Below are 72089 nucleotides of genomic sequence, written 5' to 3' on the forward strand. Positions count from 1 at the left end.
TATTATCTTTAATATGATAAGAAGTTAATTCTATTAGTCTTAAATGATACAAAGGTGTATAAGGGTGGTTAACAAGTATTAGAAGTTAAACGAATCAAGGATGTTGTCAGCCATATTTTCGGGTAAACCTAGAGGTGATTAATACACTCAAGAGGTCGTGTTTTAAGGTATTTAATCATATCCGTATCATAAGTCTTGAAGTCAAACGAGTTATGAAACAAAGGTCGACAAAAGTTGTCGCAACTTAGGTTCATAATTTTACTTAAACATTAGGTCACATATTACTAAGATTTTCTCTCAATTTACAAAGAATTATGGGGTGATCTACCCACAAATTAAAAACCTATGAGTTTAGTTTCCAATGCATTAAACCGTTTGTCAATAAGACATCGGAGTAGAGAGATATAGGCTTTTTTGCGATACTGCACAAGCTGCTAGGTGACAAGTAGGTGTGTCACCTACTTGGTTAAATGATAGCCCAAAAATAGAAAGTTTCAGGTCGGCAAAAGAGCCCATTTAAAGGGTTATCTCCTTAAATATAACCCTCATTATATATCACAAATAATCAGACCTAAACCCCTGCAAGCTTTCTCCCAAAAATTATCCACAAACCCTAATCGATTTTACCTCTCTTTCAAGTTCTAATTGGGAATAAAACCTAGAGCTTGAAGAACCAAGGGAAGGGCTGAGTTATCCAACAAGTAATGTAAGTTTACTGCTCTCTTTCATACATTTTTCTGCTTTGAATTCATGTTAATTCATTCTATACATGTAAGAACTCACGGGACGATGATCGGAAGCCGTGAGTTCGAGTTATTCACTTGTAGCAGACTGTTTTGTGGACTGTTTTGTGTTGTTGTTGGGCTGCATATTTTACTACTGTTTTGTGGAGTTTTTGAGGAGGAAGAGTGTGGATAAACACCATATAGATGTAGGGTTGTGGGCTGGTAGTTCTTCGTAATATTTCCGGGTCGTTTGACACGACTACGGTGGCCGTCGTATGTATGAAGTGATTAGGTTGTGGGTGTACTGCTTTGGGAGGCTCAATATGATTATTATTGATGTTGTTTGGGATGTTTGGTGATTGTTTTGAATGGTGTGAATTCATATATATAGGGGAGGTGTTGTCTGTTTCATCGTAAAATAGGTTGTGGTCGATACATAATAGTTATGATGCTTAAATGATAACGATAGTATCGTTTCTCTTATTGTAGACTAAGGAGTCCTGACAATTGCATAGATTGAGATGTGGCAGTATATATAAGGTATATGAGGCTATCACTTTCCTTCTTTTGCACGACTCCAATTGTACATAATGTAATGAACGAGCTTCCAAAGATACTCTACTCTTAGAAGCTAGCAGTACTTACATTGTTTCCCCTCTTATGGAATGATTGATGTTAGTGTTGCTTCTCTTATTCGTATGTTATCAATGTTGTTGGTACTTCCTGATTCTTATAAGGTTTATAGTGAAGAGTTAGTCCTAATAATGTGTACAGAGGATACCGACCTTACGTCACTCCGAAAGGTTTAGAACGTAATTCCATGAGTCGAGCATGCATTATATATATGTATCTATTTTACTCTACCGAGCCGCACTATAGTCGGTCGGGTACGGCACCTATTGTGCAACCACTGATCAGTTGGGTTTTACCGAGCTCCACGTAGCCGGGTACAATACTACCGAGCCTTATGATGGCCGAGTAAATTTTTTACCGAGCCTATTACGGCCGGGTACGATATGATGATGATGATGATGCCCACAGAGGCTTATGTTTTAAAAGTTTATATACATATACATATGTATCATGCATTTCATGTCAGTAGCCCTCAGAGGTACGCAGATGTTACAAGTTGTATATTCTCTATCCCTGCTTACATTACTATTCGTACTTATGGTTCCCTTCCTTACATACTCAGTACTTTATTCATACTGACGTCCTTTTATTTGTGGACGCTGCATGTCGTGTTGCAGGTCCTGATAGATAGGCAGGTGCAGCTCCCCCACCATAGTAGGCTGTCCAGTTTAGCGGTGATTGGCGAGATCCCTTCTCTGAACTTGTTGTGGTCTTGGTATGCATTTTTGTTATAGACATTATGGGTATGTCAGGGCCCTGTTTCAGCTATGTTGCAGCACTTATGTTCCTTTAGAGGCTCATAGACAGGTGTCGACTCATGTATAGTTTGGTATGCCTTGTCAGCTGAATTTTTATTGTATAGTCTTTCATGGCAGCGTGGTAGCTCGTACCTTATATATAGTTTCTTGATTGTCTAGTTATCCCATGTTATGTATGTTCATACCATCATATTTTATTGTTGGTTGTCCCTGATCCATGTCTACCATTTATATTGATCTCGTCAGCCCTAAAAGATAATAAAGAAAGTTAGATAAAATGTACGTTGGTGCTCGGCAAGTATGGCCAGGTGCTAGTCATGGCCCTCCAGTTTGGGTCGGGACACGAATTATCGCACAGATTGGCTAAATGGGCCATCGAACTTGGAGGTATGATATTGAATATCAGCTTCGAATGACTATCAAATCTCAAATTTTGGCAGACTTCGTGGCCGATTTCGCGCCCATCCTCATACCCGAAGTAGAAAAGGAACTCCTGCTGAAAAAGGGTACATCATCGGGAGTATGGACTCTCTTCACAGATGGTGCCTCAAATGTGAAAGGATCCGGGCTCGGCATCATTTTAAAATCGCCTACGGGCAGTGTCATTAGGCAATCTATCAAAACTTCTAAATTGACTAACAATGAGGCCGAGTATGAGGCCATGATTACAGGTCTCAAACTAGCCAAGGGCCTTGGAGCAAAGGTCATCGAGGCAAAGTGTGATTCCCTTTTGGTAGTAAATCAAGTAAATGGGAGCTTTGTGGTTCGAGACGACCAAATGCAGAGGTACTTAGAAAAACTTCAAGTGACATTGCACCATTTCAAGGAATGGACACTGGACCATGTACCTCAAGAACAGAATAGCGAGGTCAATGCACTTGCAAAATTGGGGTCAATGGTTGAAGAAGATGATATCATCCTGGGGAACCGTCGTCCAACTATCGAGGTCGGTGGTCGAAGAAGGCCATGCAGAAACTGATTCAACAAGTTTAACGTGGGATTGGAGGAATAAGTACATCGACTACTTAAAGAACGGGAAGCTCCCCACGGACCCAAAAGAGTCGAGAGCACTTCAGCCAAAGCAGCTCGATTCTCGCTCAGTGAAAATGGAACGTTGTATAGAAGAACCTTCGATGGACCACTGGCAGTGTGCTTGGGACCCGGGGACACCGATTATGTATTACAAGAAATCCATGAGGGCACTTGTGGGAACCATTCTAGTGCAGACTCTTGGGTTCGCAAGGTGATCAGAGTGGGGTATTATTAGGATAGCATGGAAAAGGGTACCAAGGAGTTCATTCGAAGCTGTGATAAATGCCAAAGATTTGCACCGATGATCCATCAACCCGATGAAAAACTTTATTCGGTCCTATCCCCGTGGCCATTCATGAAATGGGGGATGGACATCGTTGGTCCCCTACCAATGACGCTAGGTAAAGCTAAATTTATTTTGTTTATGACTGACTACTTCTCAAAATGGGTAGAAGCGCAGGCCTTCGAGAAGATAAGAGGAAAAGAAGTCCTCGACTTCATATGGGACCACACCATATGTCGGTTCGGGATACCTTCCGAAATAGCATGTGAAAAAGGAAAACAATTCATCGGCAGCAAGGTAACAAAATTCCTCGAGGACCATAAAATCTAAAGGATTCTATCAGCGCCTTACCACCCATGTGCAAATGGTCAGGCCGAGTCCACAAACAAAACCATCATTCGAAACTTAAAGAAAAGGTTAGATGATGCAAAGTGGAAATGGAGAGAAGTATTACCCGAGGTGCAATGGGCATATCGAACGACGTCAAAGACAAGTATGGGGGAGACCCCATTTTCTTTGGTATACGGGTCCAAAGTATTGATCCTAGTCGAAGTCGGGGAACCTAGCGTCAGGTTTCAACATGCCACTGAGGACTCAAATCATGAAGCTATGAACACTTCTCTCGAACTACTAGATGAAAAATGTGAGGTCGCATTAATTCGAATGGTTGCGCAAAAACAAAGGATCGAAAGGTATTACAACAGAAAGATGGAGATTCGATATTTCGGAGTCAGGGACTTAGTCCTAAGGAAAGTCACTCTCAACACTCGAGACCCAAATGAAAGGACTAGGCCCCAATTGGGAAGGACCGTACCGTGTCCTCGGAGTCGTAGGGAAAGGATCCTATAAACTTAGCACAATGGAAGGCGAGCAACTACCAAACAATTGGAATGTATTGTTGCTCAAACGCTATTAATGCTGAGGTATGACCTTCTCCCCTTTTCCATTTGTGTTTAAAACTAACTCCTTACAGATGTTCAATTGGAAACATCGAGGCACCTTTCAGCTCGAAGACCTTGGGTTTTAAAGCATGTGTTGCACTCTTTTTCCCTTAGATTATGTTATATCCCAAGTGGGTTTTACCGGCAAGGTTTCTAATGAGGCAACACCTATATGCTACCTAAGGAATATTCAACAAGTATTCAAGGCTTCTTTTCAATTAACCTCAAACACTGGGGGCATCACCCTTGGAGGACGCATTCTAGAAGAAAGGAATTCATGCCAAGGAGGGCCTCGATAAGGAAATGTTGTAATGGGCCAAATGGTCAAATGAACCATGTCCATATAGAATAGTCGAGCCTCCAGCAACAAAACATGTACGCATGTATCAATTATTTGAAGAAGCATTCTTATTATATCAAAACACCTTGTGCCTCAAAGAAGTCTACTATTTTCACATTTAATGGCTCAAGGGCTAAAACCCTAAATGCACCTGAATACTCGAGGACTGTCATCGATAGTTGACATATCGAGTCATCGAACACTCAAACTTATAAGACCTCAAAGAGGCACACTCGAACTTATAAGACCTCAAAGAGGCACACTCAAACTTATAAGACCTCAAAGAGGCAAACTCGAGCTCACAATACCTCAAAGAGGCATCCCCTCGATATTAAGGCCAAGTCCATCACACTCGGGGACTAAAGGCTATGGCCATATAAAATACTACGGTAATATAAAAAGGCTGCGGCCAAAATAATGTGGCTTGGAGATGTCCGACTTATTCCATAAAACTAAAAGGCCTTTATGTACTTCTAAAAAATCGGTTAAATCAGACAACCCTCGGCAAAAGCAAATTATAAGGGGCTTCGATAAAATCAGCCCTCGAATAATCTAGAGGCTTCGATAAAATCAGCCATCGAATAATGTGAAGGCTTCGATAACATCAACCTTTGAAAAAGCCTCAAGAAGTATTCGATTAACGTTGCATATCAAATTACAAACGAGGTTCTAATCAATCGAACCTTCGAAAAAATCGAATGAATATGAATGCTAAGGCATACCAAAATTTTCACTAAGTCTTTAGCCAGAAAGTGGGAAAATATATATCCATTTTATAGGCCGAATTGGACCTACCTAAAGAGCCTAAGGGCCAACCCAAAAAAGCCTAATGGCCAACCTAAAAGAGCCTAAGGTCCAACCTAAAAAGCCTAAGGGCCAATATTTAAAGAGCTTAAAGGCCGAAGCACACCATGCTCGAGACCTTACCCAGCTCGGACTCAAAACATAAAACTTGAGGGTCTACTCTACCCTAAATTTGAATCAACACTCAGAGATTATAGCATATAAAATCAAGAAAACTTTGAATAAAAATTAAAGGCAAACGATCGAGGAAACTCTTTTCCTTTATATGTATAAAAAAAATATATTACACAAGAGTCCTACAAATCAAAAAATTACAAAAAGAAAGAAAAAATTCTACCTACACCAGAGGGGCATTCCCCCCCCAGACCCGTCACTCCTTCCGATACCAGCATCTTCCCCGGGGGTAGCTTTTTCGGCAACCTCCCCCTCTTCATCATCTTTGACGTCATCATCATTGTTGGAGGAAAGGACAAATTTGGCATCAACCTCATTTGCCTTAGATTGCTTTATCTCATCGGAAAGATCGAAGCCCTTAGCATGGACCTCTTCGAGGGTCTCCCTCCAGGATCGGCATCAGGCATAGTCATTGCTTCTTTTCTCTCGGTCGGAAGCCCCCCTCAACTCCATATGAGCATCGGTAGCATCCTTCAAATATATGGCCACCATCCTATCGGCCTTGTCTTATATTTCTCTGGCTTCAGCCCGGACTTTCACAACTTCGCCTTAGCTTTCGCAAGATCAGTCTCGAGCTCGGCTATTCTACCAGCCTGAACAAAGCTGCTCCCTTGAGCATTCTGAAGTTGAACCTTGAGGGCCGATACCTTCGCCAGTGCATCATTTTTAGCCACAACGAGGGTGTCCATCTTCACCTTCCATTCATTGCCCTCGGCTCGAGCTTGATCTACCTCGCCCCGGAGCTGCCCAATCATATCTAGATTTTGCTGCAGCTGAGATATTGAAGTATTAGCCTCCAAAGAAGGGATAGGTAGCCCGTATTTTTTCAGAATATTACCTGGTTTTCTAACTCACTCTTGTATTCACGAGCTTTGGTCAACTCCGATCGAAGATGCTTCAGTTCTTCCTCCTTTTTGTCAAGTAGAAACCTAAGGGTTTTCTCCTCATTCAAAGCTCTATGCAACTCGTCTTCATAGTGATGCAATTCGGTCTTCAATTTGTCGAAGGCCTACAGAAAGGAAAGGAATGATCGATTAGGCAAAAGAAGAAAAGTATGGCATTAGAGAAATTGCAGTACCACTAAAAACTTACAATTGAGCAAAGACGTTGAGCCTCCTCGAAGATTAGGCTCGTATTTGCTGGGTCGGCCTCATTGACCCCTGTGAAGCAACCCTGGAAGGGGTTCGTTTTCACTCGGGACTCCTCCTACCTCGGATATCTTCAAGTTCTGAGCATCCGTAATGGCATTCTTGGAGAAGGACGGAAATGACGAGGAATGACCTATTATCATGGCCTCGGGGAGATCACCCGAGGCGCTCTGTTCAGGATAAGGAGCTTTGAAGCTCGCTCCCTTTGGAGTATTTCCAGAAGTTTGAGAAGCAATTACCACGTCAGGTGACGCAGGGCTTTCATCCCCTTTTTTCTTTTAAAGTTCCTTCCTCAAGGCTAGGGGCCCCGACATCAGCAGACTTGATAGCCTCAAAATATTTCCTGGCCTGAGTCACCAACGCCGAACCCTCCATCTCGTCACCATCATCGGGACCGAGTCAATATCCACATTGATGATCATGTTTTTCTTGCGCCTCCAAGCGGGCTCTACTTGGCTTTGAGTGTCCTCACTCTTCGAGGACCTTTTTCTCTTGTTATCCTCCTTCGACTTTGGAGCCAAAGATCCTACTCCCTCCCTGGGAGGGGACAGCCTCATCTCGAAGAACTCACCAATACCTACAATAGAGGAATCATGTTACATGAAGAAAGACATTCTTAATAAGGAAAGAAACATTATGACGTGTACCATGGTGTTTCGCTTCCCACTTGCCCTTCGACAACTCCCGCCACTTGTGTTTGTCGTATGTTAAAGTAGCAGCTAGTTTGCGAACCCAGTCCTCGAGGTCGAGGACCGCATTAGGCATCCACGGAACCGCTGCAAAAAAGGGAAAGGAATAATTATGCGAAGTTCAGCAAAATTTATCGAAAAGAAATGAAGCAAAGAATTCCACTCACATTTGAAGTTCCATTTCTTGGGGAACAACAGGAACTCCTTGGGAATAACATCGAAGATCCTCACCTAGATGAATCGGCTCATCCAACCTCGATCCGTTCCTTCGTCGTTACTGGCGAAGAAGGACTTGGTTGATCGGCGTTGGAGTTTGATTAAACCTCGAAAATGTTGAGTTCGATATAATCGGATGAGGTGGATGAGGGTGAACTCAAGCCCGACCTTCTTGATAAAGAACCTCATCATTATTATGATCCGTCAAAAGGACGGATGAATCTGGACCAGGGTGACTTAATATCTTCGGCAGTTGTGATGTACTCCTCACGAGAAGGTATTTGCAGAACGACCTTCTCTTCCCATTTACACTCTCTTCTCACAGAATCGAGGTATTCGTTTTCAATTGACCTTATGTATTTTGATGCATCCTCTCAACGGCTGGGGATGTCGGTAGGGTTCTCGAGTATAAAGTCCTTTTTCAAGGAAAAATTGCTCAGTACGATCTCGTGAAGTGCCGACGGTTTACCACCGGCCGGACGGGAAGTAGAAGCGGAGGTTCCTTCTTTCTGAGGAAGGGATTTGAAAGTTTTTGCCATCGGTTCTTTAGAAAAAGAAGGAAGAAATGAATAAACCGGCGAGGTTTTAAGCTAATACGGCGGAGGAACTAGTGGTAAAAAGGAAACGTATAGAGGAAAATAGGTCTTGCAAAGTGGAAAAGTTCTTAATGAGAAGAGATAACAAGTATATATAGAGGAAGGCGGCGACGATTCATTAATATTAATGGCCGACCAGCTCTGATGTGCATTTAATACTTTTGGGGAAGAGAATCGACGGGACACTTCGGTCATTTCAACGCTTACATCATAAGAGTGATGCCATCATAAAGGACTTCAGGGAATTCAAATGTTTTATATCATTTCATTCTAAGAAATGCGGGGACTATCTGTATACGGTCGAAATCAGAGAGATCGATTTTGAGGACTTAACGGCACCCCGGGCTCGAGTTCGGGTAGCACAAAGTAAAGACCAGATCTGACTGGAAAATGCATACCTCGAGGGAGCAAATCGGAGACCCGCCATGATTTGCCTCGAGGGCAGTACAATTTCGATGACACTCAAGAAAGAGCAAGAATTTCTCAAGGACACGTGGATCAGGGCATAAATTGTGGGATAAGAATTGTACGAAATAGTACGAGTCTGTACTAGGCTGTTATACAGTTGTACCAATAAAATTCTTTACCATAATTAGGAATGTACCATATTAGGGTTTTCTCCTCCTATATAAAAGGGACCCCAATCATTTGTAAAGATCATCTCATTCACTGCAATAGAACATTCTACTCTACTTTTCGCGTTTACTGTGCTCCACAATTGTTCTTCAGCTTTATTATTTTTACTTTATTGTTCATACTTCATTTGCTCTTAACTCACCTCGAGGCCCCTGAGATAATCAAGCTCTAGGTCCCCGTTGCTTTAACAACACTGATTTGGTTCATTAATATTTCTTACTTAAACCTAATATTACTTGTATATTCACTAGTATTGGAATAAATCACATATCTTTAAAACCACAAATCACATTTAATTATTACTCACATTTTTTGAGGTAAACATGAAGATTAAGTGATTTGTGTGATGTTCATGACGGCAAAAGGGTATAAAGAGGAGTTAGTTTGAGGCAAAGTAGGTGGTTTATCTCTTACGGAGTGTTCTGAAGTTTGTGTGACCCTTATCTTGTTTGTTGTAGGTCATCTTTTACCAGTGAATTATATCCGCTGCAGTTTGAGTTTGGATCGCGTATGGGAGTTGTCTTGACTGTTTCGATGGTGAATGCGAGATTTATTAATGATTTGAAGTACTCGATGATTGTGTTGCACGAGCTTACAAAGGATTTAGTTTAATTTTCCTATAGTATTATGGCAGTAATAGAGTATGGGCATTGCGAGTTTTTGTGCTATTGATAAGTTGATTGCGTGGCTAAGTGTTGTATTAGTTTTAGTTCGGTATACCGGCAAATCAGTCATGGCTTACAGAGGTCAAGATCGAGGATGACTCGAGTCAAGGAAATTTTGGATAGTGGTGTATTATGCTTTGTAGGTATATGAGAAAATCATTGGATGAATTAGTTGTTGTCGTAAGGGATGTAACGGGTATGGAGCTAGATATCACTCGATTGCTTAGAAGGATGGGTTACTTCCTTAGGTGTTGCTGTGCTAATGGGGCACAAGTCGTTTGGACCATTTGATTAGCCTAAATGAGACCTGAGTAGAGTGGATGACTCTTGAGAATGTTCTGATGGGTTCAAGATTTATATGTAATAATTGGGAATTATTCAGGATGTGTATTTGTCTAGAAACTGAGGTTTACATTGGAGGGTGTCAAGACTTATGGAATTTCTATATCAATTACAGATTCTGCATATTAGTATCAAGAAGGTGAAGGTAATGGTTTTGGATTCGCAAGAAGTCTCTTCAGGGTAAGTATTTTGAATGTGGTGCTTTTGGGGATATTTAAGAGAGTATTCAGCGACTTATGAGACTTTAGACGGTGTAGTTTTGTGCTTGGGTCTTGTGTGATGAGTCTGAGTTGAGGATTGCGGTATTATGGCAAGGATAAGTATCAATTTGAAGGTAACTTAGAAGGAACTTAGATAAATAGGATAGTTTGGTAGTAGATTGAATCGGTATGGTGAGGGATATGATTAGCTCTTTGGGTGCTTATAAGGTAATGAGTTTCCACAAGTGTTTCATGGCAATGCTCTTGGGTTTTTGGTGACCTGCGTAACTTGGTTGAGTTAAAAGAATTCAGTCCTGATGGTTTGGTTTTGTGCAAATGTGATTCAGAGAGTTTTTAATGGTTTCTACCATAGTTAGGGATGTATATTTTCTACTGGCGTGAGGAGCATGTGATGTATAGTGATTTTCTTCTAGATGGGATCAAATGGAAGGCAGCATGGACAGTTTCAGATGACTAGGTAAATGATATTACTAATTGGTGTGGCTTGATGAGGGTATACATTTTCAGAAAGGGCAATGTATTTGAGTTAATGATACTTCATTAGTATTGCGACACTCTCTTATTGATCGGCTGTTAATATTCGAGTTTGCTTGGTGGCACAGAAAGATTATAGGAGTATCCTTCATGGAATGATCAAGTATTAGAGGTGCGTTAGATGTACAGACGGTGGAGTTGGGATCGTATATGGTGATTCGTGTGCTATACAGATTTGGGTACTGGTAGTTCTCATAAACAGGTTATGTCATGGTTGTGGACCACGTGTATCGGCCTTGTGTGGTGACTATCGGGGCTTGGAGACACGAGTGGATCCTTTGTTTCTTAGTATGGGGGATTTTGATGTGATATTGGGTATGGATTGGTTGCCTCCGTGTCGTGCTATTCTGGACTATTACGCTAAGACGCGACATAGGCTATGCTCTTTCCGGATTGAGTGGAGAGGTTCGACGAATTATGTTCCCAGTAGAGTGATTTCATTTTTGAAGGCCCAACGGATGGTTGGGAAGGGTTGTCTTTCTTATTTGGCCTTCGTGAGGGGTGTCAGTGCAGAGACTCTTACCATTGTTTCAGTCCCGGTGGTGAGGGATTTTTCGGATGTGTTTCCTGCAGACCTGTGGGGCATGTCGCCGGACATGGATATTTATTTTGATATTGAATTGGTATCGGGCACTCTGTCCATTTCTATTTCACAATATCATATGGCACCGGAGGAGTTAAAAGAGTTGAAGGAGCAGCTTCAATAACTCATTGATAAGTGGTTCATTGGTAGGCCAATATGGATGTGTGTTCTGCATCGAGTCGGCTTTGTTGATTCCGAATTGCTATTGTTGAGGGATGTGTCGTTCGATTGTCGTTGAACTTATTCGTGTTCAAGAGTGATCTATGATACCTTTCTGTGTTGCGAAGAGTTGTGATTCGTTGATTTTATACACAAATGATAGGGTTCTATTTGGGGCTTTATAGCGGAATTTGAATGGGACGGGTATTTGGGTGTACATGATTGATTGCGCATTGATATATTCTTTCGGACTGGTATGGCATTGCGTCATTTGCTTCTCTGTTGATATGGTGATTCACTTTTGGTACTAGGCATCAAATTGCGCATGGTAGTCAATTTTGAGCATGGTAACGTGAGGTGTTTCATGTGGACCAGTGTTTGGATAAGGTTGCACATTGCCGCAAAGTTATGTTGAGGTATGATCCTTCGGGTTAGATTCGTGTGTTCTGGTCCTACAGTGTGTGTTGGGTTCTTAGCATCGTGTTGTGATGGTACTGGTGAGCTTGTGGTACAGCTCTCTCTTTTGAGTTATTTTTCATGATTTGAATACATTTGGATTATTGCTTGTTGGTGTGCGGATTGCACGGGTTGTGGCTTTAGATTATATTGTTGTGTCATGTCACTAGAGCAGTCGTGTTGGATGAGATGAGTGCATTGGGATCTAGAATGAATACTATTGGATTCGATTTCAGCATGTTAGAAGGATAATATTGGTATTCGGCTTAGAAATTTACTACAATCCTTGTAGAAGGATAGGGAACTTCGTGACTGGTTGATGTGAGGAATGGTTATGATTTCTATGTGTTTCTTTCCTCATTGGCAGTATATGAAAGTGTTGGAGTGAAGCTTTATTTCAAAAGAGGCTTATTACCGGAATTGGGTTGTGTGGGCGGTTGCTGTGATTAGAAGTTATCGCTATGAGTGTTTGAGTTGTGTGGTATATCATGTGATTTCCATCTTGAATTGTGGTTGTGGATTGATACAGCGTGTTCAGACTTATTCGTTGTGTAGATGTAAGATTCTGATCTTATAGATAATTTCGGAAGTGGAAATTTGGTTCTAAGGTTTATGGGCTAAGTTGGATTGTGAAATTTCAGATATATTGTGCTATCAAACCTATACGAGATATGGTGACGTGGGATCACCCCGGGTATGTGCGTGGTAAGGGTACACAGTGATTTGGTGGTTTTTGGAACAACTCTGGGCACATTCGAGGACGAACGTATGTTTAAGTGGGGGAGGATGTAACGACCCGAACGGTTGTTTTGAGCATTTGCACTTTGCTCGTCAGTTCTCGGGCATGGCTAGCCCGTATGATGTATTATGACTTATGTAATCGTCGGTTTTGGTTTTCAGGCTAATCGGAACGGATATGGAAGAATGATCCTCAGCTTGAAGCTTTAAACTTAAAAGGTTTGACCAAGTTTTGACTTTTTAGTAAACAATCTGGGATGTGAATTCTGATGGTTCGGTTAGCTCCGTTAGGTGATTTTGGACTTGGGAGCGCGGCAGGAATGTGATTTGGAGGTCCGTAGTAGAATTAGACATGAATTAGAGAAACTGGAAATTTGGCAATTTTTGGTCGGCAGTGGTAATTTTGATATCAAGATCGGAATGGAATTCCGGAAGTTGGAGTAGGTTCGTAGTGTCATTTGTGACGTGTGTGCAAAATTTCAGGTCATTCGGACGAGGTTTGGTATGTTTCGGCATCGTTTGCGGAATTTGGAAGTTTAGAAGTTCTTAAGCTTGAATCTAAGGGTAATTTGGTGTTTTGATGCTGTTTTGAGTGTTCCGAAGGTTCGACTAAGTTCGTAAGTTGATATGTGATGTGTTGGTATATTTGGTTGAGGCCCCAAGGGGCTCGGGATGATTTCGGATGGTTAACGGAGAAGCTTGGAAGTGGGATTTTGCAGCTGAAGCTGCTACTTCTGATGTTTCCGCACCTGCGGAGTGGGGACCGCAGGTGCAATGATCGTAGACGCGGGAAGCAACCACAGATGCGGAATTTGTCGCAGGAGCGAAGGATTTGACTATACCTGCGAGCTCGCAGGTGCGAGGTCTGGGGTGTAGGTGCAAAAGCTGGAGATTTAAGTGAAATGTGCAGATGCGGCCTTTGGACTGCAGGTGAGGTCTCGCAGGTGCGTGAATTGGGCCGCAGATGCGGAAGTGCTGGGCAGAATTTATAAAAAGGCCCTTCGCAAAATTTGGTCATTCTTCATCATTTTTCATCCGGATTTGGATCTTTTGGAGCAATTTTAAGAGGGATTCAAAGGAGGTTTCACTGAGGTGAGTAATTTGAACCCTAATACTCGTGATTTTGGTAGTTTTCTGTGGTTTAATCATGTAATTAGTGGTGATTAAGGGTAAAATGGGGGTTAGGGCTTGGGATTTTGGAGAGTTTTGATTGAGGATTTGAGGAGTCATATGGAGTCGGATTTTGGTAAATTTGGTATGTGGACTCGTGAGAGGATAAGGATTCTATTTTTGTGATTATTATTGGATTCCGAAACGTGGGCTCGAGGATCGGGTTTGGTCAATTTCGGATATTTTGATTTAATTTGATAATTTTCACGTGGGCTTTGTTCAATTAGCATGTATTGATAATATGATTTTGATTTTGGATAGATTGGGGGCGATTTAAGGCCGAATCAAGAGTCAAGGGCATCACGGGTTAGAGTTTTATCCGGTTTGAGGTAAGTAATGACTGTAAATCTTGTCCTCAGGGTATGAAACCCCGGATTTCACATTGTTTCACTACTTTGTGGTGACACACGCTAGATGACGAGCGTGTGGGCGTGCACCATTGGGGATTGTGACTTGGTCCGTCCCGTAGCAATTATTAAGTTGCATATTTGACTGAAAACTATTTGATACTATTGTGCTTTGGAAAGTATTACTATGTTTTGGGCTGAATGACATATTTGGGCCTTGTGCCAAGCTGTTTGGACCCTTAGGGGATTTTTACTACTATTCCTCACTATTTTGATTTAATATTTGTACTCAGTCATGCTATGCTTTACTGATTTCACAACTCAGTCTTATTTACCCCGTTTTGAGGTATAAAAATGATATTTTGGTCTGAGCACCCTGTTTTACTGTTAGCCCAAGTGGCTTGAGAGGTTTTTGACTGCGTGAAGCCGATAGCCTGTTTTGTGAGGATATTATGGGATCGGGTTGCGCGCCGTAGCAGGTTGTTCTGATTCATTGTTATGTGAGGCCGAGGGCCTGATTGATTTATGCCACAAGGTGGCTTGTTGTTATGAGGCCGAGGGCCTAACTGATTTATGCCACGAGATGGCTTGTTATAGCGCTTGGGTTGTAAGAGCCCTTCCGGAGTCTGAACACCCCTAGTGAGCACGGGTATCCTTAGTGAGTGATATAACGTTTGCCCGAGGGGCTGATCTTGATACATGTTGTGCCCGAGGAGCTGATTCCGAGTGATTGTGAGGTAGCCCGAGGGGCTGGTTCTGATTGATGTTATGCCTGAGGGGCGGTTTATGATTCATGTCTTGCTAAGGGGCTATTTACGACTTTTATCATTTTTATTTTAAACTTCATTGAATCTCTGTTGAAACTGTTAGAAAGACATTTTTCAAAGGATTTTTACTGAAATTAGAATTTAACGAGATGACTTGATTTATATACTGTTTTGGAAACAACCTGTACTTATTGTGGTGTTATGCCGTAGATTATGTGTTTTCTTACTGCTCAGTCTTTATTTACTTTTATTACTTACTGAGTTAGCGTACTCACATTACTCCTTGCCCCTTGTGTGCAGATTCAAGTATTTCTGAACCCGGTAGCGGGTGTTGATTACTCAGTGGCAGGTCCATCGGAGTTAGCAAGGTAGCTAGCTGTCTGGCGTTCGCAGCCTTGCTCTTCTCCCTCTCATCTTCCTTGGATTGTTTTAGTATTTTCTAGAATGCGGTAGTCTTTGTTGTATTCAGACCTTAGTAGATGCTCGCCACTTGTGACTCCCCGATGTCGGGCCTGTGTTTTCTTTCCGCACTTGTTATTTAAGGTCATGTAATGGGATTTTATTTGATTAATAGTGTAAGACGTTCCTTTTATGAAATATTGGTTTGATTTGGGATTGTGTCGGTTGGCCTAGTTTCACGATAGATGTCATCATGATCGGATCGGTTTTGGAGTCGTGACAGTTTTGTGCCAAATCTTTCTTTTTCGGATCAACTTTCATCCAAACACGTTCCTACACATAAGAAATACATAATAAGCATAATTCACTTTAATAACCATACATTCCTCAAATCACAGAACATCTCGAATATAAACATACTCAGAAATATTTAGTTTTTACCAATTATCATAAACCATGAGTGTGATCACAAAAAATCTAAAAAAGTGAGATAAAGGTCTAGTCGCTATTTCACTTTTTTGGGTCCTGGAATTTAGTACTCAGCACTCATAACCATTTCGAACCAAGAATGTGACCAAGTCTATCTACGACACGTTAAACAAGCAAAGAAATGTTCAATTAACAATAACCTAAAACCCGATGAAAGACCAGCCACGTAAACATAAATATAGCAGAATTATAAAAATGTAATGTACGTATATACTTATATTATTCTGTTAAACCATAATGATAAAATATCTTAATTTTCTTTTGAACATATTCGTTGCCTATTTCGTGTACGTTAAAGAAACATATCAATCAATATCTTCTGTCATTTCTAAATGGAGAACCACTTTTTAATATATAACAACCGTTTCTGGAATCCCAACGTTCTGTTTTATTATACATCTATATAAGAGCTGACATTATACTTAGGCCTCGTTTGGCCATGAGTTTGCCAAAATAAATTTGGAATTTATTTTCAAAACTCATGTTTGGCTATAAATTTTGCCCACATTTTGACAAAATCCCAAATTCCAAACCCCAAATCCCAAAATCACTCAATTGCTGATTTTGGGTCAAAATCCCAAAATTTGGGAATTATATACATGTTTTTCCAAAATAAAGTTGGAAAATATGTTTTGAAAACGTATATCCAAACACATTTTCATCTTCAAATCAAACTTCACCCAAATCAAATTTTTTAAAATAAATTAGGAATGTATGGCCAAACGCTAGCTTAAAAGCAGGCCAAGAAAGGGCAAAAGAATATAAAAGAGCAAATTTCTATAACTATACTGAACCTTCTTAATTACCTTTAGTTGCACTAAGCTCCACATAATATATGGTCTCTCCTTTTAGGTCAAGACAAGATGCATATTTCTTCTCATGTTCCTACCACTACTACAGAAAATTATACATAAATTTTTAACGTGCATTTTGGTCTCACCTTTTGTCCCGTTAACTTTTTTTGAATGTTTTCTTAGTGGTCCCTCGTCGTTTTTCATAACGACTTGCTTTAGAAATATATAAGGTGAACGATGAAATAATTATTTTGAAATTTTATACATTCATTTTGTGTGTCATCGTCTTTATTACATCACTTGTAATATGTGATCCTGTTTGCCTGTTTAGTAGTAAGTGTGAAAATTACTACAGAGCACCTGGACTAATTTAGCTGCTTAGGCCTCCAATAGAAAACTAATTACAATTTTTGAATTAAAAAACTACACCTATGAGATTTCTTGGATCCCTTTAGTAAGTCTAATCTCTCTTATGAATTTTTTCTTGATTTGTACAAAATTGCTATTTACATTAGTTCCTCTATAAACCATCCAGTTCTTAGAAATGTGATTTTGCTGTCATAAAAAGTAAGGCAAAATGGCTTCCTGACCACTTAAACTTGTTAGGTTTTTAAAAGTCGATAAATAAATTTTCTATTTTCCCATTTGAACACTCGAACTCATTTTTCCCGTAAATAATAAATACATCTGACAAGAGACCGTGTGCGTACATATTACACATACACATACATGTCCATCCAGTCAGCAAATGACCAATGGATGTCTTACATGTCAAGGGCGCGAAAATCCTAACCTAACAGATCGGAGTCCCCTCTTTCATTCCATATATCGACCCCTCTCCCCTAGTTTTAACCTCTCTCTGACCAAACCCTCTCCTGTTCATTCCAGCATTTTGATGATCAGAGAAGGTGAAAAGAATCTTGAAAGTGAGAGGATCATGTGTAAGGCCCATAGGCCATCATAGTAGGCACTCAATAGGCCACATAATATGCAAAGCCCTTCTTGCCATCGATGAACTCTCCATAAGTTCGGAAAACCTCGTCGAGAATGGCACTGATCTGCTCATCGCTGAATTTGACCGTAGGGTTTACAACAACCACCAAAGCTTCAATTTCCTCGCGGTAAGACCCCCATCTCAGGGGCGGAGCTAGCCCATCGAGTACAGGTTCGGTCGAACCCAGTCATTTTGGTCAAATTCATGTATTTGTCTTAAAAAATCAATTGAATATGTATAAATTATTAATTTAGAACCCAGTAACTTTAAAGGTTAAAATTCCGAACCCATAAGCTTCAAATCCTGTCTCTGCCTCTGCCCCATCTCCATTTGCATCAAAATTCTGGAAGATTCTTTTCACCTTCTCCGATCGCCGAATTCCAGAACCTTCCAGATTCTTTTCACCTTCTCCAACATTCAAAAATGACTTGTTTATGGTGGTCAGTGGCGAAGCCACATGGATATAAGGGTGGTCAACTGACCACCCTTCGTCTAAAAATTGCACTATGTACATAGGTAAAATATTATGTTTTAGAGGTATATAACACATATTGAACACCCTTTATCGAAATTTTTTTTTATTTTTTTTAAATTTGAACACCCTCGGAGAAATTCCTAGCTTCACCACTGATGGTGGTGGATATGGCATGAGGTCGGCCGTGCTAGATGAACTTCCAAAATCGATCATAATCACTCACCCCTTTCCAAAATCGATCATAATCATTCACCTATTTTTTTTGTTTATTATCTGTTAATCTTGTTCTGATCGAGCTTCGTTTGGTCTAAGTGATGCAAAACTTAACTTTAACTCCACAATGACAAAATATACGACTTTTAATCATTTTCACGATCTGAAAAAAGAAAATAAAAATAAAAATGGAGCTTCAGATTTTACAAGAAGGAGGAATGAAGCCTCAGATTTTAAAAAATGGAGGAAGAGAGTACTTTAGAAGGAATAAATAAGAAGACACTTAATCAACCCATTTTGTACTGTTGGGCGTTGGGAAGGAGGCATTCACGCTCCTGTACGTTGTGTTCCTCACGGGTCTACTGATTAGGATCAACTGACGCCACATGGACACGGCCAATGGTCAAATATATTTATTAGTTACGGGAAAAATGAGTTCGAGTGTTCAAATAAAAAAGTTGAAAATTTATGTATCGGCTTTTAAAACCCCGTCAAGTTTAAGTCGCCAGGAAACCATTCCGCCAAAAAGTAAAGCACCTCAAAAAATAACCTTTGAAATAATTCTTCCATCCAAAACTTTACTCATCCACTCCTCTTTTTTTGTTTTAGAAAAAAAATTAGTTGAACTCACATTTAGCTTCTCGTGAGTTAATTCAAATATTTTTTTTCAGTTTTACATATTTTAAAATTTTCAAAGTTTCATGCATGTTTAAAAATTATAAGTATAATTTATTTATCATTTAAAATATAATTTTAATCCTTATTCATCGACCTAGAAATTAGAATCGATCAAGTTGATATCACCAATTAGTTAAACATGCAATTTAATTATGTGCTACACGTACGTTAGAACATTAAATTCATGAAACAAAAGCTGTTGAGGGAAGAAATATAATTTGATAAAACTTGTGGGCGGTCATCACAAAGTATAATAAACTAATGAGAAAATCAGCACAAAATAACAAAAACCGAAGAAAATCAAACTATGAATATGTCATATTTTAAGACAAAATATTACTAAGAGTACTTTTCATTTCATGGTTTTCTTTTTCAATAAATCCAGCCCCCTCTCTTCTCCACACTATAAACATAAACCTTATTCATGAACCGGAGAGAAAGTTCAACAAATATGATTGTTTCATCTCAATGGAATCGTAGGTTCAAAAGTTCATTCATAAAACCAACTATTCTAGCTTTCATAACTTCAACTTTGATAGTATTCTACATTTTTTCTACCTTAAGACTTCTCAATATTCATCCTCATCAAACTCAGCTTGAAATAAAAACACCATTGGATATCAGCTCTTCTAATTTGAGAATTGTGGTTCAAGAAATACAGAAATATAACAAGCCAATCAAAGATGATGAAACTCTAACTCTTTTATTACCGAATTCTACTGTTTTGCCTTTGCCTGAGCCATTTCCAATTTCTAAACCGGAGCTTCAAGTCGGTTCAAGAGGTGAGAAACTTAATTGTTTTTACTTCATGTCCCCCTTTAGATGTCCTAAATTAATTTTGTTGAATTTTGACCAATATTTATGTTGCTACCTATCTTGCCTCAATGATCAATTAAACTTTAAGAAACACTAGTATAGGCGGCTAGACGCTTGTTGAATTATGTCAAAATTGCTATTATTTCATGAAGTTTAGTCCCATCACATGAAAAAGCAAAATTAACCACTGTACTTTATAAATGATTAAAATCCAAATTTTTGTAGTTCTTTTATTTTTATCTGTGTAGCGGTGTTTGACTCAACAAGAAAAAAAAAAGTTTTAAACTTATGGTCTTTAACGTATTATAACATTTGTTGGGCTATTAAAACATGTCGGATTAATTGGCCAACATGCTTATTTTCTTTTGTTTATCTTACTTTGTATTTTAGTTTCGTATTATAAGCTGGAATAAATAGCCAATATATTCAAATTGGCCGACTGGTCTAAAGAAGGGAACAAGGAAAGGTTGGTAGATATCTTCTAAATTTTTTGACAGCTTCATTGAGTTGCCAATTCAAACTAAGGGATAAAGATGCAAGCAAAGTAGCATGTTTTGAACAGTGTTTTTATAATGCAGTTTTAATAAATAAATATATACCATGCGTTTACAAAATACTGTTTTATTTACCAATAGTTAATTAACATACATTCTTGTTTTTTTTTTATCAGTTAAATGTGGTAAGTTGACATGAGTTAGTCACATGTAGTTTTCCCCTTTTTCTTCAATTCGTTAGAGAAGAATGAAGACCTCATACGATAAATGTCAAGTTGGGGGAAGGATAAGGGGTTGAGGAGGCTGACTTCATCTTCTCTCTTATTATTTTTCATATTATATACTAGTATTAATTAAATCATTTTCACAGTCCTACTTTTTCTTTTAATTAACTTCTGATGTTGAGTTTTGAACGGAAGTATTCGTCATTTTTCAATAAAAGTCTAGCTTCTTCATCCTGCACTATTGCAGTTAGTTGCCATATTAGAAAATAACTCTTTCAAGAAATATATATACTATACTTTTTCAAGATTGTATTTTGTATACAGCCATCATAAAAGGTTTTGTAACTTCAGGATACTCGTAATTACCAAGATCACTTTAAGAAATCTTTTAGCGCATTGTATTTGTTTCTCAAGAAAATTCCAACCCCCTCCTCCCCCCCCCCCCCCCCCCACAAAAAAAATGGCTACAAAAATTAAATCAAAACCGAATTGGAACATCAACTTAAGCTGAATTTCTAAGCATTACGAGCATTTACTGGGGGTAATTGAGTATATTATTAGGTGGTTTGGTTTGTGTTTTCCTTGGTCTTGGATTAGTTAAAGAACAATGAATACGATAAATTTATCTTAATTATCTCTTATTTGTTTCCTTTTATTTATTTTTAAATCACTTTCACAGTTCTACTACTTTTTCTTTTTCATTGGTGTTGTTGAGTGTGACGGGAAGGGTGGCCCGGGCGGCTAGATGAGTATCCTCTATTAACATATTAGTTGACTATTTTAGAAAATCATTCTTTCTAGAAAAACATACTCTATAGGTCGCTCCATTTTAATTGGTACTATTTTCATTTCAATCTATACAGAAGAATATTGACTTACTTTTATATTTAAAATAATTTAATTTTAAACTTATTCATTATTAGCAAAAAAAGATAACAATTTAACTTTAAATTTTAAATCTTACATTTAATGACATGATTAATAGTAACATAAATGACATGACTTACTTAAGACCACAAATTTAAGAAGTATTAAAGCTACATAAATATCATAGCATTTCAAATCACGAATTTTAAAAGTTCTTTTTTCTTTCCTTATCTGTGTGACTAGTCAAATAGATAACATAAAATGCATAAATATTTTTAGATACTTTTCAGAATTATATCAACTTCATTTCTAGATATTTTCAACGGAGAATAGCGTTTTAGGCTCTCAGTTATTGGTCAATTTTGATTTTGATCATTGTAATATTTGACTAAACACATTTAACCTTCAATTTGTGCGAATGTTCAAGTTGAAAATCCCTCTCATTGCGTCTTAAAAGTTTGTAGAATTATTAATCGTTACATCATCTAACTACCTGAGTGTTAATATAGTTCTAAATATAATTTAAATAAAAAACACACATTTTAATGTGTTTTAGAAATTATTAAGCCAATTTGGTTTAGAAGATATCCTGAGTGTTAATATAGTTCTAAATATAATTTAAATAAAATATATTTCAAATGAAAATGGAATTTTGCTTCCAAAATTAAAAAAAAAACGATTTCGAACTTCAACTTGAGCTGAATTTATAGGCATTTCGAGCATTTACAGTGGGTGCATGGGAGTACGTAATGATCATAATGACCATAAAAGCTAGTCTGATTTGTGTTTTCGTTATCTTAGCATATTTATAAATTTGCTTCATACGTTTTCAGTTAAAACAACTTAAAGATGGTACTCCATTGTTTATTAAAACGTTATTGTCAAGTATTGCACTACTTATAAAACAAGTTTGTAGATAGCTTAGGCACATTAGGGTTAGGAAAGGTATCTTAAAAGACTTACCAAAACTCAAAAACAACCTTGCGATTAGAAAATAAATAGCATTCCGTTTTTATATTAACTTGGTCTCCAGAATTAAGATTAAAAGCACATTTAAAAGCTAATTTTAAACCTCAACCAAACTGAAACAATATCAACTTAAGCCCGATTAATTTCCAGCTTCTCAAGTATGTACGTGATAATCACGAGTTTGTTTGATCTGTCATTTCCTTGTCCGTGATTGACTTTTTATTTTTTATGATAATTATGTATACATCAGGCTAAGGAAAATGTTAAACAAATTTCAACTAAAATTGTCAATTCTAATATATAGATCAGCGCAACTATATATGATGGTGTATGCATATAATGTCAAGTTTATACTAGGTATATACGTAATTGTATACTATATTTAGATAGCAGCAGCCGCTCATCATCATACATAGGATTCCATCAAAATGGACAATAATGTTATACTATATATAGTGTATATAAATTAAAATAGATTATTTATTTCCTTTCAGATCAGAAATTCGTGAAGAACAAAGACGTGTTTCATGACAAGGATCTCTTCCAAGAAGAATACAAGGAAATGAATAGAACCCTAAAGATATATGTGTATCCCCATAAGATGAATGACCCCTTTGCAAATGTGCTATTACCAGTTGACTATGAACCAGCAGGGAACTATGCAAGTGAGAGTTATTTCAAGAAAGCCCTTTATAAAAGCCATTTCATCACAAATGACCCCAAAGAAGCTGACCTTTTTTATCTTCCATTTTCTATAGCAAGTCTAAGGAATGACAAGAGGGTAGGGGTTGGTGGGATCCAAGATTTTGTGAAAAATTATGTGTTTGAGATAAGTGAAAAATACCCATATTGGAATAGGTCAGGAGGGGCTGACCATTTCTATGTTGCATGTCATTCTATTGGAAGGACAGCAATGGAGAAAGCTATTCATGTGAAGTTAAATGCTATTCAAGTGGTTTGCTCTTCAAGTTACTTCCTATCTGGTTATGTTGCTCATAAAGATGCTTCCATTCCTCAAATTTGGCCTAGAAAAGGAGTACATATACATTCTAAAAATGGTCCTTCAAAAAGGTAACTTCGGTTCGTTTTATTTGTTTTCTCTTTTTGCAAGAACTTTTGTTTAGATATATTTCAATATACCAAAAAGCAACACAAAGAAGGAAAGGCAGTGCGACTTTCAAATGCAAATTAATTAAAGATTAAAGAGTTGAATGCTAGTTTTCCGAATTATATTGTAATTCGTTTTGGGAATTAAGGATAAAGTTACTAAGTAGTAATTAAGTTAGTTTATGATGGAAATGAAAATTTTGTTTACGTGAAATTGAACCTATGGAATTCATTTTGGGAAGGATGTAGAATTAATAAGTTAGTGTGTGATAGAAATGACATCTTCGTTTAAATGAAGTTGAACATTTAGACAAACTGATCAAAACTATACCAAGTAATACGTAGAAGGAGTGTGCCATATAAACTAAGACATAAGAAATAATATATATTATAATTAATTCTTTGAAAAGTATCACTCCCTCTATCTCAATTTATGTGTCGTGCTTTTCACTTTGGACGTTTGTTTCAACAAGAATTTTGTTTTCTTAATTATAGTAAGTTTTTAATTCAAACATTCTCATTTTATCTTTAATGAATGACATGATATGTTTAAGGCCGCGAATATTGTTGGTAAGTTATACACACTTCTAGTTAACCACGAAATTCAAAAGTTTTCTTTACATAAACTTAAGTCCAGTCAAATGAAGAAGCATAAAATAAAATAATACGGAGGGAGCTGCTTATTTTTTTACTTCCCAATCATTATTTAGTTTCTCTTTTTCAGAAAAGGAAGATCACTAGATTATCCTTATGATCCTTTTGTCCTTTTTTTGGTAATATGAAACTTCAGGCAAAAGCTAGCCTTCTTCGCCGGAGCAATGAACTCCCGAGTACGTGAAAACCTAGTTCAAGTATGGCGAAACGATTCCGAGATCATTGTCCACAGAGGCCGAATGAAAACGTCCTACTCGGAGGCGTTACAGGGCAGCAAATACTGTATTCACGCTAAAGGTTTCGAGATCAACACTGCCCGAATTGGTGACGCCCTTTACTACGGTTGTGTTCCAGTGATATTGGCCGATCATTACGACCTTCCATACACTGACATACTTAACTGGGAAAGCTTCTCCGTTATCGTTTCATCTCTTGACATTCCAATACTGAAGAAAATTCTTGAAGAAATAGAGTACGATCGGTACGCGGAGCTTCAAAAGAATGTAATGCAAGTGCAGAAGCATTTTCAGTGGAACTCTTTTCCGAAAGATTTTGATGCTTTTCATATGGTTATGTATGAGTTGTGGACTCGAAGAAGCCATTTGAGACAGATCTACTGAAAAAAATTGTTAAGCACTTGTATAACTAGGTGGTGAAAACCAATTTTTCATCCCGTCGAAGTACCACATGAATTGTTGGTATTGTTAAATCTTTATGTCTTTGTAAATTCTAGGTAGAACATAGGTTGAGAATTGTTCATAGCGTTATTTATGTTCTGTTTTTAGCTATAATGGCAAGTACACTTGAGGCCAGACAGATATAACAGTTAATGTATTTATATTTTTTCTTCATTTGTGGTTTAATAAAGCTTACCGTCATTTGTAAAAAGTGGGATTTCATATTTATGGATCGACAATTTGTCAGGAGTTCTGAATTAAGCTAAGTTATATTTCCTTCTCCTTTAACCTGTGTTGTACTCCATCAGTTTGGTTTCTGCAACGATCCGGCCGATCGTTCTGTGTGTTTGAGCCACGTTACATTACTTAATGCTTTCTGTATGTATGTTTATTATTTTGCGACTTGCGGAATTATTTAGCTTGGCTTCGGAAGGTTTGAGAGTGATTGGAGATAGCCTGTTTAGTCAAGTTTTTTCTAGGCCAAAAGTTTTTTTTTTTTTTTTGCCAAAAGCACTTTTGGCCAAAAATTGAGGTGTTTGGCCAAGCTTTTGGAAAAAAAAAAGTGTTTTTGAGGAAAAGCAAAAGCCGTTTTGGAGAAGCAGAAAAAGTTGATTCTCTCCAAAAGCACTTTTCTTAGAAGCGCTTTGAGAAAAATACACTTAGAAACAGTTTTCAAAAGCTTGGCCAAACACTAATTACTGCTCAAAAGTGCTTTTCAAATTAATTAGCCAAATACAAACTACTGCTCACCAAAAGTAAAAAAGTACTTTTGAGAAAAGTACTTCTCAAAATAAGCTGATTTTAGAAGCTTGGCCAAATGGGCTATTAGTCTCATTTTGGAAGCTTAAGTTATTAAGAGGTGACCAAGATTTGACTTTTGAATAGACGGTCTCATATTGGCGGTTTAGTGGTTCCAATAGGTTCGTATGATGATTTTGGACGTAGGAATATGCTCGGATTTGGATTCGAAGGTTCCTAAAAGGTTTTGGCCCTATTTGCCGAAACTTGGTAATTCGAAGGTTTGGAAAGTTCATAGTTTTGATCGTAAGTTGACTTTAATATTATCAGATTCTGACTGTTGTTTCAGGACTTTGGATAAGTTTATTTTCTTGATTGAAACTTGTGTGTAAAGTTTGGGTGAAATCCAAAATGTGCAGGCATGATTAGATGTGCTTGTGGAAGTTGAAAAGTTTAGAAGGTATGAGTTGGATTTTGATCTTCGATTTGTGGTTTTGACGTTAATTGTGATGTTTTGAGCCTTGAAATAGTTTTAATTAGGTATCCGTACTTTTTGATATGATTGATCAGGGTCCCAGGAGGCGCGGGTGTGTTTAATATTGATTTCGGGCCATTTTGGTATTGTTGGGCAGTTCTGGTGCTGGTGTATCGCACATGCGAGCTTTGGTACGCAGGTGCGTGTAATGACTCGGCCATTCGTTTTGAGTTCTATCATTCCATTCTGCAATTTGAGACTTCGAGTGGCTACTTGATCACGCCCAACTATGCCTTATAAAAAGGACTAAGCGGTCGCTGCAAATATAATCTGGTTCAAGTCCACAGTCGAATCCCACAGGGAGCTAATCTATTTACTATAACTTTTAACACTGCTAATGATAAGCTCAAACAATTCTCAGATGCAAGATTTTTTTAATGGATAATGAGTAGAATTTAGTTAACTAAGTAAAAATGACAATAAAACTAGCAATAATCAAGAGTAGAGTTAAATTCAATGGTAAAATGGTCTAGGGTTATTGATTTCCCCAATTGTCGGATGAATTCCTGACACGTTAGCTATAATCTCGTCGTAACACTCTATATGGAGTATGAATTCTGGGCTACCGCAATTATCTCTCGATCAATTACGATAATTTACCAGAAGCATTCTCTCGAACTACTCTAGTTAACAATCTATGCAACTCAGAATTATCTCACCAAAGCTTCGTTATCTCTAACCCTGCTTTTAAATTCAAGTAATTAATCTCCTATTTTATCCGAAAGTGGTATTGTTCAACAACAATCTAACCAAGTGTTCTTTCTCAAGCAACACAAGATAACTAGGCACAGTTAATCAAGGGCCCTTTTAATTAATCACAAAACAACACGTAGTTGAACAATCATAGAGTAAAAACGGCTCAATTATATCAAAACATAGTCAAGACTTCATCCAATAATTGGTTTCATCAACCCTAGATGACGGATTTAGCTACTTATACTAATAGAGAAAAATTCACTATAGAAGTCATAATCAACAATGGAATTAAAAAGAAGAAGATGAAAGCTCTAAGGAAATTCTCTGTCTTTCTCCCGTGTTATTGCCTTCAAAATCTCTCTAAAAACAGTTATCCTTCTCTTCTAAGCGAATTAGGCTTCATATAGGTTTAGGTTAGTCGCCCTAGAAATTACATAATTGACCCTGAGTTATTGGCTTACGTCCGCTCGTTCGCAACCGTGGATTGTATCGTGGATCTGACCACGGATTTCGCCCAGTATTCTACCTCAGTGCGCGGTCAATCCGTGGCCGCGCACCTGCAGGGGACTTCGCCACTTGGTTTTCTTTCTCTTTTCGACCATGCTAACCTCTGATTGGCCTTCATGCTCTATATTGACTCCAAAACACTTTTTAGCTTCCTCATAGCTCGGAGTAGCTCCTGCAAAACATAAAACTCTTAATTAGAGCATTTTGTTATCTTTTAACATTCAAACATTGATAAAGTGCGGCCAAATTAGAGTGTAAATAGTATATAAATTGCATAATTATAGTCTACTATCAACACCCCACACTTAACCCTTTGCTCGTCCTCGAGCAATCAAACCACACTCTACAGAGGCCTAACTTCCCTAACTCGTCACACCAAGAATATTCCATATAGATTGAGTACATTAGTGTAACATCCACACCTCAAGAGTTGACTCCCGCGAGCCACACATTATTCCTAACCGACTTTCTTACTCTAACTTAGAGGTCCGGACTTACCTCTCCTTCATGAATCAAGTGCATGCTCACAACAAAAGAGATTCATTCCACAATCAACAAAATGCACACACACTGAGGAACTTCAATATAAACAGAATTCACTCACCCTCAGAAATGACATTCATATGCCACAAAAGATGCACCATAGTCATGCCCGTAGTGTATTGCTCTACTAATCGAGCTCATTTAGTCTAGTATCAAGTAGGACTTGATTTGGTTGTAATGTAGGCTACGAGACGGGTAGGATATATTTAGATATAAGAGTGACTACATCTCCCTAAGTACTTTAATACATATACTTTAACATTCAAACCCCACACTTATGTCAAACCATAACTCCACCTTCACATCACTATATATTAACTCCATTCTTCTTTAAGCACACTTACATCAAGAGCCACCAATTATCAAGGAATATTTTTCACAACAACCCAACTATTTATTATTTTTTTTAATTCAAGTGGCTCTTACTTTATCAAAACAGTGCACCTTTCTCCTTATTTCATTAGTTCCACTCAAAAGCCAAACTCAGCACCCACACTTTAACTATTACAAAGTTCATAACTATTCAAGTGCTCATAAGAGTTTAAAAGGTACAAATAGATGGTTAATTCAAACAAATGGGTATATCTTGTAGTGTGGTTGCCAAAGAAACAGGATTATAGACTCAATGGGGTTAACTACGATACATAACAAATGGGTGGATGAAGTATATATATGGTTCAACAAGGAAATGCCTATATCACTTCCCAGACTAAACAAGACTACTATTTTGTTTTGCAGACATACGGGGCAAGTTCTCGACATCAAATGTCGTGCACAAAATACAACAAGCCTCACACACACATGGCACATGACTCACTCCAGATTGGGTCATCAAACACTCTGATCAGGGTACTTAAGTCAAATTAAGAACATACAGTTTAAGGCATTCTTACAAGAGTCGACAACTGAGCCTAAGCGTCACACTAAAGTACCCTCTATATTCAAGGCATTACGACGTTAAGAGATCCTATTTCTATTTCTACCGATAGACCACAAGTTCCTACTAACAATAAAAAAAAAACTAACTACACCCGGTTCAAATGAAACCCTTGAAAAAGAATCGTGGCTTAAAGAAAAACCAAGGGGGAATCAATACACTACTACAAAAGAAAATCTTTTTATGTTTTTTTTCTTCTTCGACTTTAGTCCCTCAAGAAACCCGTCAAATGATATCCATCGTCAGGACAAGTAGAAAATGATTATGTAAATAAACTACGAAACTATTCTACATACAACATACCAACAAAGTATCCCTCACCCCACACTTAAAATGATGGCATGTTCCCATGTCACACAAATAAAGTAATGCGAGGTAAAGGAACTTCCCTGGAAAATCAGTCTTGATCGGAGACAGTGCCGGGGTCGAGATGACACACCCTCCCCAACGCACGCAGCCAGCCCATGATTTTCTTCTCCGACTTCGCATTTTGGGTGGCCAAGGCATCAACTCTAGTCCCCAATTCTGTGACGGAAGTGCGCAGCCCTGCCATTTCCTATTCTAAGGTTGTCATCCGTGTACTCCATCTTACTGCAGATGGTTTTTCAACCGCGGCAACTTGTTCCTGTGGGGGTGAGGAAGGCCCAACTTCCTTCTGCTCTTCATCGCTCTCCTCTAACGGCTCAGAATCATCACTATCAATTGTACGGGGCACCATTGTATCCTTCCGAATGGTCATTTTGTCTTCCCAGAACTTTGCTTCTTTCTTCACCTTGCCATCCACATTAGGGTTCTCTGGCACCCCTGTGGCCCGGCACAATCTAGTGACCAGAGAGGGGAAGAAGAACCCATAACTCTTCAGTGGTGAACGGATGAATATCTCAGACTGAATAACTTTGGTCACATCAAAATCATGGCCATTCACGAAGCACCAGATCAATGCAGCTCTCAGAACATTTACCTCAGTGGTGTTGTGGGACGGCAACAGTTGACTATTGATGACGTACAACCAACACTTTCCTTCAAATGTGAGTGAGGCTGAGTGTAACTTCGAGTTCAGCACAACCCACACTACCTCTTTGTCTGGTACACAGATAGTTCTGAAAACATGTGCCAATATGTTGGTACTCGCTGATAAGTATCATAGTAATCCTCCTCCCCAGTGAATACATGCAATCGATACACTCTCTTGATGGCTTCTATCGAGGCATTCACTCTTTTGGCGCACAGTGTAGATGTGATCTTCATGTTCAGACTTGTTGGCATAGAATTCCCTGACAAGCATCAAGTTACCCTCCTTCGGCACTTCGAAGAAGATGTCCAACCTGCGCCTAATCAAATCCGTATACAAATTAGGGCATTCAGCCTGGAGGGATCTCCTGTCAACTCCCCTTTTCGGTATAGGCTTTCTAATAGCCTTCAAACTGAAATGGTCTTGGGCAGCTCTGGAGACAACCCAAGTGCGATCCAACTGCGATGAACTGGCTGGTGCCCGGGCCGGGGACGAGCCTCTATGACCACTTGACGAGGCACCGTTAGTGTGTCTTTTCTTTAAAGATCTCATGGTACTTGAAGATCTTGCAAGGAATGGAGCTTAGGCAATGGTTGAGTAGAGAAGAGAAAGAAGGAGAGGAGATTTTATTGAGTTAAGAGATTGGGGGAGAAGAAAGGGAAGGGGGATGCGTTATTTTTGTTTTGGGGAAAGGGGGAAGGGTTTTAGATTCTTTTTATTAAGGGGGAGGGAAAAGAAGTAGGGGAGTGGGCGGATAAGGGGGGAATAAGTAAAAAAAACTAACTAAAAGGGGAGAAGAGAAAAGAAAAGAAAAAAAATATTTTAATTGAACCTGAATGGAGCCGCATCCGCGGTCAAATCCGTGGCTGCGGACAGAGACCTATGCAAAATCCGCGGCTGCAGATATAGGCCTCTAGAAATTTTTGCTTTTTTCGCACTTTTGCCTATCTCTAGGATAATTTCATCACCCCGCGTCCTTCCGCTGCGCATACTTTAATTCCTACACCTTATTAGATCGGTTAATATTGTCACCGTTCAAAAATCAATTACAAAAATAAGAACAAAGAAAAATAATGGGTTGCCTCCCAAAAAGCACATAATTTAACATCGCGGCACGACTATTTATAGCAAACCATGAGTTGCCTCCCAGGAAGCGCCTAATTTAACGTCGCGGCACAACACAGACTTTTATTACTACTCTTCGCTCGTGTATTGGGGCTCTTCCAAATATATCACCACTATATCCCCATTTTCTTCGACCATTCCAAGGTAATGTTTCAACCTTTGCCCATTCATCGTGAACTTATTTGTTCCATCTTCAGATTCAATTTCTACAGCTCCACTTGAGAACACTTGCACCACTCTGAAGGATCCTGACCATCGAGACTTCAATTTACCTGGAAATAATCTTAGTATTGAGTTGTATAACAACACTAGATCTCCGGGTTTGAAGTTCTGATCTAGAATATGCCTATCATGCATCATTTTCATTCTTTCTTCGTACAACCTTGCATTCTCAAATGCATGGGATCTGAATTCCTCGAGTTCATGTAACTCAGTGACTCTACTGGTGCCTGCGGCCTCCATATCTAAATTCAAATGCCGTAGTGCCCAAAGGGCTTTATGCTCAAGCTCCACCGGAAGGTGGGATGCTTTTCCAATACCAACTTATATGGTGACATACCAATTGGAGTTTTAAATGCTGTGCGGTACGCCCATAACGCATCATCCTGCTTCTTTGCCCAATCAGTCCTTCTCACATTCACTGTCTTGGTTAGGGCACTTTTGATTTCTCGGTTTGACATTTCAACTTGCTCGCTCGACTGTGGGTGATAAGGTGTGGTCACCTTATGGCGAACTCCATACTTTTCCAACAGCCGTGCGAATGCTCTATTGCAAAAATGGATTTCACCATCGCTGATTGTAGCTCTCGGGGTGCCAAAACGTGTGAATATGTTTTCCTTTAGAAAGCCTATCACCCCTTTTGCATCATTGGTTGGGAGAGCCACAACTTCAACCCATTTGTAGACATAGTCAACTACCACCCATATGTATTTGTTACCATACGAGCTAACGAATGGCCCCATAAAGTCAATCCCCCACATGTTAAATACCTCTACCTCTTGAATAGTAGTCATCGGCATCTCGTGACGTCGAGATATGTTGCCTGTCCTTTGGCACTCATCGCAACTTTTCACCCAAGCATGGGCATCCTTGAACAGTGTTGGCCAATACAAACCTGATTCTAACACCTTAGCCATTGTCTGAATTCCTCCAAAGTGTTCATCATATGGTGAAGCATGGCAAACCTGCAAAAAAGAATGTTGATTTTTCTCGAGGATACACCTCTAGATCATGTTATCTACACATATTTTAAAAAGTAGAGGTTTATCCCAATAATAAGACCAACAATCGCGAAATAACCTTTTCTTTTGAATTGAAGAGAGTTCATAAGGTACATTACTGATTGTTAAATAATTAGAAATATCAGCATACCATGACGTCTCCTCCTTTGTCACTGCTAGTTACTGTCATCCTGAAATATCTCTGTTATATCTTCAACCTATACCTTCTTTTCAACTCCTTCCAACCTTGAGAGGTGGTCTGCTACTTGGTTTTCTGTCCCTTTTCTATCACGAATCTCCAAGTCGAATTCTTGTAGCAAAAGAACCTAGCGGATCAAGCGTGGCTTTGACTCCTTCTTTACTGTCAAGTACCTAAATTGCTGCATGGTCAGTATAAACAATAACTTTTGAACCAATCAAGTACTACCTGAATTTGTCAAATGCAAAAACTACAGTCAACATCTCCTTTTCCGTCACAGTGTAATTGAGCTGTGCACTGTCGTGCCCACTTTTTTCCCTTTATGCGGGGAAGTCCGGGTTTCGACATTCATGGGGGAACAACTTATTTTCTTTTGGGAATTGGGTATTTGAAGAGTCACCACCTAACTAATTAAGGTGCGTTAGGCACCTAGAGCAATTAACTCATGTAACTAGTTTTGTATTACTAGAGATTAGGGTAAGGGCTCGAAATAACCTTGAGGGGAAGGTGCTAGGCACCCCTTGCGGTCCACAACGGTAGGTCCCGGCTGAACTTAAACTATGCAAATTAGTCAATTAACAAGTAAGTAGTATTAGCACGTATTTGCAAATAAAGGTAGTTTTCATGGTCTAAATACATATATGATCAAGGAAGTTGAGATGGTCTAATGCACATATATGAAAGAAGTTTAGATAATTTAAACACATATAGGAATTGGGAAAGGAAAGTCCTAAGTTGATTATCCTATAGGATCAATCTGTGCAATGCCCGGTAATCCTCCTCAACTAGAGGGGCTACACATGACATTAGCGTGCAGGTCATCATATCCTTTTACTGCCCATTACCCTCCCCCCTCAATAGTTATATAAGTGAGTTTGATTAACGACCTCTAAGCATGTTGTTACCAGTCCCTTCCTTGTGACCCCGGAGGAATTTAGGACCTCTAGCCTTAGGCAGTTCTAAACAATCCTAAGGTGTTTAAAAGGGAAAAGTCTAGGCGACAACAAATAACACATATGACTATCAATTAAGGAAGCAGGTAAAAGGCTCATATTTACCTCCACATATACATAGGCAAATAAACAGCATGTCTCAAACAGCTAATTTTGAAGAAGTTTAGAAAGTCTAGGAACATAATATCTAGAGGAATGTTACAGATACAGGATATGTAGTGTTTGTTTTAAGGGAAGTGGCAGAATCCTAACCAGTTTGCCTACTGGTTTTATAGCTTGTTAAGCCCGGATAATTTCACACACAAACAGAACTGGTCTCACAATTATTTAACAGCCTAAGGCTTGCCTAGGTGTGTATATGTAGTAACAATCTAGGGCTACTTATACAGTTAAACTCCTTTCATCCTATAGGCATGTTGAACTAAGTGATGAATATTATAGCAGGTGATTTTATACTGATTCATATCAGGTCATGATACATATGTGTGAGGGTTGTTTTAACCTATTTATTTTAGCGACATGTTTCAAGGAAAATGCACGTGTAGTCCTAAAACATGATCTCTAATGCACATGGAGAAGGTTATTTTTTATTAAACAGTATTAGTAACCTAATGGCAGGTTTTCTAAGTGATAGTGACTTATACAGAATCAGAAGTGAGATGATGAACTATAACATGTGATATGCAGAAGCAATAAATGTGATTGTCCTAAGTCAAGGTATCTAATGAACAAATTGTGCATGGTTTAATGCGAGTAAGCATAGCAATCCTAAAGCATGATATCTAATGCGTCATACAACCTAGAACATGATTTCTATAGCAACTCAACATAATGTAGCACCTAAAGCATGGTTTCTACCCAATTTATCCCACAAAATCACATAGCAAACTTCCTCTTTCACTAGTTACCCCAATATCCATTTACAAATAATTATTACATATCAGGATTGAATAAATTACATAGATGAAATGTAAAGTGATACTATAGGGAGCTTGAAGCAGGCCCAAAATAAACCTAGGAGTACCAGGCCTTCAATGTAGTCTCAAATGCTCAGAAATCTCATAGCCAACAAGTGTACAGGTGTGTCAGAGTTCCCTAAGGACCTCAAGGATCCCGGACAGTGCTCACACAAAGACTTTTCTCAAATAGAGACTAGTTATGTGCAGTGTGGAAGAGCCAGCCCTGATATGCCAGAGTTCAGAGAGATCTCAAGGATCCCTAAGCAGTACACATGCCAGAGGGGCAGAACTTAATAACCTAAGAGTAAGTGAGAGTGTTTGACATAGTTTGAAAAACTTAGTGAAAACAATGTGGAGATAACTTTTTAGGAATGAAAAATATTTTCTGGAATAGACCCATTTTAAGAAAATGCTATGAATGAAAACCAGTTTTTTAGAAGAATACTGATAACATTTTTTGAAAACAGTTTAGAAGAGAGAAAATTCAGTAAACAGCCAGTCAATCACAGAAGGTTCAGATTCACAAGCACTTTAGCAGGCAGGTTTACACACAAGAGTGTAAGGGATTAGGAACATATAGGAATCTCATTGAGGGTACATGAATAGGGTGCAGGGAGGCATGTAGACAATAATATGCATCGAACACCTAGGAGCTTCATAGCCTTAACAAATTAACCAGGACAGTAGGCAATTAAGGCATGGAGTAAAGATGTAGAGGATAGAATTAGACACACAAGTAGGATCAACCATATGCATTATAATCACATAGTTAAGGGATTAAGCATAAATCACAAGCAGGCTGGTCAAGCATCAGATAACTGGTGAAGTGTAGACATACTAGTTATACATTGAACAGGGCAGAATTTAGGCATGCTAAGCAAAGAAGTAAATAAGAGGATAGGTTAAATTCATAGTCAATGAACTAATACAGGAATGAAACACATAGAGTTTGAGTTTCAAATTTAACTAGAGACATACCAGTTGAAGAAAAGACAGAGGGCAGAATATAGAGCAAGTGTAGTCTCACTATCTAGCCTTGGCTTTCATCCAACTAGACCCATAATAGCACAAGTAGCAAAGAAGGAGAATAGTTTAAGTGTATGTGTGTATTGTGAACTGATGTTTGTGTGTTGAGAAGATATATGCGCGCACACACACACACACAGATATATATATATATATATATATATATATATATAAAGTCGAATAGTATAGGTAAATAAGGCAAGAAAATAATCAAACAATCAATCAAGTAAGGTCAGTCATGAACAAATTAGCAGAATAGAAATGAGTAAAGTCAGGCTAGCACTACTTAATTTACGGAAAACTTTATACGGAATCAATCAGTAATTAAGAGCTAGGTTAAATAAGGCAAGAACTAACTCCGAAATCAATTAGGAATCGGTTCTAATAATCAAAGCATAAAATCAGGCCAGTAGCACCAATTATTAATTGCACATAAGGTAAGAATAGGTAAAATCTAACAAGGAAACACCGGTACTAAAGGAAAGCCCAATTTCAAACCCTAATTTAGGTAAGTGAAATTAATTAACAATTAATCGACAGAATTTAAGGCAAACAGGCAAAAATAGTAAAATGAACGGTTAAATGATCAGAACTCTAAGAGATTAGGCAGAAATACAGAAACATATAGTAAATAAAATAAATAAGGAAACCCTAATAGATATTTAGAGACGAAAACGTTTAAAAGTTAAATATTTTGCAGAAAAAATCGTTGAAATCAAGACCCTAATTCTAGGGTAAACCAAAATCAGTCAAGAATAATAATAATAATAGGAAAGGATTAGAAAATATCGAGATAGAAGTACTGAAATTTTAAAGACGAAATACCAAAATAAACATGAAATTGTTTCAAATCTGAGGAGATCTAAACAGATTCAACCAAAAAATAGCCAGATTCATAAAATAAACAGAGGTTGAACCAAATCTGGTTTGAACCGGAGATTTGAAACTCTAAAAATACAAAAATATTCGTACTCACGGGTATTGGGATGAACATAGACGGAAATAGTCAAGACATGAAAGATTTTGAACTAGATCTGGCTCGAGTTTGGACAGATTTGCTTTACCATGTTAGGAAAGAAACTAAATAGGGTCATAGACGAGTAACCAACGGTGAAGAGAGACCAATAATGTAAGGGAATCCATGGCTGATTCCGTTTTGGGTCAGAATCGGAGGGGATAATAGGTGACAGCGCTAGAACTAGAGAGGGGTGAAAGACGAGAGCATATGAGGGTGGCGGGTTTGGGAGAATGGGTAGGGCTAGAGATTTTTTTGATATATTAAAAGGGGTCGGTTGGTTTAGGGTCGTTGATCTTCTGAGATCAACGGCTAGGATTAGATGTCTAGGTGGGGTGGGTTTAATTACACGAGTATTTGGGTTTGGTTTTGGGTTGGACGGGTATGGGTTTAGGATAGGCTAGGTCCAAAATTGAGTATTTTCTAGGGGCTAGATTTTAAATACCCAATTAACTTAATAAAATAATTTATAAATGATAAAAATGTGATTTGTGCATGAAAATACTTTAAAATACATACTTAATATTATAAAAATATGAAAAGTCATTTTTTGTATAGATAATATAATTGTGCATATATATAGGCTATTGCTGCAAAAATATGCAATTCTAGCCTAAAAGTACAAATATGATTGTAAAAAATGCAATTAAAATATTTAAGCATTATATGGGCATAAATGATGAATTTAGATGATTAAATCATCATAAAAATAATATGAGGGATAATTATTGTATATTTGTGTAAATAAAAAATGCAGAAATAATTTGATTTGAGGCCTTTAAAATTATAGAAAAATTGTAAAAACTAATTGATGCATGGTTAGTATAAATAATAACTTTTGAATCAATCAAGTATGACCTGAATTTGTTGAATGCAAAAACTACAACCAACATCTCTTTTTCCGTCACGGTGCAATTGAGCTATGCACCGCTTAGCGTTCTACTTGCATAGTAAATTGGGTGCATCAGCTTGTCCTTTCGCTGCCCCAAGACTGCTCCTATAGCATAGCCACTTGCGTCGTACATGAGCTCGAACGGTTGCTCCCAGTTGGGAGCAACAATGATGGGTGCAGTCACCAATCTCTTCTTCAGCTCCTCAAATGTCAACCTGCAATCATTAGAAAACACAAAGGGTTGATCTTTTTCAAAGAGTTCACACAAAGGGTTAGAAACCTTAGAGAAATCTTTTATGAAACGCCTGTAGAACCCTGCGTGCCCAAGGAAACTTCTCAATGCCTTGACCGAAGTGGGCGGTGGCAACTTTTCAATCACGTCAACCTTAGAATGGTCAGCCTCAATTCCTTTACTGGACACTCGATGCCCCAAGAGTATCCCTTCTTGTACCATAAAAGGGCACCTTTCCCAATTCAATACTAAATTTGTCTTCACACATCTTCTGAGCACTCTTCTTAAATTGTGAAGACAGTCCTTGAATGAATCCGCCACCACAAAGAAATCATCCATTAATACCTCCATAATGTCTTCAACCAGTATCCGTGAAAATGGCTAACATACACCGCTGGAATGTAGCCAGTGCATTGCAAGGTCCAAAAGGCATCCGAAAGGAAAAGATGCCATACGAACAGGTAAATGATGTTTTCTCTCTATCTTCGGGGGCTATTGCGATCTGATTGTACCCCGAATATCCATCCAAGAAATAGAAGTGAGATCACCCAGCCAACCTGTCCAACATTTGGTCAATGAATGGCAAGGGGAAATGGTCCTTCTGGGTGGCTGTGTTCAATTTCCGATAATCCATGCAAATACGCCACCCTGTGACTGTACAAATTGGGATCAACTTGTTATTCTCATTTTGTATGACCGTCATTCGTCCCTTATTCGTCACACACTGAACAGGGCTGAACCAATTACTGTTAGAGATGGGGAAGATGATACCTGCATCTAACCACTTGATCACTTCCTTCTTCACCACATTTTTCATATTTGGGTTCAGCCTTTGTTGATGTTCTCTGGAAGGTTTGTACCCTTCTTCCAAGAGAATCTTGTGCATATAAAAAGCTTGGTTGATACCATTTATGTTTGTTATGGTCCAACCAATAGCAGTCTTACGTTCTTGTAACACCTGTAGGAGTTACTCTACCTGCACAGCTAGCAAACCTGATGATATAATAATAGGTAAAGTAGAATTAGGCCCTAAGAAAGTGTACTTGAGGTGAGCTGGAAGCGATTTCAGGTCCAATTGTGGTGGCTCCTCTATCGATGGTTTCGCAGGTGTTGTTGTTCTTTCTTTTAAGTGTAGTGGCTCGAACTGGGGTTTCCTTTTCCAGAACCCTTGACCTTCGAGATCCATGACCCACTCTGCCAACTCCTCACCATCCACATTTTCCAGATTCATCAAGCAGGCTTCTAACGGATCCCTGACATTAATAGTCTCATCCTCCTCTTGTAATATTACATCTACGACCTCCACCAGTGAGCAATTTGCAAATTCGCTGGGTCTCTTCATAGATTGTTGAACATTGAATATTATTTCTTCATTGTTCAACCTCATTTTCAATTCTCTAGTCTCACAATCAATCAATGCTCTCCCAGTGGCTAAAAATGGCCTTCCCAGAATGATTGGTATCTCTTCATCCATTTGACAGTCAAGAATGACGAAGTCTGTAGGGAATACAAATTTCCCCACTTGAACAAGCACATCATCTAGAATTCTTGTCGGTCTTTTAACTGTGCAATAAGCCAGTTGCAGCAACATTGAGGTCAGTCTAGCTCTGCCAGTTTTGTATAGATTGTCAAGGGCATCAAGTTTATACTAGCTCCTAAGTCACATAATGCTTTACCAAAATCATAACTCCTAATGGTGCATGGGATAGTGAAACTACCAGGATTAGACACCTTTTGAGCCATAGGCCTTGACACTACCGCGTTGCAGGTCTGCATCAGAGTTATAGTGGACAGTTCCTGGAAGTCAAATTTTCGAAGCATTAGGTCCTTCATCATTTTTGCATACGCTGGTATTTCCCTCAAAACATCCATCAGTGGAATATTCAATTGAATTTGTCTAAGTATTTCCATGAATTTCCTGTATTGATCATCTTTCTTTTGCTTTGCCAACCTCTGAGGGAATGGTGCAGGAGTCAACCTCTGCCCACTGCTTTGTGTATTTTCTTTGCTGGAAGCTTTTTCTACCACCTGTTCTAGGAGTTGATCACCTTCCTTCTCCTTACCCTTGTCAACCTCGGTGAGCTCTGCTGACTTATCTATCTCTAATGTAACTGGAGTAGTTGGCTATGTCTCTCTCCTAAATTGAGCAACTTCTTGCCCCATGTCTAAATCTCTTCCATTCCTGAGACTCACTGCCATGAGCTGATTTGGGTTCTGCTCCTTTGGATTAATGTTTGTATCTGCAGGAAATGTCCCTTGTGGGCGATTGTTCAAGGCCATAGATAGTTGTCCCAATTGAGTTCCAATGCCTTTGATTGCTGAATCATGTGCAACTAACTTCTCTTGCATCTTTCTATTTGTCCCAATGAGTTGTTGCAGCATGCCCCTGATTTCAATCATGTTACTGTCCTGTTGTTGATGAAGTGGTTGGTAGGCCAGCTGTTGCTGGTGCTGCTGATTATAGCCCTGCTGCCTTTGATAAGGCACGACTTGGCCTTGTGGTTGTGCTCCTCCTAGATTGGGGTTGTGCTGTGGCTGGTTTGGTCTGTACTATTGGTTTGATGTTGGTCCCCATTGCTGCCCACCTTGCCTCTGGCCTCTAAAATTATTGACATAATTCATGCCTTCTCTGAAACCCTGGTTGTCATTCTCTCCACTCTACGAGCACACATATGACTGGTTTATGCATGGAGTGCATAAGCCTCCATTTGTGGTATCAATAATGTGCACTTGTTTCGTACCCATCTCATTGATTTTCTTTGTCAGCAAGCTCATCTGTGTCATAAGAGTGGCTATGTTTTCTGCATTTGTATTGTTTGGGTCAAGAGCGACAGAATGCACTATTGGAGTGAGTGTTGTGTCTCTCGTCATCCAGCCTGAATTTTGAGACATCTTGTCAAGAAGAATCTTACACTATGGGAATGTTTTGCTCAAGAATGCACCCCCGGTGGAAGCATCTACATTGGTCTTCAGACTGTCAGCCAAACGCATATAGAATCTCTATCCCAGCATCTGATCCGGAATGCCATGGTGCGGACACTTCACCAACATACCCTTAAACCTATCCCAGGTTTCTTGTAAAGTCTTAATCGGTTTCTGCCTGAATTGCAATATCTTATCAATTTGCCTCGCAATTTTGTTGGGTGGATAAACATGTTTAAGAACTGCTTGACTAGTTCCTCCCAAGTAGCAGTGGAGTTTTTTGGGAGTGAATTCAGCCAAGTTTGAGCCTTCCCAGTCACCGAGAATGGGAATAGTAATAATTTGATTGCCTTAGGAGTCACATTCGGTTGTCTTTGAGTGACACAAATTGATAGAAAGTTCTTCAGATGTTATTGTGGGTCTTCGATGTATGACCCGGAGAACAACCCTTTATTCTACAACAGGTGCAGCATGTTTTTGGTAATCTGGAATGTCTCCGCTTGTATCTGAGGAACCGCAATTGCTATGGCCAGGTTATCAGCAATTGGTTGCGCCCAATCATAAAGAGCAGTTTCCGGCACAAGAGGTGCTACCACTCTGATGTTTGGGTCATCTCTATCATTCCTATTATTCCCATTGACGTTGTCTACGTCACCCATTTCAATTTTGAATTGTTCATTTTGTTTTAGTTGTTTGTCGTTCTTGTTAGCCCGGTTCAATATCCGAAATGGTTTCTCAGGATCTAAGAGTCCTTCAAAGAGTTCACTAGTTCTCAAGGAGCTTCTAGGCATGCACCTGAGTCACAGACAAGTTCAAACGTGAGAATTTCAATGGAAATATTTATAACACCGAAGAAAATGGATCTAAACTAATAATCCTAGCAATTCTTCCAAGTTATAATAAATAACACCGTTAGCTTCCCGGCAATGGCGCCAAAATTTGATTACGCCCAACTATGCCTTATAAAAAGGACTAATCGGTCGTTGCAAATATAATTGGGTTTAAGTCCAGAGTCGAATCCTATAGGGAGCTAACCTATTTACTATAACTTTTAACACTGCTAATGATAAGCTCAAACAATTCTCGGATGCTAGATTTTTTTAATGGATAATGAGTAGAATTTAGTTAACTAAGGAAAAATGACAATAAAACTAGCAATAATCAAGAATAGAGTTGAATTCAATGGTAAAATGGTCTAGGGTTATTGATTTCCCCAATTGTCGGATTAATTCCTGACACGTTAGCTATAATCTCGCCGTAACACTCTATAAGGAGTATGAGTTTTGGGCTACCGCAATTATTTCTCGATCAATTACGATAATTTACTAGAAGCGTTCTCTCGACCTACTCTAGTTAACAATCTATGCAACTCAGAATTATCTCACCAAAGATTCGTTATCTCTAACCCTGCTTTTAAATTCAAGTAATTAATCTCTTAACTTTCCTAAAAGTGATGTTGTTCAATAACAATCTAACCAAGTGTTCTTTCTCAAGAAACACAAGATAACTAGACATGATTAATCAAGGGCCCTTTTAATTAATCACAAGACAACACGTAGTTGAACAATCATAGAGTAAAAATGGCTCAATTATATCAAAATAGAGTCAAGACTTCATCCAACAGTTGGTTCCATCAACCCTAGATGATGGGTTTAGCTACTCATACTAATAGATAAAAATTCACTATAGAAAGTCATAATCAACAATTGAATTAAAAAGAAGAAGATAAAAGCTCTAAGGAAATTCTCTATCTTTCTCCCATGTTCTTGCCCTTAAAATCTCTCTAAAACAGCTATCCTTCTCTTCTGGGCAAATTATGCTTCATATAGATTTAGGTTAGTTGCCTTAGAAATTACATAATTGACCCTGGGTTATTGGCTTACGTCAGCTTGTCCGCGGCCGCGGATCTGACCGCGGAGTTTGCCTAGTATTCTGCCTCACTGCGCGACCAATGCGCAATCCGCGGCCGCACACCTGGAGGGGACTTCGCCACTTGCTTTTCTTTCTCTTTTTCGACCGTGCTAACCTCCTATTGGCCTTCCACGCTCCATATTGACTCCAAAACACTCTTTAGCTTCCTCATAGCTCGGAGTGGCTCCTGCAAAACATAAAACTCTTTATTAGAGCATTTTGTTATCTTTTAACATTTAAACATTGATAAAGTTCGGCCAAATTAGAGTGTAAATAGTATTAACATTGCATAATTATAGTCTACTATCACGACTTACGGTGTATTATGACTTGTGTGCATGGTTGGTTTTGATTTTCAAGTAGTTCGGGATGGATTTGATATAATGATTCTCAATTTGGAAGCTTTAAGTTGGAAGAGTTGACCAAGGTTGGACTTTTGAGTAAATGATCTCGATTGGTAATTTAATGATTCTAATAGGTTAGTATGGTAATTTTGGACTGGGCATATGGTCGGATTTGAATTTGGATGTTCATAGGAGATTTTTGCTCTCTTTGTCAAAAGTTGGCAACTTTAAAGAATTGGAGAGTTCATAGGTTTGACCGAAAGTTGATTTTGGTGTTATTGGACTCTTATTACGATTTTGAGACCTTGTATAGGTTCACTTAATGGATTCGAACTTGTGCCCAAAAGTTGGTTGGCATCCGGAATGTCTAAGTATAGTTCGGACACGTTCGACAGATGCGGGAAGGTTTTGAAATTAAGAGGATGATTTAATCAATGATTCTTGATTTTGATATGGTTTGTGGTGTTTCGAGCCTTTAATTAAGTTTGGATAATATTTTTGGACTTGTTAATATGATTGGACGGGGTTTGTGGGGGGGGAGGGGGGCTCAGGTATGTTTCAGAGGGATTCTAGATCATATAGGGAGTTATTAGGATTGCTAGTTTTGGTGTGTCACACTTGCAGTTCATAGTGCGCAGGCAGCGGCAAAGCCAGAAATTTTTTCAAGGTTGTTCAAATTTGAAATAAGTGAATTTTTTCCGATAAAGAGTGTTCAGTATATGTTATATACTACTAAAATCTAATATTTTACCTATATATGTAGTTTAATTTTTTGATGAAGAGTGGTCAATTGACCACCCTTTAACAAATGTAGCTTCGCCCCTGTGCGCAGGTGCGATGTCGCACCTACAAGGTCTCTATGTGCAGATGCAAGGTTAGGCAGGCTTGGCAGTAGGGGACCGCAGATGCGGAGATTATTCATAGAAGAGAAGGCACGCATGCGAGTGGATTCATGCACCTGCAACTCCGCAGATACGGAGTGTGTATCACATATGCGATCTATGGCAAGATGGGAGAAGCTTGCTGATGCGAGATTTGGACAACATAAGCGGTGTTGTTGATATGTGTATATATACCTTATATATTTTCAGTAAATATGTGTATTTTACATTTTTCAGAATATAAGGATGTTTAGGGTAAGCATATATGATTTATTCCAATATTATACATATTATTAATTATACGTGATTTTTTAACTAAAAATCAATGAAAATATTATTAAAGAAAACACATTGAGTGAATGTATATTTAAATTCAAGAAGAGTAGCAATCACTTAGAACTTATAATATAACATGAAAGTGCGGTAATTTAGCTGTGATGGGTAGAATTTGTATATAATTAATTATATGCCTATTTTAGTGAAATTTGCAAGAGAGCTTTATTTTAGGATGAGAGTTATCATCTTTCCTTTTATTTTTGCTTACTTTTAGGGATTATTAATTAGCATCTCTATGTTAATGGAATTGAGTGATTTTCTGCTAGGGAATGTATTTATTTAGTTGCCATGAATGTAAAATAACTATTGCTGCTAGGTTTTTGCAATTTTTACTCAAATAGCATATTTCATACCTTATTTCATGCGTTATTTCATGTCTCAATGGTAGTATATACTATAAATACTTATTTTTCTATAAAATATAAAAGGTAGCTATCAAAAATAATATTTTAAAATAATTTTGGTTTAACGTCATTTCTAGGATGAAGAAGATGCCTGAAGAGTGGAGGCGGAGTACGATGATCCCGTTGTACAAGAACAAGGGGGAAGTCCAAAACTGCAACAATTATAGGGGTATCAAGTTGTTAAGCCATAAGATGGAAGTGTGGGAGAGGGTGATTGAAGGGAGGTTGAGGAGATGTGTGTCCATTTCCGAGAACCATTTTAGTTTCATGCTGGGACGATCGACCACTGAAGCCATTCATATTGTGAGGAGATTGGTGGAGCAGTTTAGGGCGGTGAAGAAGGATTGTACATGGTGTTCATTGACCTGGAGAAGGCATATGACAAAGTCCCTAGAGAGGTTCTATGGAGATTTTGGAGGCTAGAGGAGTGCCTATAACGTATATTAGAGTAATTCAGGACGTGTATGATAGAGCTAAGACACGTGTTAGGACAGCAGGAGGAGACTCGGAGTACTTTTCGGTTGAGATGGGGTTGCATCAGGAATCAGCACTTAGCCCGTTTTTGTTTTCCCTAGCGATGGATTCTTTGATACATCACATTCAAGGGGAGGTGCCTTGGTGCTTGTTATTTACAGATGACATAGTCCTGATTGATGAGACACTAGGTGGCGTTAACGAGAGACTGGAGGTCTGGAGACATACCCTGGAGTCTAAGGGTTTCAAGTTGAGCAGAACCAAGATAGATTACTTGGAGTGCAAGTTCGGCGGTGTTACCCAGGAGGCGGACGGGGATGTGAAATTCGATACGCAAATCATTCCCGGGAGAGAAAGAGTTTCAAGTATCTGGGATCTATAATTCAAAAGGATGGGGAGATAGATGAAGATGTCACACACCGTATTGGATCAGGATGGATGAAGTGGAGGATCGATTCCGGTGTCTTATGTGATAAGAATGTGCCATTGAGACTTAAGGATAAGTTCTATAAGGTAGTAGTTAGACCGACTATATTGTATGGGGCAGAGTCTTGGCCAATCAAAAGCTCCCTTGTCCAGCAGATGAAGGTAGCGAAATGAGGATGTTGAGATGGATATGTGGGCATACTAGGTTGGATAAAATTAGGAATGAAGTTATTCGAGATAAGGTGGGAGTGGCCCCTGTGGAGGCAAAGATGCGTGAGGCTAGGTTGAGATGGTTTGGGCATGTTAAGAGGAGAAGCACAGATGCCCCAGTCAGGAGATGTGAGAGGTTGGCCTTAGGAGGGGTAGAGGTAGGCCAAAGAAGTCTTGGGGAGAGGTGATCAGGCGGGACATGACGCAACTTGAGCTAACCGAGGACATGACTCTAGATAGAAGGGTGTGGAGGTTGAAGATTAGGGTAGAAGGTTAGTAGGTAGTAGTGCATCTCCCTTTGTCTTCTCTAGCTCGATAGTATTAGCGCTAGTATGGTACCCTTTGTTCCTTAGTTTGCTATATTCGCATATCTCATTTCGTTGTTACTTGCCATTGGTGATTCCGTAGTTTGCTAGCAGTACTTCGTTCATATTCTTGTATGCTGCCTTGGAACTAGTTTTCTAAATATATTATCTTGCTACTACTTGTTATCAGTACCCCTTTCATATTATCTGTTGCTATCTTCGATTTAGTTTTCTAATTATTGTTTGTTATTACTTGCTAGCAGAGCTTCTCTCACCTTCTTTAGCCCAGGATCTATCAAAATAGTCTCTCTGCCCTTCCAGGGTAGGGGAAAGGCTGCGTACAACCCACCCTCCCTAGACCCCACTTGTGGGACCACACTGGGTTGTTGTTGTTGTAATTTTGGTTTATAATAAATAGGGTGTATACCTTTGCTATTGGAGGTAAAATTTCCTTTAAATTTCTCTTTCTTCTTGTAGGAGGGATAGCTGAACGGAAGTAATATCCATTATTGAAGATATATTGAACTAAAATATAAATGGGGTTATACCATGATTTTTTGTTTAAATCACTTAAATCATTAACAAAAAAAAGCATAAAAGTCATGAATACATATTTAGAGAAACAGAATGCAAAGAAGCAAAACCCATAATTCAAAGCAATATTGGATTTTTTAGTGGAGAGGAAATGAAGATACACTTAAGGAATGAGTTTTGAAATGAAAGATCAGAAGAATTTTGAGCTGTATAAGTTTTAAAAATTTTAAAGAATTAATGAATTTATGGAGGTAATAATAAATTAAATATGGGGTTGTTAGTGGTTTAATATGAGAAAGAGAAAAGAAAAGATTAGAGGAGGGAGGCTTGGCCGGTGGCAGTTAAGAAGGGGACCAAATAATTAGGGTGGAGAAGATGATGGGAACAGAGGCGGATCCAGGATTTAAACTCTATGGGTTCTACTTTTAATGTTTTAGCATTGAATCCATATTTTTAAAGTTATGGGTTCATATTTATTATTTTTGTAATTTTAACGAATTTTTACATATAAATTTTTATTCCGCGTCGAAAGCTTTGGGTTCAATTGAACCCATCATCAACACTTTACATCCGCCCCTGGATGGGAAGGGATTGGGTACCAAATAAAAAATACAGAAATTTTGACATACGACACTTAAGTAAGTGTTGGGACAAACTTTGTACAGGAGTACAAGACTAACACACTGGTTTTTTGTTAATCACACCCATGCCACTTCACTCAAGTGGTGTATTAGGCACATTTTTAAAAAAATTAGTGTGTAAAAGGTGTGTTATAGGAATTTAGTCTCAAACTTAAGAATAACCTGTCTATTCTGTCTGCTATTTTATTTTAGCCCTCACAAAAGAATAATATATTTTTATATTTAGTAATACTAATTTTTAAAGCTTATTTTATCTTTAATGAAATAATTTAACGCCACGCAAAAATGTATGTCTTATTTTAGATCACAAAGTTTGAACTTTTTTTCTTTTTTAAACTTTGTATAAAATCAAACATCATCATATAAATTCTGACATAGGAAGTAAATATTTTACAGAAAACATAAAATCCAGAAAATAAAATGAGTTGCATTATATTTGATCATCTTAGTAGTTGCTAGATTTAATTATTTAATTCTCAATCTAAAGTATGTAATATTTCTAAGTTAAACTTAGGATTTATTCATTTGCAAGTTCTAATTACTTTCACTATGTAATACTTAAATTTGCTTTTATTTTAATTATTTATAAAATTAGTCATTAAGTACTCTGCTTAGTGGTATTTACCTAAAAAAAAAAAAAAAAACCTATTTCTTCACTGCCTCACGTGTTTCTTCAAACCAAAACCCTCTGCCTCTTCAAGTTTACAATTCTCATTAATATTCGAGGTAAGCAAATTCTCTATTCCAGTGCATATTTGTATCTATGTGATTGTGTATTCTTGCAGGGAGTGATATTATTAACTGTGTTGTGAATTGTTTGACACAGAAAGATATGCGACATGCATTTTCCAAATTGTCTACTGATGAAGTTAGAAAATCTTATCTGGAGTATAACCACAAATGATCATTCGTACCGAACAATCTATCTAATCAAGTCTGAGTTTTTTTTTTTTTTGACAATATGGATATATTATATATAGAAACTAGAAGTTGCTGCTAGTACATATATTTCGAAATTGAAAATCGCCACACATTGGTGATCCAATGTTAGTGACATTTTGGTTCTCTACTAACTTAAGTCTATTACATGTCGTAATGTCTAATGACTTCTTGTAGTAGTAGCCTCCATTAACATCCTTTGACAGTTGTAAGCTCACAAAATGAGGTGGAGTTGGATGTATTTTTGCATTTTCCTTGCATAGCTGTATGTATTCTTTTTTGCATGCATCCTTTGCTAGAAGATGCGCCACTTGATTTTCTTCTTGAAAATTATGTCGTAGGAGCAGGTCCTTCCGTTGGAGCATCAACGATCTGCATGCATGAACAGTGTTAGTTACAACAAAATGGTCCTGGTTGATTACATTAATGGCTTCCGTGGAGTCTGTTTCCACTTTCAGTGGGAATAGATCGTAGCTTATTGCTATTTGAAGGCCCTCATGGATTGCCTGAAGCTCTGCGTGAAGAGGAGAGAAAGCTTTATCTACCTTCTGAAAATCTATTATCCAGTTGCCAAGATAGTTTCTGAATATCCCTCCCATGGCTGATTTGTTAACAACATTTTTGAATGCCCCATCTATATTGAGTTTGTACTAGTGATGTTGCAGGGGATGCCATTTAATGTTGATAGTAAATTTATCAGTGGGTGCAACTCTTGTGGAGTTGAGAAATAGGAATTCCGAGGCCAGATTTTGAATGTCTTTCAAGTGGGGGTGGTAGTGAGTGTTATTGAAGTTGTTATTATTTTTATTAATCCTAATTTCCCATATAATAAAAGGAAGTAGATTTGCCCAAGGAATTTTTAGTGGAAGAGTGTTAATGTTGATGTCTTTTAATTTAATGAGCCAATGAGTGTCCCTGTTAATATCAAGATTTCTAATTTTTAGAGCTTTCCATACGTTTGAGACAATAGGGCATTCAAGAAAAATGTGACTGATTTTTTCCTCTTGATTTGGCAACTGGAACAATGCGGGTTAGTATTTATCCAAATGTGATAGAGATATCATCGGCAGAAATTCTACTATGTAGGCATTGCCAAAGAAAAAATTTGATTTTATTAGGACACTGTAATTTCCATATTCAATCAAACATATTGTTATTCTCTGTATGCCAATTGTTTAGTAAGAGGTAGCATGATTTGGTATTGAATATTCCGTTTGAGCTTAGCTTCCACAAGGGTTTGTCAATGATTTGAAGTGGCTGGGGAATAGAATTAACATTGTCCATAATGGTGGGAGGAAAGTTGAATGAGATGTTATCGAAGTTCCACTTCCCATTATGAAGAAGGTATTTTATTGGAAAAATGTTTTCATTATTTTGGAGAGGACCTTCAATATATTCTCTCAAGGGTGGTAAGTGAGGGATCTATCGAGTCTCCCAAATATTTAGGTTGGAATTTTTACCAATGAGCCATTGGATTCCTTGACTGCAAGTTTTACAACCTTTGAGAACACTTTTCCATATAAAAGAAGAACTATTATATCTCTTATTACCATATTTGAGTATCAGAAGTTTTGCCCAGGGGGTAGTTGTACTATTAAGGAGTCTCCACGATAAACCACATTGTAATACCCTATTTTTTGAATATGCATTTTTCATGCCCAGCCCACCCATATCTTTAGGTTTTGTAATAGTATTCTAATTAATTAGATGGAGTTTTTTACGATCCGTAATAGTGCCCCAGATAAAATTTCTTTGAATTTGATCAATTTGTTTGTGAATTTTTGTAGGGAGCATGGTGTATTGCATGGCATGATTGGGAATTGAGTTAAGAGTAGCTAGGGCTAGTGTAGTCCTTCCTACTATGTTCAGGAGATTTGTTTTCCAAGTGGAAAGTCTAGCTCGCATTTTATCAATGACGAATCGATAATCAGATGCCTTGGGTGCATTATTGAGGATTGGAAAGCCTAGGTATTTCCCAAAAATTTTGGCTATTTTAATATTGAAACCTGAGGCTATTTCCTTGGCCAAAATCATAGGGCAATTTTTGGAGAATATTATTTTGGATTTCTCGTTATTAATTTAGTTTTTTTTTTTCAGTTTTTGCCATTAGGGTAAGGTCATCCGCAAAGAATAAGTGAAATATACCTGGGTGATGGTTATATAGGCTAATAGGGTCCCAAAGATAGGTGTCTACTTGATGAAGGATTAGACGAGATAGCATTTCCATACACATGATGAAAATGTAAGGTGATAGAGGGCATCCTTGTCTGATCCCCCTACTTGGGGAAAAAAAGATAGTTGTTACCCCGTTTACTAAAATTGTAATTTTGCTTGTACTGATGCAATTCATAATGAGACTCTTTATTCTGGTTGGAAATTTGAAATGACTGAGAGTTAGGTATATAAAAGACCATTCCAATCTGTCGAATGTTTTTTCTAGGTCTAATTTTAGGATCATGTGTCCCTTTTTCCCCCTCATTTTTTGAAATGGGCTATTAATTCCTGGATTATGATGGCATTATCCGAAGACCTTCTTCCTTTTATAAAGCTAGCTTGGAAGGGGCTAATAATTTGATGAAGAAAGGGTTGGATCCTATTTGCGATGATTTTTGTAATAGTATTGCAAAGGCCTATGAGTCTAAAAAATTTTAGGTTATTGGCGTTAGGAACTTTAGGGACTAGGCAAATGAAAGTATTGTTAATATCTGGAGGAAGGGTTTGGGTGTTAAAAACTTGAGTACAAAGATTTTTGACTGATTGGCCTATAATATTCCAGTACCTTTGGTACAGAAAGGGGTGTATGCCATCAGGTCCTAGAAATTTAAATGGTTTAAAGGAAAAAATTGCTTTTATAACTTCACCTTTTGTTAATTGATTGTCCAGGATTGAGAGATCAAGATTATCAAAAGCTTGAGAGTTGTTCTTAATAGAAGACCAATTAGTAGAGGAGTGATCTGTTTTGAAAGCATTTTGGAAGTAATTAAGGGTATGGTCAAGGATTTGAGTTGGATCATAGATCCAATTTCCTAGATTGCCTTAGAAATAGGTTATTTTATTCTTCCTAGCTCTGTTTGTGGCAGTTATATGAAAGAATTTAGTGTTTGCATCACCATCTTGAATCCAGGACATCCTGGCCCTAATTTTCCAGTATTCATCTTCTAGTTTAAGGATCTCATTATTATCTTGTTGAAGTTTTGACTCATGATTTTAGAGAAATGAACTTGAGTGGTAATTATTGGAGTATTGAATACCCTTTAGTCTAGCCATTATTCTTAATTTCTTCCTATGGGTATCTCCAAAGTGTTTTTTACTCCAGTTTTTAATATTGTCCTGGAATTTTTAGGAACCTTGGACTTCTTTAACAAGATTTATGAAGTCCGGGTGACGACACCAAAAAGTTTCTAGCCTAAAAGGTTTATTATGATTTACACATTTTTTGGGATTAAAAATTATTAGGATAGGATTATGGTCCGAATGGGTCGTAGGGAGGTGAGTGATCGAGGCCTCTAGGAACATATTTATCCACTCTTCATTAGCAAAAATTATGTCCAGCCTTTCCATTATGAGGCCGTTATTTTTTTCCTTTTATTAGACCACATAAATTTAGGGCCCTTAAAACCTAGGTCAATTAGGTTACAAGAGTTAATACAATTCCAAAGGAAATTAGTTCTTTTATTACTGATTTTCCTTCCTCCTAATTTTTCATCTGAGGCTGGGACATCATTAAAGTCGTCACCTACTAGCCAAGGACCTCTAACTGCATTGTGCATGTCTAAAATATTGTTCCACATTACATTCCTAAGTTTCTTGTCTGTGCTAGCATAAATTGAAGTAAAAATCCAAGATTTGTTGCGAGAAAATACCTCAATAGTTGCACTAATCTCCTGAATTTTACAAACGAAGCTATGGACTGTAACCTTGGTATGATCCCACAAAATGACCATACCTCCCGACTGACCTTCTGCCGGGATTTCTTTCATATCAGTAAAACCAAATAGATAGAGGAGAGGCAGATGACTGTCCATCTTGGTCTCTAGGAGAGTTACCATGCTTGGGTGATGAGTATCAATTAGGTCTCTGAAACTTAGCCTAAAGTTATCATTGTTACCCCCTCTTATATTCCAAATAATAAAGGTAGTTGACTTATTCGTGTTGAACATTGGGTTGTTTAGATCTCCATTCTCCCTCATCCTGCGTGCAAGGATTGGGTTCCTCCTCTGAAAAGGAACCAAGATCATTGCATGTTTTCCTACTATTAGGTCTGCCGGGGTCTTATGTCCATTGTGCACTTGTAAAGTGCCATTGGACAAAAGAGAATATGCTTCTGCTCTTGCATTTCCATGAATAGAAATATTTTTAGCTCGTCTAGGTTTGAATCCTCGACCATATTTTGTGTGATTAAGTTTACAAGATCTATCTCTTCATCCATTGCCTGCTCCATTTGGTTCTGATTTTGTTGAGTGTGTGGGCTTGCATGTTGTGAGCAATATGTGCATTTGATGGTAGAGGTTGGTCTGCATGATCATTCCAAGGGGTGAACACTGGGTTGATGTTGGTTGCAAACTCCGGAGTGAAGAATGGGAGTTTCATTGTTGGGATTGGGCTCTGGATTGGAATGAAATTTTGTGGCATGTTCCAATCCCCTCTCATGGATTAAATCTGGCTGGTTGTGAGGTTTGGAGCTATTAGGGTCAGAATAATGTTCAACCATACTTGGTTGGTGTAATTGTTCATTGCCAAACGAACCCTTTCGGAGATTAATTGTGCTAGGTAATGGGTTTTTTGAAGGACTATGATAGTTTTCCTCCCCTGCAACATGATGTTGAAGGAGATTGCATGTCTCAGTAATCCCATCTCCACCCACGACATTGGTTGATGATTCTGTGGCAAAAGTGGTTGGATCAAGATTCTCCTTGGTTGTTGAGTTGGATTCTGTGGGGTTTGGGGAGGGTTGTTTGCCATGTTTGGTGTTAGGGATACTCTTTGAAGCTGAATTAGACAATAACGTCTTCTTATAGATATTGGAACTCTTGGCATTTTCCTTAAGAGTTTGTGAATTTATGGGAGAAGAAGGATTGGATGTGTAGGAAGAATTAAAGTTTCCAAGGTTTTCAATGATTGGATTGTTGTTTTGCATGCAATTCAACTGGCCTTGCGTGTAATTAATAGAGATTTTGTGGATCTGGGGTGGATTAGATTGGTTTGTATCTACGTGGGGAATTTCAATAGCCATTTGTCCATTGGCTGTGGTTTTGCATGCCAGGAATTTATATTGGCCAAGCTTGTATTTGCCGTGTTTGAGCTTGTGGTATATGGGTTAATAAGGTCATGTTTAGTGAGGGGGTACTATTGGCTAGGGGGAATTATAGTTAGTTTTGGGAGCGGATAGGGGAGAGGGGTGGTGGGGTTAGTCATTGGGGTAGTGGTTTGTGTAGTGAGGGTTGGTAGTGTGTCCACTTCCTTGTTATTATTAAATTTTAATAAATTGTTAATGACGCAATTAGAGGAGTTTTCTTTCAATTCTGTCTCTTCCAATAGTTGGAAATTTTTGTTGTTTTTATGTTTTTGATTGAAATATCAGTTTTGTTGGGATTTAACTGTTATGAATTTATATTTTTACTTTTGTGCACAAATTTCTGGGAAGATAGAAATTTACTTGACTTTGCCTCAAAAATATTAACGTTAATACCTGAATCTTGATGTTTTCTTGGTGATTTTGAAGTAGTATTCATAGAACTCCATCTTTTCCCTTTGTTGAACGAGACAGTTTTCCAAATCTCTTCCTGCCTCTCTTTCCCAGTTCTGTGTTTTGGTATCTCCTTTTTGTGCTCATCTTGTGTTTGAGTAGATGTTGCTTGGGTACACTATTTTATTGAGTGACCTAAGTGACCACAGTTTGTACATAATAGGTTGTCTCCCTTGTAGTGAATATATTGTTTGTGGGAACCAATGAAAATGAAAGGAGTTACTGGTTTGTTTAATAAAAGTTCAACACAAAGACGAGCATATCTTCCTCGGAGTGCTGCTGATGTGCAAGCATCAATTTTCAGTAGTCTACCTATTGTGCTGCCCTTTTTTTGGAGGATCACTCTATCGTAGAATTCTATGGGAAGTTGAGGTAGTCTGATCCAAATTGCAGTGAAAGATTGGGTGGCTTGAGATGCCACAAAATTAGGGACCCAACGCTGGACAGAAAGAAAGCGTCCATAGATAAACCATGGTCCTGTTTGGATGGCATTTGTCATATTTTCTTCTTTATTGAAATAGACAATATAATAATCTTCTCCAAGATCAATTAATGGAAAAGGTTCACTAGGTTTCCATAGGTCCGTTAGTTTCTTTTTTAGTATATCATGAGGGATTCTTTTTCTTTGTAGTTTGTTTATTACAGAATGCCTCCATGGGTAATAGATCCTTTGCTTATCTTCTATGGTGATAGGTACTGAAACTTTTTGATCTTGTGGAGGAGTCTGTGGGTAGGTTTTGTTCTCAAGGTCATAATGTATGTCCATAGGGGATTGATGTGGAGAGGGTGAGTCTAGTGAGATGTTATTGTCCATTTCATTGACTAGTAGTTTGTCCTTAAAGGAAATGGATTCAGTATTCATAGGCTTGATAGGGGAGTTTATATCTAGAGGTTTGGGAGGGATGACTGATTGGTTGAAGTGTTGTGGCATATGAGAATTTCGATGGGATTCTTTGGTTATGGGATTTTAGAGAGAATTCAACTGCGAGAACCCTAAGTCTGAGAAGTTATTGTTATGACTTAGCCATATTATACTAGCATTAGATATTATTTAGCTTGCTCTTTAAACTATATGCATGGAAGTTCATAATTTTTTCATATTTGGAGTCATGTTCAGACATAATGGTGGTATGATTGTCTTTATTTTAATTGATGACTATCTACTTTAGAGTTAACATTTGTCATTTTTAATTCATAACAGTACATTTTTTTATTATAATTGATGACTCTCTACTTTAAAGTTAGCATTTGTTATTTTTAATTCATAACAGTATGTGTATCTATTTTATTTTCAGTTTAATGGCCTGCTGGAATATTGACAAGTTGATATCTAGTCATTTAAATGACTTGTTAAATGACAAAAATGAAGAAGAGGAAATTAAGTCAAGAAGATAAGGAATTGATGGCACTATGTCAAACTGCATGTAAGAGTATATTGATATATTATGAGAAATACATTTGCAAAGAACCATGTCGTACATCTAAACACACTAGGAATATATTTATCCACGAGATATTACATGGAAACGAGACTCGTTGTTATGAAATTTTTTGATTGAGGAAGTCGGTGTTTCTTGATTTAAGCAAAGATCTAATTGATAAATGTAGTCTTAAACCTACACGTGGGATGTCCGTGTATGAGGAGTTAGAATATTCTTGATGATTTGTGCACATGGTGCCAGAAATCAGTTGGTACAAGAGATTTTTTAGCACTTATGAGAAACAATTCATAGGCATTTTTATAGTATTCTAAAAGCTATTGGCAAGCTTGCAAGAGATATAATTCAACTACATCCAAATTATAATAATGATGCAGGAGATCACAAGCCATGTAACCAACAATATCTCCATTTCTTTAAAGTAAGTTATCATTTTTTATTAACTATATTATTGTATTTTACATTATAAATCAAAAACTTTTTGCTGTAAAGTTACATTTAATTTATCCATGTATATATTTATAGGATTATATCGGAGCACTTGATGGCACACAATAAAAGCAAGATTACCTCAAAGTTAAGAGATATCATATATCGGGCACAAAGGTTATCCTACTAAAAATATTCTTGTCATTGTCGACTTTAATATGAGTTTTACATTTGCATGGGTTGGGTGGGAATGAGTGGCTCATGATAATCGTATATTTGGTGAGGCTCTTCATAGACCCGAACTGAACTTTCCATATCCATTTGGGGACAAATATTATCTTGTTGACGCAGGATATTCACATATGAAGTGATATATGGCACCATACAAAGGGGATAATGTGAGATACCACTTCGCAGAATTTCTTCGAGGTGCGACACGGCAATTGCGAGCCCCAAATGGATATAAAGAAATGCTCAATTATTTGCATTCTTCTTGTATAAACATTATAGAGCGAACATTTAGAGTATGGAAAGTAAGGTGGTTGTAATGACCCGACTGGTTGTTTCATGAGTTACAGTCTCGTTTTTCCCATTTCTGCGTCTTTATGCATTGTTCAGTTGTATTTCATCGTATCGTGTTGGTTGGTTCGGGTTTGGAGTGGTCGTGGAGTGGAATAAGACATTTAGTCTCTCATTTAGAAGCTTAAGTTGGAAAAGATAATAGGATATTGACTTATGAGTATAAGGACTCGGATGTGAATTTTGATGGTTCGAATAGCTTCGTTAGGTAATTTTGGACTTAGGAGCATGTTCAGAATGTATTTTGGAGGTTCGTGGTAGATTTAGGTTTGAATTGGCGAAATGGAAAATTTGGCATTTTCCGGTCGTAGTGAAAATCTTGATATCGGGGTCGGAATGGAATTCCGGAAATTGGAGCAGGTCTGTAGTGTACTTTGTGACGTGTGCGCAAAGTTTCAGGTCATTCGGAGGTGATTTTATAGGTTTCGGCATTGTTTGTAGAATTTGAAAGTTTCTAAGTTCTTAGACTTGAATCCGAGGTTGATTTGATGTTTTGGTGTTGTTTAGAGTGTTCCAACGATTTGAATAAGTTTGAATAGTAATTTATGACTTGTTGGTATTTTTGGTTGAGGCCCCGAGGGCCTCGGGATGAATTCAGATGGTTAACGGAAGGACGGGGATTTAGTTTGAGCAGTTAAACTTTGTTGCTTCTATCATTTCCGCACCTGCGGATTGGGGACCGCAAGTGTGATCCTGGCACAAGCGAGATTGGGCTGCATATGGGGAGAATTGGGGAGATGAGGAGAACTGCAGGTGCGCACAAGGACCGCACCTACGAGACCGTAGGAGCGAGAAGCTGACCGCAGAAGCGGGATTTCCAGGGTTAAGTGAAAACCGCACCTGCGATGGTTTTCCCATAGGTGCATCGTCGCAGAAGTGACGTTGAGACTGCAGATGCGAAAAACACTGGGCAGAAGATATAAAAAGGTCTTCTTCGCGAATTTTGCTTAATTTCTCCATTTTTGAAGACGGGGGTGGAGCTTGGGTAGTGATTTCTAAAGAGGGATCGAGGGTTATCAGTTGGGTAAGCTACTTGGACCTTGTATCTTGGGTTTATGACCATTTTTCATTATTAAATCATCATATTAGTGGAAATTAGGAAAGAAAGTTGGGAGATTAGGGCTTGAAATTGGAGATATTAAATTGGGGATTTGAGGGACCATATGAGGTCCGATTTTGATGATTTTGGTATGTATGGACTCGGGAGTGAAAGGAGTTTCTAGTTTGGCAACCTTTTTTGGAATTAGAGACATGGGTCCGGGGCCGGGTTTGAGCTAATTCGGGATTTTTGATCTAATTTGATAATTTTCGTATGGGTTTCATTTCCTTTAGCGTATGTTGATGATAAAATACTAATTTTGGTTAGATTTGAAGCATTTGCAGGCCGTATCGGGAGGCAAGGGCATTGCAGGATAGAGTTTTGGCTTAGTTAAGGTAAGTAACACTTCCAAACCTGGTTCTGAGAGTTCGAAACCCCGAACTATATGTTTTATAATTAATATTGAGGTGACGCAAATGCCAAGTGACGGGTGTGTAGGCGTGCACCGTGAGAATTGCGGCCTGGATCATTCCATGGCACCTCTTAGTGACTTTTTCTTGATGATACTTGTGTGATGATTATGTGATTAAGTTAATAAGCTGTAAATCATGCTAATTATCATGTTAAGGCTTCATGCCGATAACTGCTGAAACCCGAGATGTCATTTCTTGCTGTCATATCATTAGCTTCATTGATATTCTATACTCAGTCTTGTCCATGTATATCATATCATGTCTCTATCTCAGTTATTGTTATTTGGTACATTATATCGTTGTTCCGGGCTAGTTTCTTGCTATTATGAGCCCGTGTGTGTAAGACTAGAGAGTTATAACTGAGTGAGGCAAAGAGCTTGATTATGAGTGATAGTATGGGATCGGGCTGCACGTCACAGCGGATTATTGATTATGCCTTCGTTGTCTTGTGATAGCGCTTGGGCTGAAAGGAGCCCCTCGGGAGTCTATACACCCCCAGTGAGCGTAGTTGATGTTATTGAGGGATGGATCTTCCCTAGACATGGATCTTGTCCGAAGTATTTATACCTGGAGATGGATCTTCTCCATAGGGCTAGAATGGCCTTCCTCGATACTGGATGATTATGGTTACTGATGTGTATATATTCCGGGATGGATCTTCCTGGGACTAGATGGCCATATACAGTACCGAGTGGTTGACTTAAGAGTGGAGGTACATGGTACATTTTTCATGCTTTCCGTGCATTGGTACATAGAGATTTGCTGAGCTTTATACTCCACACTGTTCAGATTGTATTTATTTCCTGTTGAGTCTAATACTTGAACTGCATGCATGCCTACTTTTCTGTACAGTTTAATTGTATTACCTGTTGAAGTTTGGTTCGTCACTACCTGTCAGTCCATAGTTTGGACTTGTTACTTACTGAGTTGGTGTACTCATATTACCCCATGCACCTTGTGTGCATATTCAGGTATCTCAGGGCACGGTAGCGGCTGTTGATCACTCCGATTGCAGACTTCACGGAGATAGCGAGGTAGCTTCCTGGCGATTGTAGTTCCACTTTTCTCCTTCTCTATCTTCCTATTAGTACATTGTTGCTATTTCCAAACTATTTTGGTCTTGTCTTGTTTCGGAACTATTGTAGTATTGCTCATAACTTAGTGACACCCGAGGTCGGGCTTTTACTTTCCAATTTTGTTTTGGTTTAACTTTATACATTTTATTGAATTTTAGTTAAAAAATGGTTTAACTTAAGTTTTAAATGAAATATGGATTATTTTGGAAATGTGTTGGCTGGCCTAGGTTCACGATAGGCACCATCACGACCGAGTCGGTTTTGGGGTCGTGACAAGTTGGTATTAGAGCCTAGGTTACATAGGTCTCACGGGCCATAAGCAGGTTTAGCAAAGTATCGCGGATCGGTACGGAGACGTCTGTACTTATCCTTGGGAGGTTGTAGAACCTTTAGGAAAAACTTCACATTCTTGAATTCTTGTCGTGCGAATTTGTTGACTCTGGTAACTAAACTTCTATTATTCTATTCTCTCACAGATGGTAAGGACACGTGCTACCGGTCAGGCCGGACAACCACCAGTACCACCAATTGAGGCCACTAGAGGCTGGGACGCGGTCAAAGCCATGGTAGGGGCAGGGGTGTAGCACGCACAACAGCTAGGGCAGCACCTGCAGATCCACTAGCCGCCCCAGTTCATGATCAGGTCCCAGTTGCGGATGCTCCAGCAGGACCAGCTCAGGCACCAACTGTGCCTATTGTTATTCCGGGTCTTCAGGAGACCTTGGCTCAGATCTAGACCGTGTGCACTAGCCTTGCTCAGGCAGTCGCAGTTTCTACTATAGCAACTACTTCTCAGGCCGGGGGAGGCACTCAGACTCTCACCGCCCATACACCCGAGCAGGTTGTTCAAGGACTACAGACACCGGAGGTACCACCTGCCCAGCCGATTGCACCTGCTCAGGATTATATGGTACCAGTTATGCCTTATGAGGAGCAGCATCGATTGGAAAGGTTTGGTAGACTTCAACCTCTGAATTTCAGTGGTGTAGAGGGCGAGGATGCCCAGGGTTTCTTGGAAAAGTGTCAGAGGATGCTACGTACAACGGGTATTCTGGAAACCAGTGGGGTCTCGTTTACTACTTTTCAATTTTCTGAAGCTGCCTTTACTTGGTGGGAGGCTTATGAGAGCCATAGTCCTGTTGGTCAGCGCCTCTTACCTTGCATCAGTTCTCCATTCTCTTCCAGGAGAAGTATGTACTGTATTCCCGTAGGGAGGAGCTGCGCAGGTAGTTCGAGCAGTTGCGTTAGGAGGACATGACCGTGATATAGTATGATATGAGGTTCTCCGATTTGGCTTGTCATACTATCTGGCTAGTTCCCATGGATAAGGAGAGGATCATGAGGTTTGTCGATGGCCTCACTTATCAGCTACAGATTTTTCTAACTAGAGAGAGGGTATTTGGTGCTTTTTTGAGGAGGTGGTAGACGTTTCCAAAGAGATAGAGTCAGTTCACCGCCAGGAGCGAGATGAAAGGGAGGCCAAGAGGCCTCGGGGATCTGGTAGTTTTGGTGGTGTTCGTTTGGGAGGTCAGTTTCAGCATGGCAGAGGCTGTCCATTCAGACATGCTCAGCCAGCTCGTTCGGGTCACCGTGGTGGATCATCGGGCCATGGTTCTCACAGTTCACATCAGGGACACTCATCTCTCAATGCCCTTTTAGCTTAGAGTTCGACTCATGCACCATCAGTTCAAGATTCATCTATGCCTGGTTCTTCTAGTAGGTATCCCGGTACTAGGGGCTCCCTTCAGTCCCCACCACCATTTGCTAGGAGAGGTTTCTTCGAGTGTGGAGATTTGGGTCATATCAAGAGGTTTTGTCCCCGTCTTATAGGAGGTTCATCCCAGTAGAGGAGCCAGCCTTCTACTTCAGCACCAGTTATTTCCCCACCCGCTCAGCCAGCTCGGGGTGGAGGTCAGTCAGTTTGGGGTTGCCCTATAGGGAGAGGTCGATCAGGTGGTGGTCAGGCCCGTTTCTATGCACTCCTAGCTAGACCAGATGTTATTGCTTCACATGCGGTGATTGCAGGTATTGTCTCAGTTTGCCACAGAGATGCCTCTGTGTTATTTGATCCTGGTTCCACTTTTTCATAGGTGTCATCATATTTTGCTCATTATTTAGATACGTCCCATAAGTCTCTTGTTTCATCTATCCGTGTATCTACTCATGTGGGCGATACTATTATTGTGGACCGTGTATATCGGTCTTGTGTGGTAACTACTGGGGGTTTGGAGACCCGAGTGGACATTCAGTTGCTTTGTATGGTGGATTTTGATGTGATATTAGGCATGGATTGACTATCTCCGTATTGCGCTATTTTTGACTATCATGCTAAGATAGTGATGTTGGCTATGCCGGGTGTGCCACGGATTGAGTGGCGAGGTTTGTCGAATTATGTTCCCAGTAGGGTGATTTCATTCTTGAAGGCCCAGCGGATGGTTGGGAAGGGTTGTCTTTCTTACTTAGCCTTTGTGAGGGATGTTAGTGTAGTGACTCCTAGTATCGATTCTGTTCCAGTAGTGAGGGACTTTCCGGATGTGTTTCCTGCAGACCTGCCGGGCATATCACCGGACAGGGACATTGACTTTGGTATTGATTTGGTGATGGGCACTCAGCCCATTTCTATTCTACCATATCGTATGGCACCAGCGGAGTTGAAGGAATTGAAGGAGCAACTTCAGGAACTCCTTGATAAGGGGTTCATTCAGCCTAGTGTGTCGCTGTGGGGTGCACCTGTTCTATTCATGAAGAAGAAGGATGGCACTATGAGGATGAGCATTGATTACAGGCAGTTGAACAAGGTCACAATCAAGAACAAGTATCCTTTGCCTCATATTGATGATTTATTTGACCAGCTTCAGGGAGCGAGGGTATTCTCCAAGATTGATCTTAGGTCGGGGTATCACCAGTTGAAGATCAGGGACTCGGTATTCTTAAGATAGCTTTCAGGACCCGATATGGTCATTATGAGTTCCTTTTGATGTCTTTTGGGTTAAACAATGCCCCAGCATCGTTCATGCATTTGATGAACATCGTGTTTCGGCCTTATCTCGACTCATTCATTATTGTATTCACTGAAGATATTCTGGTGTACTCGCATAGTCAGGAAGAGCACGTTGAGCATCTGAGAGTGGTATTGCAGCGGTAGAGAGAGGAGAAGCTTTATGCAAAGTTCTCCAAGAGTGAGTTTTGGCTCAATTTAGTGGCTTTCTTGGGGCACATGGTGTCTAGTGAGGGTATTCAGGTTGATCCGAAGAAGATAGAGGCGGTTCAGAGTTGGCCCAGACCGTCCTCAGCCACAAAGATTCACAGCTTTCTTGGTTTGGCGGGTTATTACTGTCGGTTTGTTCAGGTATTTTCATTTATAACATCACCCTTTACCAAATTGACTCAAAAGGGTGCTCCTTTCATGTGGTCGGATGAGTATGAGGTGAGCTTTCAGAAGCTCAAGACTACCTTGACCACAGCTCTAGTGTTAGTTTTGCCATCAGCTTCAGGTTCTTATATAGTATATTGTGATGCTTCTCGGATTGGCATCGGGTGTGTGTTGATGCAGGAGGGTAGAGTGATTGCTTATGCTTCTCGACAGTTGAAGCCCCATGAGAAGAATTACCCTGTTCATGATTTGGAGTTGGCCGCCATTGTTCACGCGTTGAAGATTTGGAGACATTATCTCTATGGTGTGTCTTGTGAGGTGTTTACTAATCATCGTAGCCTCCAGCACTTGTTCAAGCAGAAGGATCTCAATTTGAGGAAGCGGATATGGTTGGAGCTACTAATGGATTATGATATTACTATCTTGTATCACCCGGGGATGGTCAATGTGGTGGCCAATGCTTTGAGTAGGAAGGCGGTGGGTATGGGCAGTTTGGCATATATTCCTGTTGGGGAAAGGCCTCTTGCAGTTGATGTTTAGGCCTTGGCCAATCGGTTTGTGAGGTTGGATATTTCGGAGCCTAGTCGGGTCTTACCTTGTGTGGTTTCACGGGCTTCCTTGTTTGATTGCATCAGAGAGCGCCAATATGATGATCCTCATTTTCTTGTCCTCAAGGATAGAGTTCAGCATGACGATGCCAGTGATGTAACTATTGGTGATGACGGAGTATTGAGGATGCATGGCAGTATATGTGTTCCCAATGTAGATGGGCCTCAGGAGTTGATTCTGGGGAAGGCCTATAGCTCGCGGTATTCCATCCATCCAGGTGTCGCAAAGATGTATCAGGATTTGAGATAGCACTACTGGTAGAGGAGAATGAAGAAAGTTATAGTGGGATTTGTAGCTCGGTGCCTCAATTGCCAGCAGGTGAAATTTGAGAATCAGAGACCGGGTGGCTTGCTTTAGTAGATGGATATTCTAGAGTGAAAGTGGGAGCGGATCACTATGGATTTTGTAGTTGGACTCCCACAGACTTTGAGGAAGTTCGATGCTATTTGGGTGATTGTGGATCGGCTGACCAAGTCCGCGCACTTCATTCCTATGTGTACTACATATTCTTCATAAAAGTTAGCTGAGATTTATATCCGAGAGATTGTTCGCCTGCATGGTGTACTAGTTTCCATCATTTTAGATAGAGGTACTCATCTCACTTTGCAGTTTTGGAGAGCCGTGCAGCGAGAGTTGGGTACTCAGGTCGAGTTGAGCACAACTTTTCACCCTCAGATGGATGGGCAGTCCGAGCGCACTATTCAGATATTGGAGGATATGTTACGCGCTTGTGTTATTGATTTTGGAGGTTCTTGGGATCAATTTCTGCCACGCTCGTGGAGTTTGCATATAATAACAGCTATCAGTTGAGTATTCAGATGGCTCCATATGATGCTTTGTATGGGAGATGGTATAGATCTCCAGTAGGTTGGGTTGAGCCGGGGGAGGCTAGGCTTTTGGGTACAGACTTGGTACAGGATGCTTTGGACAAGGTAAAGGTGATTCAGGAGCGGTTTCGTACGACGCAGTCAAGACAAAAGAGTTATGCTGAAAGGAAGGTTCGTGATGTGTCTACATGGTTGGAGAGAAGGTTCTACTGAAGGTTTCACCCAGGAAGGGTGTTATGAGATTTGGGAAGAAGGGTAAATTGAGTCCCCGGTTTATTGGGCCTTTTGAGGTGCTTCAGAGGATTGGGGAGGTGGATTATGAGCTTGCTTTGTCACCCAGCTTATCGAGTGTGCATCCGATATTTCATGTTTCTATGATCCGGAAGTATATTGGTGATTCATCTCATGTTTTGGATTTCAACACGGTTCAGTTAGACGGTGATTTAACCTATGATGTAGAGCCAGTGACTATTTTGGAGCGGCAGGTCCGAAAGTTGAGAGCAAAGGATATAGCTTCAGTGAAAGTGCAATGGAGAGATCGGCCCGTGGAGGAGGCTACTTGGGAGACCGAACGGGAGATGTGGAGCAGATATCCACACCTGTTTGAGGCTTCAAGTATATTTCTAGACTCGTTCGAGGATGAACGTTTGTTTAAGAGGGGGAGGATGTAACGACCCGGTCGGTCGTTTCATGAGTTACAGTCTCGTTTCCCCTATTTCTACTTCTTTATGTATTGTTCAGTTGTATTTTTTTGTATCGTGTTGGTTGGTTCGGGTTTGGAGTGGTCGTGGAGTGGAATGAGACACTTAGTCTCTTATTTAGAAGCTTAAGTTGGAAAAGTCAATCGGATGTTGACTTATAAGTAAAAGGTCTCGGATGGGAATTTTGATGGTTCGGATAGATTCATTAGATGATTTTGGACTTAGGAATATATTTTGGAGATCCGTGGTAGATTTAGGCTTGAATTGGCGAAATAAGAAATTTGGCATTTTTCGGTCGGCAATGGAAATATTGATATCAGGGTCGGAATGGAATTCCGCAAATTGGAGCAGGTCCGTTGTGTCATTTGTGACGTGTGTGCAAAGTTTCAGGTCATTCAGAGGTGATTTGATAGGTTTCGGCATTGTTTGTGGGATTTGAAAGTTTCTAAGTTCTTAGGCTTGAATTTGATGTTGATTTGGTATTTTGGTGTTGTTTTGAGTGTTCCGACGGTTTGAGTAAGTTTGAATTGTGGTTTATGTCTTGTTGGTATTTTTGGTTGAGGCCCAGAGGGCCTCGGGATGAATTCAGATGGTTAATGGAAGGATGGGGATTTGGTTTGAGCAGCTGAACTTTGCTGCTTCTGTCATTTCCGCACCTGCGGATTGGGGACCGCAAGTGTGAGCCTCACAGAAGCGAGATTGGGCCGCATATACAGAGAATTGGGGAGGTGAGGGGAACCGCAGGTGCGCACAAGGACCGCACCTGCAATACCGCAGGAGCGAGAAGCTGACCACAAAAGCGGGATTTCCAAGGTTAAGTGAAAACCGCACCTGCGATGGTTTTCGGGCAGGTGCGTCGTCGCAGAAGCGACTTCGAGACCGCAAATGCGGGAAACATCGGGCAGAAGGTATAAAAAGGTCTTCTTCGTGAATTTTGCTTAATTTCTTCATTTTTGAAGACGGGTGTGGAGCTTGGGCAGTGATTTCTCAAGAGGGGTCAAGGGTTATCGGTTGGGTAAGCTACTTGGACCTTGTATCTTGTGTTTATGACCATTTTTCCATTGTTAATCATGATATTAGTGGAAATTAGGGAAGAAAGTTGGGAGATTAGGGCTTGAAATTGGAGAGTTTAAATTGGGGATTTGAGGGAACATTTGAGGTCCGATTTTAATGATTTTGGTATTCATGGACTCGGGAGTGAAAGGAGTTTCTAGTTTCGCGACTTTTGTTGGATTTCGAGATGTGGGCCCGGGGGCCGGGTTTAAGAAAATTCGGGATTTTTGATCTAGTTTGATAATTTTTGTATGGGTTTCATTTCCTTTACCGTATGTTGATGATCAAATACTGATTTTAGTTAGATTCGGAGCATTTGAAGGCCGGATCGAGAGGCAAGGGCATCGTGGGATAGAGTTTTGGCTTGGTTGAGGTAAGTAATGTTTCCAAATTTGGTTCTGAGGGTTCGAAACCCCGAACTATGTGTTCTATGATTAATATTGAGGTGACACAAATGCCAAGTGACAGGCTTGTGGGTGTGCACCGTGAGAATTACGGCCTGGATCATTCCATGGCACCGCTTAGTGACTTTTTCTTGTTGATACTTGTGTAATGATTATGTGATTAAGTTAATAAGCTGTAAATCATGCTAATTATCATGTTAAGGCTTCACGCGGATAACTGTTGAGACCCGAGAGGTCGTTTCTTGCTGTCATATCATTAGCTTCATTGATATTCTATACTCAGTCATGTTCATGCATATTATATCATATCTCAATCTCAGTTATTGTTATTTGGTTCATCATATCGTTGTTCCAGGCTAGTTTCTTGGTATTGTGAACCAGTGTGTGTGAGACTGGAGAGTTATGACTGAGTGAGGCCGAGAGCCTGAATTTGAGTGACAGTTATGGGATCTGGCTGCACACCGCATTGGATTATTGATTATGCCTTCATTGGCTTGTGATAGCGCTTGGGAAGAAAGGAGCACCTCCAGAGTCTATGCACCCCAGTGAGTGCAGTTGATGTTATTGAGGGATGGATCCTCCCTGGACATGGATCTTGTCCGAAGTATTTATACCTGGAGATGGATCTTTTCCATAGGGATGGAATGGCCTTCCTCGGTACTGGATGACTGCAGTCAGTGATGTGTATATATTCCGGGATGGATCTTTCCTGGGCCGAATGGCCATATACAGTACCGAGTGGTTGAGCACTTGAGAGTGGAGGTACATGATATATTTTTCATGCTTTCTGTGCATTGGTACATAGAGATTTGCTGCGCTTTATACTCTACATTGTTTAGATTATATTTATTTCCTGTTGAGTCTAATATTTGAACTGCAGGCATGCCTACTTTTCTGTACAGTTTAATTGTATTACCTGTTGAGGTTTGGTTCGTCACTATCTGTCTGTACATAGTTTGGACTTGTTACTTACTGAGTTGGTGTACTCATGTTACCCCATACACCTTGTGTGCAGATTCAGGTATCTCAGGGCAAGGTAGCGGATGTTGACCACTCCGGTCGCAGACTTCACGGAGATAGCGAGGTAGTTGCCTGGCAATTGCAGTTCCGCCTTTCTCCTTCTCTATCTTTGCTATTTCCAAACTATTTTGGTCTTGTCTTGTTTCGGAACTATTGTAGTATTGCTCATGACTTAGTGACACCCAAGGTCGGGCTTTTACTTTCCGCTTTTGTTTTGGTTTGACTTTATACCTTTTATTGGATTTCAGTTGAAAAATGGTTTAACTTAAGTTTTAAATGAAATGTGAATTATTTTGGAAATGTGTCGGCTGGCCTAGTTTCACGATAGGCGCCATCACGATCGGGTCGGTTATGGGGTCATGACAGTTGTCTATTTTGAGAGATATGCCTTTCTATCATATTGACACTCAAAGAGATATTGTACTGGCTACAATGGCGATTCACAATTACATTAGAAAGAAATGTAAAGTGGACAATGCATTTCAAGAAGCTGAGAATGAGAGATATGTGCTACTTGTTGATCCTGATGTTGGAAGATTGCATGCATCAATATTGCAAATGTAGAAAATGTGAAAAATAAAGGAGATAATAATTTTGCGATGGCAATTCGTGATCTAATTGCCCAAGATATTTACGATAGTTGAATGTTTTAGTTTAATTTGGCACAAACTATCGCGACCCAAATTTTCCTCCGTAGGATGTCCTGATGGCACCTAGTCTTAGGGACTAGGCAAGTCTATTATTTACTGAAATAATAACAGTAATAAATACGATTGACAAATGCGAAGAAAAAATCTCGATACAAAGTTTACAATCCCAAAACCGGTACTACAAGTCATAAGCTCTACAGAGTTTTGCTAGAAACCTCTAAATACAACTTTTCTGAAGTAAGGATAAACAGTGTAAAAATAACATTAGAAGGTGACTCCAAAGCCTGCGAACGCAGCAGCAGGTTTACCTTGAGTCTCCATAGCAAAAATCTGCACAACTAGCTAATGATCGGCTGACTTCGAAATACCTGGATCTGCATAAAAATTATGCAGAAGCGTAGTACGAGTACACCACAGTGGTACACAGTAGTATCAAGATTAACCTCAATGGAGTAGTGATGAGAGACAGACAAGACACCTACTGGTCTGAATAACCTGGACGATGTATAGGCATAGAACTAACAGAGTACAATGTATCTACAAAGCTACGCATAATGATAACCATAATAGGGTACTTGCAAAGCGAAATAGAACCAACTACTAGCAGCGAAACACAAAACAAGTAATTAATCAGTGGAGCAAGATGAACACATTTAAATCCGGTGAACACAGATAAAGTAAAGGCAAGCAGTAACTCAATAAGAATGATCGCTTTCACACCAGTTTTTAGCCAAAAATCTCCACGAGGTATCGAACCTCAGAATATTCACAATTCATGGGTCCCAATTCCTGAACCCTAAACATTTGGCATCTTGTGCCCTCATTACAAATTGATAACTGCACGGACGACTCACGTGCCAATAGAGCCATTCTCACATAGAAGGCAAATAGACAAGGGTGTGTAGAAATGATCAATAACATTAGAATCCATCTTCTTAAACCGTTAGGGGTAATTAAATATGTGTATGCTTGTGCCGGTGTTCTATCACGTTTCAGGTCAATTAATAAGAATAGAAACAATAAATGTCACATAACAAACAGTTACCACGAAATGTACACGGTATAACTCGCATAGGGTAAGTACGCTACTACACAAATATCAACAATAACAATGCTCCCAGGCCATCACAATTCATCACAAACAATCTCTGACATAGCCCACCTTGTCTCGCTACGTGCGTAATCATAAAGTAAATGCACCTTGTCTCACCGCACGCGCATAATAATATTCTCACCTTGTCTCGCCACATGCGCAAACACACACATATAGCTCGCCTAGTCATGCCGCATGTGCATAAACAACAGTAACAATAGCACGACAAAAACCTCGTGCAAACACCCGAGCAAAATATCCCAACAACATCATGTGCCAACAATACCACAACATAATAGAATGGCCTTCAAAACATATGCCCATATTCCACAACATTTCCACTAAACAATCTCAATACCTCAATTGTGCATAGCCCTCGGCTCAACAAACTGAGTACTACAACAACAACCATAACAATACACGAGAATACGACAAGTAAATCAACTCAAAAGCTTTAGAACTCAATGAAACGATAGAGCGAGCTCACAAAGAATAAACACAATAGCGGATACCAGTCACAATAAGAGTAGCTCAACAAGGGAGAATTTATATGTAATAATAACTTCACAAAGTACAATTCGACAACAAGGGAGACAACATGAGTCATAAATTCCAAATAAGGATGAGGCAACTATGATAAATGATAACTAACTTCTTTTAGGTATGAGAAAATTATGGAAACAATACAGTAACTTAATTAAGGATAAGCTACGAAAAAAATAGCATGGTAATTAAAGAGGCAACAACTTTAGTTAAGGCACATAAGAGTCAAATAGGCAATAAGAGTGGAGCATGAAGTAATTAATTCCAATTAAGACACGTAGGAGTGAAATTAGTGAACGGGGGATTTAATATAACAAACAACTTCATATCTAATGAACATAAGGGCCTAGAACCCTAAAAGGTCTACTTTCCACAAATAAGCCCTAGCACGTACTCGTCACCTCGTGTACACGACCCTTACATGATACAATTAGCATAGAATACTCAAATCCTAAGGGGTAGTTCCCCCCATATGAAGTTAGGCAAGATACTTACCTCAAAGAAGACAGAGCGTCACTCTAAAATGAACCTCTCAAGTGGAATAACCTCCGGATGGTTTAAATCTAGCGAAAATAACTTCAAAGCATAAATAAAACTTATAAGAAATTATTGTGGATAATAAAGCTTCAATATTTATCAAAAAACTAATAGTCAACCCAAAAGTCAACTTCCGTACCCGCACCTCGGAACCCGATAAATTTCACAAAATCCGAACATCCATTATGATATGAGTTCAACTATACTAAAATTATCAAATTTCGATACCATTTTATCCCTCAAATCATCCTCCTATCCCAAAGATAAAAAGCGCCCGGTCCTCTTCTCTTGTGTCGAAGTGTAGTGTAGTGTGGTGTGGTTTTGAATTTTACATTTTGAAAGTTTTCTTCAAAATCCTCATTTTTCCTCAACTTAAAACACAAATTAAATGATAAAAACAAAGATAGAATCATGGAATATAATAAATTCTAGGTGAAGAACACTTACCCAATTGATTTTCTTGAAACCCTCACAAAGAATGGCTCAAAACCTAGCTCTACAACTCCAAAAATGTTGAAAATAGCTAACCCTTCGAATAAAGTACTTTATATTCTGCCCAGGTGTTTAATGCATCGCGATCATGGAAAATCACTCGCGATCGTGAAGAAGAAGAATGAAGGCTGCCAAATCGTGCTACGCGAACATGATAGCATGCTCGCAAACACGGAGAGGAAAATCTTATGGCCCAACGACTGAGCTACACGAACGCGCGAAGCAGTACGCAAACACGAAGAAAGGAATTGTACACCTACGCAAACGCGGACAGAAGAATGCAAACACGAAGAGGAAATATTTCATCCTCCAAAATTACACTACGCGAACGCGCATACACAGATGCGAACACAATGAAGGAAACTAGATGACAGAATCAGTAGTTCAAAAACCTGAAGAAATGGCCCGTAGCCCATCCGAAACACACCCGAGGCCCTCGAACCCTGTCTAAACACACCAACAAGTTCCATAACCTAACACGAACTCACTCGAGAGGTCTCAAACCACATCAAACAACATCGAAACTACTAATCACACCATGAATCGAACTCATGAACTTTCAAATCTTCCAACTTTTAAACCTCAAGTCGAAACCTATCAAATCAACCCAGAATGATGTCAAATTTTGCAGGCAAGTCCAAAATGACATAACGGAATTGTTCCAACTTTCAGAATTGCATTCCGACCCCGATATCACCAAAGTCAACTCTTGGTCAAACCTCTCAACCTTCCAAAACTTTAACTTTTTCAACTTTAGCTGAAATGCTTCAAAATACACTATGGACCTCCGAATCCAAATTCGGACACACACCTAAGTACACAATCACCCATACGAAGCTGTTAAAATCATCCAAACCCCATTCCAGAGTCGTTTACACAAAAGTTAAATTTTGGTCAACTTTACCGCTTAAGCTTCCAAAACTATAATCCTTCTTACAAATTGACTCGGAATCATCTCGTAACTGAACTCGACCATGCGTGAAGTCATAACATATAATACGAAGCTGATCAAGACCTTATGCTGCCAAACATAACTTTAATTTTCAAAATGATCGGCCGGTCGTTACATCCTCCCCCTCTTAAATAAATGACTGTCCTCGAACGTGCCAAGAATCGCCCCGAAGTCATCATATAACTGAATGCATCCATCCAACATACACCCGTGTCACCCCTAATCCACATAAGCCTGATGACACCATCTCAACTGCAACTTATCCCTTCTACCAATACCATTAAGCCTTAGAGCCAAAGTTCTCAACCATCTTCTCATCTCCAAAAAGACTTGATTCCTACATTCACACCAGTATCAACCTCAACAAACTGCAACAACTTATGCCTACACCCACAAAGTACAACCACACAACATGACACACCACACATAGGCCTATAACAATATTGTTTTTCACAATAGCTGCTCATAATCAAATCCAGCACCGGTAATTAGCCTCATATCCGTTGGAACCCTGTTTCAACCCTTCACAATACTAAAAATGATGCAAGAAACATGAAAACCTCATGACTATTCACCCGAATCAGCAGGTCACATCTAATGCCATCGGGCACACAAAACTCAAGCTAAAACTCAATAAGCACAACACGAAAATGACTGAATATTTAAAGATAAACACATAAGAGAAATATCAAACAAGCCCGACGTACACAACTCTCTATCAGTACCATTCTACGAATCAATTTACAAGGAAAATCAAGGTCTATAAATAAATCACAAGGATCTCAACTGATATAACTTCCACCGTAATACGCAACCCGGCTGAAGCATATCAAATCACATGAAATTGCGATGGTCTCACCCTCAACTCTAAATCACAAGTAGAATACACATCATACCAACTGAAACCTTCCACTAACTCAATTTTCCAATAAAATCACAACACTTACTAAACTCTCATCCTGGTAGGGCATCTAAATCACAAATCGTAACCAAATTACTCAGGAATTATATTAAAAACTACCGTAATAGACAACATGAATTCACTTCTAGTCTCATAAATCTCAATAATGAATAAAAAAAGTGATAGACACGGGCTACCACTATAGAATCTCCCAACACGGGCTACCACTATAGAATCTCCCAACAGGGTAAACACATAAGTAGAATGCTAAATCATGAAATCACCCATAAGTGGAGCAACAAATAGGGGAACTTACCCCGATGAGAAGAACTGAAGCAAAAGACGAATGGTGTTCCTCTATAATGAATTAAAAGCATACTTGTATGACATCATCTGGCGCAACAGCCTCAGACATACTGTATGAAATACA

General features: G+C 39.1%; 3 protein-coding genes across 3 annotated transcripts; 1 reads left to right on the top strand and 2 right to left on the bottom strand.

Annotated features, from left to right (window-relative positions):
- Positions 1 to 19341: 19341 nt before the first annotated feature.
- LOC107759534 (putative glycosyltransferase At5g03795) lies at positions 19342 to 25087 on the top strand. The gene is made up of 3 exons (XM_016577504.2): positions 19342 to 19781; positions 22864 to 23440; positions 24267 to 25087. The coding sequence occupies exons 1-3, from the start codon at positions 19424 to 19426 to the stop codon at positions 24748 to 24750; spliced, it is 1419 nt and encodes a 472-aa protein (XP_016432990.2). The 5' UTR covers positions 19342 to 19423; the 3' UTR covers positions 24751 to 25087.
- Positions 25088 to 30969: 5882 nt separating this feature from the next.
- On the bottom strand, positions 30970 to 39268 carry LOC107759525 (uncharacterized). The gene is made up of 5 exons (XM_075243336.1): positions 39073 to 39268; positions 38373 to 38959; positions 37445 to 37777; positions 31460 to 32084; positions 30970 to 31172 (listed from the first exon to the last, which is right to left on the bottom strand). Exons 1-5 carry the CDS (start codon positions 39266 to 39268, stop codon positions 30970 to 30972), a joined length of 1944 nt encoding a protein of 647 aa, XP_075099437.1.
- Positions 39269 to 47767: 8499 nt separating this feature from the next.
- On the bottom strand, positions 47768 to 48322 carry LOC142176214 (uncharacterized). Its single transcript, XM_075243337.1, has one exon. It carries the CDS (start codon positions 48320 to 48322, stop codon positions 47768 to 47770), a length of 555 nt encoding a protein of 184 aa, XP_075099438.1.
- Between the last annotated feature and the right edge of the window lie 23767 nt (positions 48323 to 72089).

This window comes from Nicotiana tabacum, chromosome 22 (genome assembly GCF_000715075.1).
Source record: "Nicotiana tabacum cultivar K326 chromosome 22, ASM71507v2, whole genome shotgun sequence".
Taxonomy (NCBI): domain Eukaryota; kingdom Viridiplantae; phylum Streptophyta; class Magnoliopsida; order Solanales; family Solanaceae; genus Nicotiana; species Nicotiana tabacum.

Excerpts from the sequence above, each read along its gene's own strand:
- LOC107759534 (XM_016577504.2), top strand. The coding sequence starts at position 19,424 with ATGAACCGGAGAGAAAGTTCAACAAATATGATTGTTTCATCTCAATGG. Across the intron at positions 19,782-22,863 it reads GCTTCAAGTCGGTTCAAGAG|ATCAGAAATTCGTGAAGAAC; the intron begins GTGAGAAACTTA and ends ATTTCCTTTCAG. Across the intron at positions 23,441-24,266 it reads AAAAATGGTCCTTCAAAAAG|GCAAAAGCTAGCCTTCTTCG; the intron begins GTAACTTCGGTT and ends ATGAAACTTCAG.
- LOC107759525 (XM_075243336.1), bottom strand. The coding sequence starts at position 39,268 with ATGGATGTTTTGAGGGAAATACCAGCGTATGCAAAAATGATGAAGGAC. Across the intron at positions 37,778-38,372 it reads CAGGTTTGCTAGCTGTGCAG|CCATTTTCACGGATACTGGT; the intron begins GTAGAGTAACTC and ends GGTGTATGTTAG. Across the intron at positions 31,173-31,459 it reads AGCATTTAAAACTCCAATTG|GTAAATTGAAGTCTCGATGG; the intron begins GTATGTCACCAT and ends GATTATTTCCAG.
- LOC142176214 (XM_075243337.1), bottom strand. The coding sequence starts at position 48,322 with ATGGGAGGGATATTCAGAAACTATCTTGGCAACTGGATAATAGATTTT.